Genomic DNA, 52,871 nt, shown 5'->3' with positions numbered 1-52,871 from the left:
TCGGCCTCTTCGAGTGTTAGCTGCTGGTCACTTCCCTTCGTGCTTCGGGGTATGGGCGTCCAGCTCAGTCCCCTCCTCTGTCCCCAGGCTTTGTCCCAGGACATGCCAGGTGTATTTGTTCCCCATTGCTGTATAATAAACCACCACAAAAAGTGGCTTAAACGGTTTCTGGTGAAATCTGCACATCTGTGTTTTTACATCTGTTCCCTACCCTGTAATCCCTACCACGTGCACTTGTTCTGTGGTTTTGGTCTCTTGTTTAATTGCACACAAGTAATACTACTGGGTAACCAGAATCAGGTGTGAATGTGTTGAGATTTTTACTGTTTTGCATGATAGGAAAATTGAGAAAGAATACATATAAAAGATAGGCATAACATCAATGCAGAGTTGGAAGTTGACTCCCAAGGGCTGACATGGTGTGAGTGTGGGTGTGTGATAAGCTTCTCATCCCTGCATAGATGCAGTATTCTTAGCCTTAGTAGAAAAACCTGGTTTAGTGGTTTAAGCCTTGTGTGGCAGATAGATCTTAAAGGGCAAAGCAGTATATTGGTAGTTGTCAATATAGCAGTGCTAGCTCTGTCTATATAAATAGAGAAATGGGGTTAGCCATAGAGGTTAAAACTACCTGGTTATCCCATATATTAACACAAACTGGGTCTTGGATACACAGTTGTATTTAATGTTTTATGATCTAGCCTTTCAGTACAGGCACTTTCTGAGAAACCTTTGTCCTTATTTGAAGCATTTTGTTGTCGGGTTTTTGTGTTCGTTTTTGTGGGTATTTGCCTCATTCCACCCCTGAGCTTTCAGGTAGACAGATGTGATTCAAAACTCTGTTCTAAGATGTTTATTGTGGCGGAGTAATGGGTTTGCAGTGATAAGTCATACTTTTCCACCAAAGGGGAGGGCTTGGGAATCCCTGAGACTAGCTAAAATCAAGTTGTTGGAAGAATTCCTTGATTGGAAATTTTACCTTTGTGTTTTATTGCTGTTTCCTGAAAATAACTTGGGGATGCTCCTGGTTTGTCCATCTACTGCTTTGATTCCTTGGATCCCACCCATTCTTTCACTTTAAGAAAAAACAAATAATTGTTGCAGAGGTCTCTGTATTTTGCAGCTGCCCTTTTGTAAGAAGCACTTTTCCCAAATAAAACAATTAAAAAAAAAAAAAAGTGGCTTAAACAACACAGACTTACTCTCTTAGCGTTCTGGGAGTCCGGAGTCTGAAATGAACCTACAGGGCTAAAATCAAGGTGTCCACAGGGCAGGTTCCTTCTGGAGGCTCCAAGGGAGAATCTCACTGTTCCTTGTCTCCTTCAGCATGAGACAGAGAGAGAAAGAGGGAGAGGTGGGGGGTTGGTGAAGTAGAAGGTGCCACACACTTTTAAATGACCAGATCTCATGTGAACTCAGAGTGAGAGCTCACTCATCACCAGGAGGATGGCCTAAGCCATTCATGAGAGATCTGCCCCCATGGCCCAAACACCTCCCACCAGGCACCTCTAACACTGCAGATTACATTTCATTCAACACGAGATCTGGGCAGGGACAAATATCCAAACTATATCAGATATTAAAGTCCCCAAACCTTCACTTTAGCCTCTAGCTGCTTTCCTTTGGCTTCTGGGGCAGCCTGCAGAGGGCAAGTGCTTTCGCTCCGAGAGGAGCTAAATAAGAACACTGCCTTCTCTGACTATAATGAGCACCAGCCCCCCATTCACCAGGCATCTGACTCTCTGCCTCTAAACAACTGCTTTATGCAGGCCCAGGGGCTGGGCTTGGCTATTCTACACCACCCTTGGGAGTCCTTCCCATCTTCAAGGATTTTCTGAAAGGTCAAGCCTGGCTGCACTGGGGAAGGGAATGTGGAAGCCACAGCCCCTCCGAGCTGGCAGCCTGGGCAGCAACCGGAGGAGGAGCATTTTCCTCTCCCTGTGGAGCTGAGGAACGTGCAGAAAATGGGCCTGCAGGTTCTTTCCAGGTTGCTCAGGAAGGGGTCTAGGGATGTATCTGAGGGGACAAGGGTTTGGGTAGGGACCCAGGCCAGGACTCCAAAGCCCCAGTGCCCTGGCCCCAAGAGCTTGCCTGCCAGTGATTTCTACCTTGGCTGGAATGCACTCTGCCAGTCCCTCTATAGACACTTCCTTGGGCAGGTGCGACCATCTGGTCTACTCCACAGGAGGTGGGAGTGACAGCAGCAAATAAAGAAGACAGGAAGAAGGCGGCCAAGGGCTGCATGAGTGAACACAAACAGCAGGAGGGCACTTTGCCCAGTGTGGCTTCTGAATCATGCCTCTGGAAGTCCCTGTGTGTGCACACAGCTGTGGGCAGTGCTTACGTTTCTGTGCCTATGTCTGTGGAGAGTGTGGATGGGGGTCGGAGAGGGTACCTGTGAATTCCTTAGAGAATGCTGGAGGGTGGGACTCTATGGGACCTGCAAGCAAGTCCAGTGGGTTCCAAATGTTTTCTGCAGTTTCTGGTGGGGGCCCCCGGACACCTAAGGGGCGGGCCCAGCAGACAAGGTTGCTGGGGAGAGGGAGACCCATCCCGTGCTGTAGCTGGAATACTCTTGGGGTGATCCATGGGTCTTCCCAGTGAGATTTTGAAAAAATAAGATTTTACTTTCATTAAAAAAAAAAAAGAAACTTTGGAAGTAGTGACTTCTCATCCAACCTTCTCATTCTTCAGTGAAGAAACTGTAGCCCCCAGAAAGGAAGTGACTTCCCCAAGGTCATGAAGGAACCAGCTGGGGGAGAGTCTCAGGCCTCCTGACTCCAAAGTGGGTGCCGTCCACAGTTTATCTTGCATCTCTCGGCCTGCAGGGCTGTGGAGGTACAGGTGGCTGGAGGGTGCACTCTGCCCAGCCTCACCCCGGTGAGGACCAAGTGTCCTGGTTCTGAGGCACACAAGGCAAGGCCTCCCTCTTCTAAAGTCTCTTCTTGTTTCCTGACCTGCCACACTAGTCAGGCCGCTGGTGAAAGGCGTTCAAGGCCCTCAGCACCCTCATGTGACCTGGGAGCCCCAGTATGCACGGAGCTGTTGGCACCACTTGCCACTGCTTGGCCTGGAGAAGTTCTCATTAGCCCTGCAGGGACATGGGACAGCGGGATACATAAGTTGTGGTGGATGGAGGATGGAAAATCGGCCCCATAAGCATCAAGAGCATGCAGCTGCAGCGTCAGGGCACCTGACAGGCAGCCAGGTGGTGAGAGCTGGGAGCCCTGCTGGGCACTGATGCAGCCCATGCTGCAGGGCTGAGAGCCCTTCCTGCCTCAGGTGTGGCCTCCCACTAAGAGGATTTGCCCAGTGAAGGTCAGAGTGGGCCCACACACCTGATGGGAAGGGCAGAGAGACACCGTGGTTGGGAAAGGCAGACGGTGCAGCCCCCAGAGAACAAATCAGCAACATGAGGAGTCACCGAAGATACCAAGGACTTTAGGCAGACACTGCAAAGTCAGGGGTCGGTGTGAGCCATACACACACACACACATAAACACACACGCGTGCACACACACACACACACACAACCACCATAATGGCTCCTCCCCCCACCACCACCACGTTCTCCCTGACAGGACAGGAGGAGGCCCCAGCGCACAACTATTTCAGAGACACCTGTGCCTGTGCTCAAGACCCTGCTGCTTTAGAACGAGACACAGGGAAAAATGACTGCATAATTCCCCCACATACACACACACACACACACACACCCACACGGAGCCCTTGAAATTGAGGAGAAGGGTCTGTCCTTGGGGAGACAATCAAGTGGCATTCAGCATGGCAAAGGGAATGTTCTATTGATAAAACTTCCTTCCCCTCTCAGCAAGTGAAGGGGCCAAGCCGTCACCAGGGGCAGATCCAGGATTTGTGGAGCTTGAAGCTTATAGAACTTGAGGGGCCTCTTTTTCAAAAAATACAAAAATGAAAGTACTAAATTAGTGACCTTGTATCTATTGATTTCTTTTTAACCAGTAAGGCTTCACGTCTCAAATTTTCCAAACTGAGTCCTCCTATTTTAGTCACTTTGTTAATAATAATAATCTCTACACCTATTGAATTTCTAGTGCTACCAGCAGTGCTGATTTTCCTTTCTCTTCTACAAGATTGGGGTTCACCAAACATACCATAATATGCAGAATACATGAAGAATATGTTATTCTTCCTTCCTTCCTTCCTCCCTCCCTCTCTCTCTCTCTCTCTCTCTCTCTCTTTCTTTTTTATTGAAGAGATGGGGTTTCAACATGTTGCCCAGGCTGGCAACCCTAATATATGGGTTATTACCCCATATCAAAAAGCCCTACACATTTAAACACACAAAGTCATTTTACACATAAGGTATTCAAGGTTATACAAAACAGATGACATTGGCGCCTTTCACAACCTCTGTGCCTCCCGGTACAACTGGCAATAATTGTGTTCTTGGCAAGATACTATAAACTATTTTTCTGGAAAACATTAAGCAGGTTTATTTTTCCCAAAAAGAGGTTCCCTGCCTTCCCATTGAATGGATGTGGTCAAAATTAATCACTTACCTTCAATTCATATTGCTATGAGGCCAGGCAAGGTGGCTCATGCCTGTAATCCCAGCACTTGGGGAGGCCGAGGTGGGCGGACCACCTAGGTCAGGAGTTCAAGACCAGCCCGGCCAACATGGTGAAATGCCATTTCTACTAAAAATACAAAAAAAAAAATAGCTGGGCGTGATGGCAAGCACCTGTAGTCCCAGCTACTCAGGAGGATGAGGCAGGAGAATCGCTTGAACCCGTGAGGTGAAGGTTGCAGTGAGTTGAGATCATGCCACTGCACTCCAGCCTGGGTGACAGAGCCAGACTCCATCTCAAAAACATATATATATATATATATATAGCTACCAGATGGGAAAGGCTCTCCATGTTCTTTAGCCTCATCTCTGCATCCATATGTTGGAGAATGTGAAAAAAATACTGGCTCATTGCATTTGAGAGAAATACTGCTTAATTTTCTATTTCATCCATTTTCAAATACCTCAAACTTAAATGCTATACAACTAACAACTGAAGAGCCATTAGTCAATACAAAAACCAAATGTTTTGGGGGAGACCAAGGCAGGCAGATCACTTGAGTCCAGGAGTGCCAGACCAGCCTGGGCAACATGTTGAAACCCCATCTCTACAATAAAAAAGAAAGAGAGAGAGAGGAAGGAAGGAAGGAAAGAAGGAAGGAAGGAAGGAAGGAATTAGCTGGTTGTGGTGGCACACGCCTGTCATCTCAGCTACTCAGGAGGCTGAGGTGGGAGGATCATTTCAGCCGGGGTGGTGGAGGTCGCAGTGAGCCGAGATTGCATCACTACACTCCAGCCTGGGCAACAAGGACAAACCCCATCTCAAACACACACACACACACACACACACACACACAAGTTTTTAACGTGTATGACTTTGTCAAATTCAAGGAATTTTAACCCTCTGGTTTGACCCATCCACAGCACTGACCATGTAGCCTCCCACAGTGGCAGGAAACAAATCACAAAACTAATTGTATTCCAGCTGGAGATTGAGGAGTGTAATGATGGGTGTACATCTGAAATAACTGAAAGAAGGATATCGAGAGACATTTGTATACTCATATCCACAACGTCATTATTCACAATAGCCAAAAGGTAGAGGCAACCCAAATGTCCATTGACAGATGAATGGATAAACAGAATATGGTATATACATGCAATGGAATATTGTGCAGGCCTTAAAGGGAAGGAAATCCAGTCTCAACATGCTACAACATGGATAAACCTTGAGGACATCATGCTAAGTGAAATAAGCCAGTCACAAAATTAAAAATACCACCTGATTTTATTTATGTGAGGTATCTAGAGTAGTCAAATTCATAGAAACAGAAAGTAGAATGGTGGTTGCAAGGACCTGTGGTGAGGGGAAAATGGGGAGTTGCTGTTTAATGGGTGTGGAATTTCAGTTTTGCAAAATGAAAATGTCCTGGAGATTGGTTGCACCACAATATGAATGTATTTAACACTACTGAACCAGCCCCTCAAACATGGTTACAATAATGTCTGAGTCTGTTTGCACTGCTATAATGAAATACCTGAGACTGGGTAATTTATAAAGAACAAAAATTTATAAAATTATAAATAACAGAAATTTTCTCCCAATTCTGAAGGCTGGGAAGTCCAAGATCAAGGTGCCAACAGATTCAGTGTCTGGTGCAGGCTGCCCTCTGCTTCCAAGATGGTGCCTTCTTGTTGCATCCCCACATGGAAGGGCAAAAAAAGGCCTAGCTAGTTCCCTCCAGCCCTTTTATAAGGTTGTTAATCCCATTCATAAGGGCTTTGCCCTCAGGACTTAATCACCTCCTAAAGTCCCCATCTCTTAATACTGTTGCATTGGGGATTAAGTTTCAACATGAATTTTGGGAGGGCACACAAGCATTCAAACCATAGCAGATGGTAAATGTTATGTTACGTGTATTTTACCACAATCTTTAAAAAAAAAAAAAAAAAAGAAAGAAAGGCATAAGGAACCCCCAGTTACCTCTCATCCAGCTTCAAAATTGTCAACGCATGGTCAATCTTGTCTTATGTGCCCCTCACCCACGCTTTTCCAGAAAGAAGACCCAGAGGATTCCACGTCTGCCTGGAAACCACGGCCAGTCTCGGCTGGAAGTTGATGTTAATGCTGCATGTCTTCATACAACCTCTAGTCATTTCTAGTGTCCCTCAGAATTTTTCCAAATTCAGGCAAACACAGAAATTACTTCCAAAAATTCAGCAGAGCAGTCACTTAGCCTTAATTCTGACAATTCTGTTACAGATGGGCATCAGCATCTGAAGTGCTGGCATGAGCTGGGCATTCCCCACCTGCACTCCCAATTTAGTATCCAAGCGACTGAGAGATCAAGTGAAGATAATAGTCATTTTAAAGAGCTAGAATTCTCAAAAATTATTTATATCATTTTTCCTTTAAAAAGCATTTAGTTCAAAACAACAGCAAAGACCATCAAAGCATTCCCATTCAGAACTGTCATTCTGGAGAGTCAAACACTGGCACATGTCAAGCTGTGAAAAGACATGGGGGAATTTTAAATGCATATTATGAAGTGAAAGGAGCCAATCCAAACAGGCTACATACCATATGACTCCAACTCTGGAACATTCTGGAAAAGGCAAAACCATGGAGGCAGTAAAAACATCAGTGGTTCCCAAGGGTTTCGGTAGAGGGAGGGATAAATAGGTGGAGCATGGAGGAGTTTTAGGGCAGTGGAAAGACTGTACAGTGGATACATGTCATTATACATTTGTCCAAACCCATAGAATATACAACACCGAGAGTGAGCCCTAATGGAAACTATGAACTTAGGGTGATAATGATATGTCAATGCAGATTCATCGATTGTGTGAAGTGTACCACTCTGATAGTGGAGGAGGCTATGCTTGTGGGGATCAACAGTATATGAGAAATTGCTGTACTTTCTGCTCAATTTTGCTGTGAACCTAAAACTGCTCTAAAAAATAAAGTCTATTTTTTAACAAAAGTTGCATCATACTCAACTATCAATGGACAGCAAAGAGGTGTTTGATGCAATTCTATTTATTCAGTATTATTTGGAAAACTTTTTCATATTTTCTAGTGAATATAGAAAAGTAGGTTCTCCCTTGACTGGGGCAGTGAAGAAGAAAAGAAAAGAGAAGAATAAAAGAAAAGTGGATTCATCCTCCCATCAATTCAACCACAAAAAATTATTTGGATCAATTATCTCATTAGTTTGCCTTTCTCAATCTTTCTTTTTTGAAAAGAGACAAGGTCTCACTCTGTTGCCCAAGCTGCAGTGCAGTGATGTGATCACAGCTCACTGCAGCCTCAAACTTCTGGGCTCAAGCAATCCTCTCATCTCAGCCTCCCAAGTAGCTGGGACTACAAGCACCACCGCACCCAGCTGAAGTCTTTCTCAGTCTTGAAGGGACTATGTTGAAATCACCCCATATATAAATTAAGCAAGCAGTCCTCTTAGCCCCTCCCTCTTCTCAGCCATCATGATGTCTTGGGCCAAAGGAAATAGCCCAAAACCAAAACTTCAATTCAACCAAAAACATTTCCTCTCCTCCTCCCAACACATTTGCTTTTTTAGGAGTATTAGGAGAGACAGTTTCAAAAGGAACAAAAAGATCATATACAAACATATATTAACTTGTCACGGGAAAGTTCTAGCACATGATGATAGTAGAGCAATGTGTAATGAACTTTCCCTATCACCCCCCTTCGAAATTATCAACACAGAGTCAGTGCTATTTCACCTCTACCCCCACCCTCACTCACACCCCAGATGATTCTGAAGCAAATCCCAGACAGCGTTTCATTCAGCACATGTCTCTGAAGGATAAGGGTCCTCGTATTTCATAAGCACAACATAATCATAACTAAGAAAAATTAATAATCCCGGCCAGGCGCAGTGGCTCACACCTGTAATCCCCGCACTTTGGGAGGTGGAGGCGGGCAGACCATCTGACCTCAGGAGTTCAAGAACAGCCTGGCCAACATGGTGCAACCCCGTCTCTACTAAAAATACAAAAATTAGCCGGGCATGTTGGTGGGCACTTGTAATACCAGCTACTCAGGAGGCTGAGGCGGATGAATCGCTTGAACCCGGGAGGCGGAGCTTGTAGTGAGCAGAGATCACGCCACTGCACTCCAGCCTGGGTGACAGAGTGAGTCCCTGTCTCAAAAAAAAAAAAAAAAAAAAAAAAAAAAATTAGCAATTCTGTAATATCAAACATCCCATTGGCGTTCAAATTTCCCCAGTAAACATCTACATTTGAAACATGTGCTTACAGATAAAAGCAGCCACGGCTTTTCAGCTGGCGTCGTCGGCTTCCCACTGCCTCTCCAAGCGGCCTCTCTCCTCCTGCAGTCGACTGGGAGTTGGTGTCTCACCCGATTGATGCATGGCCTGTTCGGTATTGTAGGTCTTAGTGAGCAAGCTTCCACTGCTGGCTTTTGGGCTAATTCTCGCTAGAAAGTTACCCTACGTTGTCTTCTTATTTATTTCCTCTTTAAACCAGAAAAGAAAAGAAACATATTAACATATTTCTTTCTTTCTTTCTTTTTTTTTTTTTTTGAGACCATGTCTTGCTGTGTTGCACAGGCTGGAGTGCAGTGGCGGGATTTCGGTTTACTAAAACCTCCGCCTCCTGGGTTCAAGCAATTCTCGTGCCTTAGCCTCCTGAGTAGCTGGGATTACAGGCGCCCGCCACCACGCCCGGCTCATTCTTTGTATTTTTAGTAGAGACGGCGTTTCTCCATTTTGGTCAGGCTGGTCTCGAACTCCCGACCTCAGGTAATGCCCGCCTCGGCCTCCCAAAGTTCTGGGATTACAGGCGTGAGCCACCGCTCCCGGCCCAAGAAAGACATTTCTAACTGCATGCCTTCCACCTGCTTGTCTCCTCTACCTCAGCTGTCAACCTTCCTTTCATCTCTAACAGGACCATTTATTTTTATGACTCTGTTTTTCGGACTCACTTCTTTAGGGCAGTCCGAAAAGCTCATGGTTCTAGACATTAATTCATTCGACAAATATTAACTGGACACCTACATGGTCCCTGATTTGTAGTCTAACAACAATGCGGCCCCTGAGGGCACTGGAGAAACAGCCCTGGCTGCGGGTCCATCCATTCACTCAACGTCAGATCTCAAAATGTGCACTAGAGGGCGCCGCTCTCCTCCCGGCACCTGTGAAAGTGGTGCAGCCGCGCACCACCGGTAATACTAAGCCGTTAGGTCCTCTCTACCTACCCGCGCGGTCTAATGAATGAAGAATCTCACACAACCCGCACTTTTAAAATGAAATAAATTCCATTTATGGGAAGCACAAACAAAGAGAGAGAGACAAACATGGCATAATTGCCCCAAACAGGTCCATTTTCCATTAGCGATGACAGGCAAAGGGCCTAGTTTACAAGTTTGGTAAAATTATGAAAAGGTTAAAGGTTGTTTTCAACCCAAAATACCAAAAGAAAACTGCAAAATCAAAATCAATAAATCTGAAACTCGTGTCTACAAAGTGCAATCTATCAACTTTGCTGTTAAATGTAGTCCCAAATATTACAGTACATTTGAAAAATTAATCGGTTTGATTTGCTCACATAAAATTTCCTGAGAAGGCCCATAACGGCCAAGGAAACAGAGCCAGTTAATAGAGCAAACATTTCCTCGGCACCTGAAATGTGCCCAGTTTCGTTCTGGGCAGTGGAGGGACAGGGTCCCACTGTCCTGGACACTCACGTTTGAAGCGGGATATCCTGAATAAGCAAACATGTAAATAAGCAAGGCAATGTCCATCATCAATGTTCAGGGGGAAATAAAACTGGGCAACTTGCAGTAGAGGGCTGGTTATTTAGAGATGGGTCTGAGCAAGGCCCCAAAAGATGACAGTTGTGTTGATACCTAAGTGACAAGAGGGAGCCCTGGGAAGCTCTGAGAACAGAATATTCCACGCAGAGGTAACAAGGCAAAGGCATTACCCATGACGGTGTGTGAGTTTCTAAAGGAAAAAGAAGAGCAGGAAAGATACAGTATGACAAGGAAAGGGAGAAATGGACGGGAGCAGAGAACAGAGGTAATCATGGAAAGGAGGGTGCTTTGGTTTTTGTTTTGTTTTCTTTGTTTTGGATTCTGTCTTTTAATTAAATTGAATCAAATTATAGCAAATGCTTTTTTTTCATCTGTTGAGATAATCATGTTTTCTCCTCCACTAATCTGCTGAAGTGGTACATTTCTTTAATAGATTGTCTGATGTTGAATCAACCTTTTATTTGTGGGATAACACCTTCTTGGTCATGTTACACTTTTTTGTTTTTTGTTTTTTTTTTTTTTGAGACAGGGTGTCGCTCTGTTGCCCAGGCTGGAGTGCAGTGGCGTGATCTTGGCTCACTGCAACCTCCGCCTCCCAGGTTCAAGCGATTCTCCTGCCTCAGCCTCCCAAGTAGCTAGGACTACAAGCATGCACCACCATGCCCAGCTAATTTTTGTATTTTTAGTAGAGACAGGGTTTCGCCATGACAGCCAGGCTGGTCTCCAATTCCTGACCTCAAGGAATCCACCCTCTTCAGCCTCCCAAAGTGCTGGGATTACAGGCATGAACCACCATGCCCAGCCATGCTATACTTTTAAATACATTTCTGGGCTTAATCTGTTAATATTTTATTTTGGATTTGTACAATTCTGTTCCTAAGTGAGACTGGCTGAAAATTTCTCTACATGGTGCTGTTCTGCTCTGGTTTCATCTTCAACTTTTACTAATCTACCTCATTAAATGAGTTTGGATGTGTTTTTCCCCTACTCGCTGGAACTGTTTATACATGACAGCTTATCTTTTCATTAAAGGTGGACAAACCTCCTCAGTAAAACTATCTGGGCCTCCTATCTTAATTAACGTGAGGGAATGAAGGTTATATTTTTGACCACTGATTCAAGTACTCTAATGCTTATAGGTATATTCAGATTGGTTTAAGTTTCTTTTAGTAATTTATATTTTTCTAGAAAATAATCCATTTCATATAAATGTAAAATAGTCATATTCACAGTATTTTATCATGATTTTTCAAAATCTCGATTGTATCCATGGTTATCATCTTCTTTTCATTCCTAGCATTGTTTATGTGTGACTTCTTTTTTTTCTTTTTGCAGAGGTTTGTCTGTTTTATTTGTCTTTTCAAAGAACTGGTTTTGGTTTTACTGAGTCTCTTTAATATTATTTTTGTTTTGCAGTCCATTAATTTTTATCCTTATCTTTTTTCCTTCTTTGGCTATATATTGCATTATTTTTCTAACTTCTTAAGTTGAATTTTTTTTTAAAGAGACAGCATCTCACTCTGTCATCCAGGCCAGAGTGCAGTGGTGCAAACATAGCCTCGAACTCCTGGGCTCAAGGGATCTTCCGAGTAGCTAGGACTACAGGTGCATGCCACCATGCCCAGCTAATTTTTAAAAAAGCTTTTTAGAGGGGATTTCGCTACGTTGCTCAGGCTGGTCTCAAACTCCTGGATTCAAGCAATCCTCCTGCCTTGGCCTCCCAAAGTGCTGGGATTACAGGTGTGAACCATCCCACCATGCCTGGCCTTAAATTGAACCCTTGACTTTTTGATTTTCAAAACGTCTTCTTTTCTGATGAATACATTTAAAGCTAAACGTTTCCTCTAATTGATTTCAGTTGTATCCACAAGTTTTGAAATGTAGCATTTCACAGTAGTCATTAATTCATAAATATTTCATTATTTCCATCACAATTTTTTCTTTGATTTGAATTATTAATAAATGTGTTTTCAAAATCCCTGAATGTGCCAGCCTGGGCAACAAAGTGAGAACCTGTCTCTACAGGAAAAAAAAAAAGTTTTCATTAGCCGAGCATGGTGGCACATGCCTGCAGTCTTAGCCACTTGGGAGGCTGAGGTAGGAGGATCCCTTGAGCCCAGGAGTTTGGGGCTGCAGTGAGCCATGATGACACCACTATACCACTCCAGCCTGGATGGCAGAGTGACACCCTATCTCAAAAAAAAAAAAAAAAAAAAAAAGAAAAAGAAAGAAACCCTGAATGTATAGAAGCTTTTATTTGCTGTCTTTTGTGAATGACTTCTATTGCATTGCGTTCACAGAATGTGACCTACCAGTGATGTGGGACTTGCCTTATTGCCTAAAATGGGACCCCCATATTTACTGGCCCTGTTTCTTGATTTTCTCTTATTGTAAAATGTCCTGAATATGCTCCGACAATGGCCAAGAAAACAGTCCCATTTTATAATACTCTCCAGACACGAGGGAGAAGTCACTATACATACCTACCCACCAGCGGGGGGCACTATGGAACCTCAGGAGCTCCAGAAGTGATATTTTGGTTGTCCAAGAGTCCAGCTCTATGCCCAGAACAAGAATCCCATCAAGACAACCTTCATGCAACCAGGCCAGCCATCTCTTCATCGGGAGCACCCCGTGTCAGACACTGGGAGCCTCAGGCCTGCAAGATCACGTCCACGACCTCGAGTTACACCTGTGAAAGTGAACCAGAAAATGTTGCACAAATATGATTTGTCATTGATTGGAGATCAAGCCAAAAACACATGAGAAACTAATCTCAAGAAAATGAGAGAAAAGGGAACACAGGGCATGCGTGATAATTTACCACATGACAAGTTTGCACGGCAAAGTATGGGCTCTGAGCAGGGAAAAACCACAGAGTAGCAGCCAGGCAAGCCAGAGAGCGCCCCAGGCCTGTCCATAGACACCCCCTCTGAGAATAACGCTCACCATGCCCTTGTGAATAAGTCCCTGGGATTGATGCTTGGGACCTCTGTCACTCGGGCCATAGCTACGGGACCAGGGGATGTGCCCCAGCCTAGGGAAGCCACCTCAAGGCTCACAGATGACACAAGCAGAGCCAGGAGAAAGGATTCTGCCTAAGAGATTCCCTAAACAAGACTGTGAGCAGCCACAGTACAACCTCCCTCGGGGTCCACATGTGGCATAAGGAGGGGCACCTACAGAAAGCAGAGTGCTGAGGAAGCTAGAGGAAGAAGAAGGCAATTCCTATGGAAAGGTTCATGGCTGCTGGGTGCGGTGGCCCACGCCTGTAATCCCAGCACTGTGGGAGGCTGAGGCAGTGGATCACTCGAGGTCAGGAGTTCGAGACCAGCCTGGCCAACATGGTGAAACCCCACCTCTACTAAGAATACAAAAATTAGCCAGGCATGATGGCAGGCACCTGTAATCCCAGCTACTCAGGAGGCTGAGGCAGGAGAATCACTTGAACCCAGGAGGTAGAGGTTGCAGTGAGCCGAGATCACACCACTGCACTCCAGCCTGGGCGACAGAGCGAGACTCTGTCTTAAAAAAGAAAACAAATGCTTCATGGCTGAGACCCCCATAACAAAAGCCAGCTCAACAAGAGAACAGCATACAAATGTATTTAATATAAATTTCATGTGACACAGGAACCTTCAGAAATAAAGACCCAGCCGGGCATGGTGGCTCACGCCTGTAATCCCAGCACTTTGGGAGGCCGAGGTGGGCGGATCATCTGAGGTTAGGAGTTCAAGACCAGCCTGGCCAACATGGTGAAACCCTGTCTCTATTAAAAACACAAAAAAGTAGCCGAGCGTGGTGGCTCATGCCTGTAATCCCAGCTACTCAGGAGGCTGAGGCAGGAGAATTGCTTGAACCCAGGAGGCAGAGGTTGCAGTGAGTCGAGATCGAGCCATTGCACTCCAACCTGGGCAACAACAGTGAAACTCCGTCTCAAAAAAAAAAAAAGAAAGAAAGAAAAAGAAATAAAGACCCAAAGAAACAGGAGAAACTGTCTTCATGCACAGTCGTGCAGACGTGTGATTGGAGGACAAGAGGGTGTGACTTATGCTAATAAGCTGGGGGACTTAGCAAGGCCTGTTTGTTCAGATTCTTCCTGGGGTCTCTGTATGGCACTCCTCTTCTCCAGGGATAGGGAGGATGCTTCTGGAATGAGGGTCTTATGACCTTCTTTAGAGGAAGATCCGAGAACTCTTCTATGTCCTGCTTCAGGGGAGACAGGCAGGGGAAGGGGAATGTGGCCTTCCTGCTTCTGCTGTTTTCTTGATGCCAAGGTGCTATATTTTGGGGTGGTATGTCCTGAACCCTGTTAAAGCCAAGAGCAGTGGCAGAAAGGAGAAGAACAGGTATTGGCCATGCGCAGCAGACCCCATGAGTGAGCACCAGGCCAGAGGTGGGAAAAGCAGCAGCCAGTGCTTCAGGCCTTGCCAGCCTGAAATATGGTTCTCACGATCTCATAAAGACGGAACTCTCCGCAGTCCCTGGGACTATATATAGTCCATTTTCCCTCCAGGAGCACCACATGCTTCCTCCTGCTCCATAATTTCTGAAAGCGCTCACGTGCAGCGGAAGCTGTGTCACCTCTGCCCATCAGCCAGTCCCTCCTCCACCTCTCAGAACGCCTGTGCACCATCATGTCGCCCTCTCCAAAGACTCTCTCGCCCTACACATGGACACGGTTTTCACTACTCCTATAAACTCAGATTCTCTTGAACCCACATGCTTTAAACCCAATCTCAGGGGACGCTGCCATCCCCCAGCAGGTTTCCATGTGCCAGGGGAAGAACTAGCTCAGCCCCTCCCCACTGAGAGGTTTTCAGGTCCTTTCCACACCCCGGAGGCCCCTGTCCCTGATGCTCTGCCTTACAACAGCCTTTTGACAGTGATTGTTATGAAACAGGAGAGCAAACACACTGGCCTGAAGTGTCTATGTTTGAGATGCTTTCTAAGTCCAAGGCCAGTGCAAGAGTAGCAGTGTGTATTTGTTTAGCGTTGGTTTAACTGCAAGGGCCTGATGACCTTCCAGAAACAAAGAAGTTCTGCTCCAAGGTGACTTTCTGTGTCTGCTGCTAGAAACTGCTAGCAACTGCAGTTCTCCTGCTTAAAGAAAAAAAATCCAGTTTCAGTTTACCAAGCATCTGTACAGAGCAGAGATGGTGGTAGCCTAGCACAGAGCAAGGCCCGAGTCACAGGAATGGTGGCAAGCCCAGAGGAGCAGGAGCAGCGTCCCAGGGGCCTCTCCAGCCTGCCCCATGAGGCCTGGCCACTCAGCCGAGCTTGGGGGTCACCACCCAAAAGAGGCCTGCACAAGCAGTCCGGGAAGCATCCGAGAAGAACCTGAGGTCGGCCAGTCCACCCCATTCACTTCATGTATCAGAAACTGAGCCTCGAGATGGTAAGGACCTTGACCAAACACTTGTGGTCAGACTAGACCCCAACCCTTGACCTGTGAATTTGACTCTTGTCCCTTGTTTCCAGTGGAGAGGGGCTTCAGCGCAGCTGGTGAGGGCCACCAGCATTTAGGTCCTCTGGTCTGGCCTCTCACCAAGGAGATGGTCACTTCCAGTCCATTCATCCAGCAGCAGCTCACTGAAGGCCCAGAGGTAACCAGTGTCACACAGTACCGCCAAAGAAAGGGGCAGGTCAAGACCTACTGTGTGCAAGATGCTTTCAGCTTGTGTTCTTCAAAGACCTTGCCTTAGGGTGGGGATCCTGGAAGCAGAGCTTGAGACAAGGATTCTTGTTCAGGCAGGGAGGGTGAGAATTGTCAGGGAAGGGTTCTAGAGAGGGAGAGCGGCCGGAAGCAGCACAGGGCAGAGAAAGAAGCCAGCAGTGTTCCCCCAGGAGAGCAGCTTCAGTCTGGTCCCTTCGTGTGGGCAGTCATTTGCCAGGGGGCAGCCCCCAGGCTGGGCAGCTGCAGGACATCAGCGGCCCACACTCACAACCGCTGGAAGGTGGCTGGGCTGGGGCTCTGAGAGCATCACAGCAGGTGTCTCCACCATGGGCATGATGAGAAAGGTGAGGCTCAGATGTTAAGGAGGGTTGGGCACTGTGGCTCATGCCTGTAATCCCAGCACTTTGGGAGGCAGAGGTAGGTGAATCACCTGAGGTCAGGAGTTCGAGACCAGCCTGACCAACATGGCAAAACTCCATCTCTACTGAAAGTACAAAAATTAGCCAGGTGTGGTAGCATGTACCTGTAATCCCAGCTACTCGGGAGGCTGAGGTAGGAGAATCACTTGAATCTGGGAGGCAGAGGTTGCAGTGAGCCGAGATAGTGCCACTGTACTCCAGCCTGGGTGACAAAGTGAGACTCCATCTCAAAAAAAAAAAAAAAAAGTTAAGGAGGCCTTAAGGAGGGTGGAGATGGGAACCGGGGGAGGGTCCCAGACAGCGGGTGGAGGAGCCATGCTGTGTGAGCCACCTGCTTCTGTGCCTAGGACTGGCCCTTCCCTTGGTGTTTCCCTCCTGTACTGCGTCTGTACTCCAGGAAATTCCTATATAGCCAGGCTGGGTAGGCCAGGTCAGGATGGGCCCCACCGATGTGTGCACCAGTCCTGGAGGGTGGGGGTGGTGGTGGCTAGTATCTGGGCCCTGGGGAAGGCAGCAGCCTCTTGTCTCTACCAGCTCGCCTAAAAGGAAACTCCATCATTGTTCTCCCTGCAAGCAGCAAGGCCAATGGAATGTCTGAGTCAAAGGCCCTCCTTGGAGGGCAATGGCAAAGTGGCACTGGGTCTGACAGCAGATGCTGACCACCTGGGATCTTGAGCACATGCAGTTTCTGACTGGAGTCTGGGGTGGGAATTGCAATCGTGCATTAACAACTCCCAGGTGACACCAACGCTGCTGGCCCGGCTTCTCCATGCACCACTTCCACCCCCAACGCTGCTGGCCCGGCTTCTCCCTGCACCACTTCCACCCTGTCCCCATAGCAAGAGTGTGGGTCTGCTGCCTGGAGTCCATCCACCCATCTTCTCGTCTCTGGCTTTCCTCTGCTGAACAATACCTTCCCACTCCCAGCACATGGACTCCAGCTGCAGCTGAGCCCCCTCGGCCATGGGTGTGCGTGTGACAAGGCCTTTCAGAACCCTGCACTCCCCTGGCCACTGAGACAGGTCTAGTAACAGGCACTGACCCGATTCAGGCCAACAAGAGTAGGACCCTCCACTGTCTTAGATCCATTAGAGAAGGACCAGAAGCTGCCAGGCAGAAGGCTGAGCTGCCGGCTTCTTCTTCCTGGCTGGGTCTGTGTGACCATCGAGTCACTGTACTTTTCATTTACACGAGCTCATCATTTCCTTTTTTGAAATCTGAGTTGAACACAGAGCCCTGCCTGATTCACTCCCAACATCACCCACCCACGTTTCAAAGGTGCAGCCCCTAAGTTCCTTACTCGCAGGACCCTCCTGGCTGACAGAGGCCATAGAAGAAGTCAGAGTCAGACGGCGCAGCACAGGGTCACGGTGCCGAAGTGAGCCCACCGCACTCCAGCCAGGCCTTCCATTGACGGGAAGGAAGTTACTTACCCAGGTCTCACGGCCACCCGGTGGCAGGCAGGACAGATGGTCAGCTGTCCAGAGCGCTCTGCGAGAGGTGGTCTGCAGCCAGGTCCTACTTGCGGGGGGAGGCCCAAAGAGGAATGGTAGAGTCTCTGTGCTGCGCTGTGCACTTGCATCCTTTACACATCTACTTGTTCGCTTCTCACAAGTCCATAAGGAAGAGGAGCAGGGAAGGGGACTAACATCAGGAGAGGCACGTGCCTGGCCGAGACCTCCCATTGGAGACAGGCCAGCACAGGGGCCTGGTCTCCTGACTCAAGCACTCTTAGCGGTCCACTACTAGCAGGCAGCAAGGGCTGCAGCCCCTGTATCTGTGAGTCAGATGCAAAGGGCAGTCACTGTGCAGGTGCCGGAAGCCTACATTAGCCCATCACTGAGGCTCTGATGGGTGTCTTCTAGGGTCTTTAGTCACCAGGCAACCTTGAAACATAATTCCTCAAGAGATGATGGAGGCAGAGACAGAGGCCACCACCCTGTCCCCACTAAGCCCCAAATGACCACTCCTGACACCAGCTGATGTTGAGAGAACATTTATTCCACTCAGTCAGCTCCCGCACGTGTCAGCAACCTGTAGAAATATCCAGGCTGGACGACCACTTCCGTGCACTCCTGCAGAGTCGGGGTGGAGGGGGTCCCTGATGCTCCCACTGCCCCAAGGAGGTAAGAGCCTGAGGCCTCTGACATCCACTTTTGACCCAGGGGAGCCAGCCCACAGCCCAGTAAAAGGCACCCTTGAGTTAACTCACATACCCTCTCCCCACGTGCACTGCCCATTACCAGCCACCGACAAGCTTCCAGCGCTTGAGGCACCAGTCAGTCGACAAGTGTTTCCTGAGAGTTAGGAGCCCAGTCCTGTGCTAGACCCTGGTAGGGCTCAAGAGGAAATGACAGTCCCTTGCCCTCAGGGAGCTAACTGTCTAGTTGGGGACTCAAGACACACACAGAAGAGACTGGAGCATCCGTGGGACAGCACGCAGTTCAGGGACAGGGGCTCACACAGGGCCTGTTCGGAGCGGGGAGGAAGAATGTGGGCTGGGTGGTTTGGGAAGCTGGGCCCCGTGGATCAGAAGGGCTTAGCTGGGTAGAGGAGAGGAAAGGGGACATGTCCGAGCAATATAGGGGAAGGCACAGAGGCAGGAACAAGCACAGCACAGTGATGGGCAGAGGGGGATACAAACTGCACCATTAGCACAGAAGGGGAGTGCGTGGAGGTTTCCTCTAGGTCGGCCAAGGATCAGAGCCAGATTGGAAGCTCCTGGGGCTGGGAGCACCTTCTCGTTCTCGGATCTCCCCCTGAGCGTTCTGCTATTCCAGGGTGAGGCATACAGTAGGAGGTAAGAATGTATGATCCAAACTGCATCGAAGACAGCAAGACTCCAGTGCAGGGATCCACAGGCTGCCCTCCAACCACCCTGACCCAAACCCATCCCAGCCCTGGTCAGTTTTGCCTTTTCTGATGTTCATTCTGGGGAAGCAGGTGAGAACTTGGAGCTTCCAGGCTGACTGGTTCAGGTGTGAAGATGGGAGGAGTCCTCGCCCTGCTGCCAGCCTGGGCCCTGTTCCCTTCAACTGCACTGCTGCACACTCAGAGAACACACAGAAAGCTCCTCCACCGACCTCTCACCCTGCCTAGAGCCACAGGCACCAGGAGTGAGGCCCTCATCCTCTTCCTCCCCAGCCCGCTGGGCTGAACACTTAGCCAGTTGGGAGGTACCGCTGACTGGGCTTGGTTGGTGGAAGCAGGATTCTTTCTCCCTGGGGCAGACTCAGACCAAACTCAAGCTCCCACCAGCATCCACAGCAGTCCAGCTTCCCCTGAGACCACACAGTGAAATCAGAGCCCAGGCCAGGAGCAAAGGGCTCCTTTGTGGAAGCCAGCGGCCAGTCAGGCAGAACAAGAAACAAAACCAGAAGAGAAAATCTAGCCCAGGGGACCTCTGCCAATGTCTGGGGAAGGGAAATGAGGTTCCAGAAACCTGATGCATCATTCGTTAGGTCTGGGAGAAGGGACTGACTAAAAAGGTCTCCTCCTCAGAATTCTTTATTCCTGAACACGGGAAGGAGGCTTGGCCAGGGGGAGGGAGGGGCACTACTTGTACAGTGGCCTTGACTCAGGGCTCAATGTGTGACAGGTAAGGAAAGGGCAGCAGGTGAAGTCCCCAGGGCTGAGGTTCTTAGCCTGGAGTCCAGGGATGGGTTTCATTCAGGGAGCCCAGTGGCTCCTGAAATTGCTTGGGGTTTTTGAGTCCACGTCAGTTATCTGTTTTCCTAGGGAAGGTCCGTAACCTTCATCAGATTTTCCAAGGGTTTCGTGTCTCCAAAGTGCTTAGAAGCACTGCTTAGAAAGGAAAATGAAGCCTGCAGGTCTCATTCACATCTGGCAGAAGGTTTTGCCTCTAGAACCAGGTCTGCCACCAACTTGCTGTGTTAGCTTAGACCAATCACTTCCTGTCTCTGAACTCTAGCCAAGTGGTGGACCAGGCAGGAGCAGAGAAGCCAGCTCTCCACACAGGCATCGTCCTACCACCAGTAGCAGAGAGTGGGGGCCTGTGGCCAGACAGCCAGGATGAGGTCTGCCCCAGCTGTGATTCCCACCAGGCCTGGGGAGTTTGTCCACCAGAGCTTAGAATCTGCCTCCAATTCCAGGCTCCAACCAGTCACCTCCACTGGTCACCGCAGTGCACCTCTTGAGGCAGGTCTTCTTACTGGATGTGTCCTGATGCCCGGGTGCAGTGCCAGCCAGGCCTCCATGGAACCCCATTCCTGGTCTCTGTGTCCAGATGGGTCCTGCACCTATCGGGTCATAAGATCCTGCCCACTCCGCAACTGTCCACAGAAACAAAGAGATCAGGATCAGGTATGGAGCCGTGACATGGCCCTGCCCAGCCACCCCCTGGGGCTATGAGGGAGCGATCAGCTGGCCTACCCTGAATCTGTCCTAGGGTTTGAATGAATCCTCTTTGTCCCCTACCAAGCACTGCAAGGATTACTAATCCCATTTACAGATGAGACACCTTGGGTTCAGGGCATTTTGGTGACTGACTCCAGGTGTCCCAAGTCTCTGTTTAATTTCATCTTTGCCACCAATGCTAGCCTACAGCACCTGGGAGTGGTAGGCAGAGGACAGTCTCTGAAGAGCCATAGCCACACAGCACTGAGGACGGGCAGAGGGGGTAGTGGGGAGGGACGAGTCTCCAGCACCCAGCACAGGACTGAACGTGCAGGTCCCCTCGAAGCCCCAGCTCCCTTCCTCCCAAACCACTCCCAGGGATGCCACGTCCCCTTCAAACACCCGTACCACCCCTGACATCCCTGTCCCAGCTCCTATCACATGGCCCCAAATCCTCCCTGCTCCATCATCCACTTTTTAGCAGTGAAGCTAAAAGGTTCTGAGATTCAGAATCCAAAACAAAGCCCTGGCTTCCACCCATTGTACCCCTAAGTACCAACTGTGGCGTAGGCAAGCTTGGCAAACCTGTTTCCTCATCTGCCAAAAGGCTGAAGAGGCCCGTGCCTCAGAGCGCCAGCTTGGGATCAGAGGTCCTGGAGCAGAGTCCTGGCTGCCCCCTTTCTCACTGCCAGACCTTGACCAGGCCTCTTAGCTGCGGGCCTCATGTTCTCTCGCCCAGATGACCCAAGTCCCTCGAGGCTCCAGCTCTTCCCACATCAGTCTGCCCTCACAGTGCCTCTCATTCTCCTCCTAAAGCATAAGTCTGAGATCACAGCATTCATCTCATTAAAAATCTCAGTGTCCCCGCCCCCTGACCACGAAGTCCTTTGTAGGGCAAACCTCCCCTTGGGACACCTGGAGTCAGTCACTAAACTATCAGGAACCCCCCCGGTGAAAACATCCTTCTACACACTTGCTCTTCCTAGAACAATTTTATTTGTCCCCATGACCTGGTTCAAACCATCAAACTCTCCTGGGTGACAAAGAGAAGCCAGTCACCCTCCTCAGTCTCACCCCAGAGCGCTTTGTAGGTTGGCCCCACGTCACACACCGAGTGCGAGCACCCCGTGACAGGGCCTGTAGTCCTCATGTGTGTCTCTGGGAGAGCCCAGTGCAGCACAGTCAGTGGCACATGGTGTGGCAGAATCAACTAATGCTCTGTGCACCAGTGACCTCACCCTCTCTCATCCAGTAGCTGCAATATATCCCAGCGAGGAAGAGTCCCTCATCTATATCCCAAACTTACAGATGAGCAAACTGAAACATGAAGTGAAATGACATCTCAAGGACAGCAGAGAGTGTGTACAGGAGCCAGGAGGCCTGGGGGCTGAGGTTGGGCGTGGGGATTGTGGAAAGTGGCCTCTCCAAGTCTCTTTCAACTCTGACATTCTGGGGATGAAGATCCGGGAAGCAGCTCATCACAGAGAAACCTACAGCCCGGTACCCAGACCGCCCCACCTGCCATCAAGAATCAACACCACCCACCCCACCCCCACCACCCCCAGCCCTGAGAGGGGCTCTGGTCAGCCCCGCAGGTCTCACCTGCTCTAGGCCAGATGGGCCAGAGAAGGAGAACCATGGCAGGAGCCCGAAGCAGCTGTGTGCAGCCAGCCAGAGTGTCCCGAAGGAGGAACGCAAGCGGGCGGCAGGAGCCTGGCGGCAGCCCACACCTTCAAGAGCCCAAGCCAGCGCTGCCCCTCTCCCGGGATCCCATCCAGAGAGGGAGCCGCGGCCCAGGGCCATCTCCAGGGGTCTGGGACGCACGTGCAGGGCGGGAAGCAGCCGTCGGCAGCAGGCCCCGGGCGCATCATAGCACGCGTCCTAAGTGGGCCGCCTGGCCCTCGGGCCCGTGGCCGTGGCTGCGCTGATGGGTCTTGAGCGAGCCCTCGCGTGCGAAGCTCTTGCCGCAGCGTGGGCAGAAGTAGGGCCGCCGCTCCCCGAAGACGCCGGGGCGGCGCGGGTGCGGCGCGGGCATGCGCGCGTGGGTGCGCTGGTGGTTGAGCAGGAAGCGCGGCTCGCGGAAGCAGCGGCCGCACTGCGCGCACTGGTGCGGCTTCTCGCCGCTGTGGATGCGCTGGTGCGTGAGCAGGTTCTGCTTGAGGCTGAAGCAGCGGCCGCACTCGGGGCAGGGGAAGGGCCGCTCCCCGGTGTGCGTGCGCTGGTGCACCTCGAGGTTGTGCTTGACGCTGAAGGCCTTGCCGCACTCGGGACACACGAAGGCAGCCGCGCGGCCCGCTCCGGCGTGCGCCTTCTGGTGCCGCACCAGGCTGGGCTGCTGCGAGAAGGTCTGGCCGCACAGCGGGCAGCGGTAGGGCTGCTCCTCCGCAGGGTGGTGGATGACCAGGCCTCGCTCGTCCCCCAGACCCTCCTCCCCGTCCCCCGCAGGGGACCCGCCCCCGGAGGACGCCAGCTCGGTCATGGGCACTTCCAGCTGCAATCACCAGTCCCTAGGGAGACAGAAGCGGGGGCGGGGGGTGGGGGGTGGAGAGAGAGGGGTCGGGGAACCCGAGGGTTAGCCAGCCCCCAGCCTGGCAGGGACACTCACCTTCCACAACCTCCACCTTTCGCCCCGTTTTGTTCAAGCTCAAGTTCCCCTGCTGGGAATTGGTGTTCTTCTTCCTCCACTGCCTTTTAAGCACGGCCTACACTCCTTCCAGTCCCTTCCCAAGGGCACCTTCTAGAAGCCTTCCCTGACCTTTCCACCCCAGGCTTAAACACCGTGTGACACAACCATGTGGCTCTCACGCATCATACTGAACGAGGGTCAGTCATGCCACCTCTGTCCCCCGACTCCCAGCACCTTAAGGACAGAGCTGCCTTCTTTCAACCCCAGCACCTAGCACCATGCCAGCCAGCCACACAAGACACTAGACAGATGGTGATGAGTTTCAGTTAGGATTTTCAGTTTCAGTTTCAGCTAGGATTTTCAGTTACCTTCGTCTAGATTGTCTTATCCCTCCAACCAGATCTCAAGGACAGGGGGAGGTAGGGAAGTGCACCCCAAACTTGGAGAAAAGGGTGGCATTATCAATGATTTAAAGATATTTTTGCGAAGCTTAAAACAGGAAAAAAAACACAACCCTGTAAACTTGAAAGTGACCTCAGTTAAACATTAAAGGCGGCAGCTCTTTGTTTATCGAAATGAGGCATGTGTTCAAAAGGTTTCCAAGTCACTGAACCAGGGTGTGGGCTCCCAGGGGTACTGGTCTCAGCGTGATTCCTCTTGGTATCCTCACAGCAAAGCCTAGCCCAGGGCTGAGCAGCACACTCAGTGCCCAGCCAACACCCCCAAACCCAGCTCCCTTCATGCTGGTTCTCCCAAGGATCCTCTTCCCAGGGCACTGTGTTCCTCTTAAATTGTTTCCCATTGTCCTCACAACAGCCCTGAGAAAGGGGCGGAGCAGGGTTATTGAGCCCCACTTTAAAGATGGGGAAACTGAGGCTCAGTGAGGTCAACATACTTGCCAAGGTCACAGAGCAAGCTGAGCCTGGACTAGGCCTCAAGTCTCCTGTCTCACTGTTGAAAGCTCTTTTCAATGTACTAGCTGCTCAACAACTAAACACTCCTCAAAACACACACACACCCCACTGCCACCATCGCAGCCAGTCACAGAGCCATGCATTCCAAAGGGCCACTTCTCCTGTAAACGCACTGTCTACTGCCACCACTCCCACGACCCCCACCAAAACTTGGGCTCCTGCAGGGCCCTAAGGCCTGCCTCATCCATTCTCCCCAACCCCATCAGGGAAGCCGGCTGAATATTCCACTGGACCTCCCCGAAGGCCTCTCTTCACTTCCAGCCTCAGTCAACCTATCTGCAGAGTGGGGTCTCAGGGCCACCTCCTCTGTCTTCCGTACCCTCGAGGCCAGGGTGGAACTGACCCTGGGGAAGGAGACAAGTCCTACTTGCAAGAGACCCCACCCACAAGTCTTTTCCACAGGCAGCTGCACTGACATCTGCAAAGACAGATCATCAAAGTCCCCTTGGCCAATCTCAGCCTGGCCCTGTGACTGGGCAGCCTCCTCACTCTCCCCAGCTATACCCCTGACTGAGGCCCCGCCTGCACGCCGAGAGGCCCCCCGTCTCTCCCCCAAGTTCTTTCATCCCATGCCACACTCACAGCCCAGCTGAGCCCCTGCTCCTCCGGTCTCCGGCCGCAGATCTTTGCTCTACAGTCTGCGCTGCTCAACGCAAATACGGTAACTCTCCCGCAGCGACTCCCGCGCCCCTTCTCCCCGCCCCCATAAAGACGGCAAGCCTCCCGCGACGTTGCTGTTATCAAATAGCTGCATTAATCGGGAGAGCTGACCCCACCCCACCCGACCTTACACACAACCTTGCCAACTTCTGCGGCCGGAGCAACCCTGGAGAAATATGGTAAACTCTGCGTCGCAACCCCACCCCCACGAAAATACGTAGGCCTCCACCCTGCTGCCGCAACCCACCCCGCCCGACTGCAAGCCCCAGCTCCCAGAGGGAATGAATGCAGCCCACCCCCCGCGGCCGCAGCGCCCCCCCGCGGAGCCACGCAACCCTGGATAAATACGTAATTAAGTCGCGGCGCTCCCTCTCCCGGAAAGGAGCTGCGCGGGACCCGGCAAATACGGTAGCGCGCCCGCAGTGACCCGCCCCCGAGGGTCCGGCTCTGGCCTCGGTAAATACGGTAACCTCCCGCCGCGGCCCCAGCGCGGCCCCGCGCGGACTCACATGGCGCCGCCTCCAGAGCCTTGCGTCTCCGCTGCAGCGCCGCAGTCGCCGGCGTCGTCGCAGCCGCACAGCAGCCCCGTGAGGCTGGGAGGTCTAACTCTTCGGCAGCCCGGCTGGCGGAAAACGGGGCTGCTAGCGCTGCGCCCGCCCGGGCCGGAGCGGCGACCATGCGGAGGCCGGTTCTGGGGCCTGAACGTCCCAGGGAGCGGGCCCTCTCAAGCCCCCCGATCCGCCGACCCAGACGTTCCCCCTTTCTGGATTCCCTGAGGCCTGCATTCGGCCATTATAGCACCATCCCTATTTTCCTAATCCCAAGGCCAGGCCCACAAACCGCCCCCAGCGACCAGGAAAGAGGGTCGGACGGAGGCGCCGGCCTTTCCCCGGGTGATAGGGGCTGAGCGCCGGAGCCCGGCGGCGGAGCGGCCCTGGGCGAGGGTTTCAGGACTGGAGACAAGAGTCAAAGGGGCCGAATCTAGGAGCTGCCCTCGCTGACAGTTTCGCCAGTCTGCCTGACTATATGGCCTGGGTTATATCACTAGAGTGACCAGAGGGAAAGGAAGAAGACATCAGGCCCCTGCTGACCCCACCTCCTCAGAACCCGCAGTCAAGCCAGAGATATCCCATAAAAGAGCAACTTACGACGTCTGGAGTAGCAGCGGGCGTGAGAGGGCAGAACCAAATTACAGCTTCCAGCTGCCATTTAATGATACTGTCCCTTACTCGGATATAACTTTGCCTTTTACAAAGCCCTTTTCCATGTATGATCTCGTGGGAACCTTCCAATAACCATGTGCACCCTAGCTTGTGTGGGTATTATTATCCCATTTTATAGAAGGGAAAATAAAATTGAAACAGAGTGGCTTCCTCCAACACTCACAGCTCTAAGTAGCAGAGCCCAGATGGGGACACGGCACCGTGACCCAGCTTGCGTTCCACTGCACCTGCCCTGGGACTGAGACCCTCAGACATAAATAGGGTGTGACTACAGGGAAGTAAAAACCTGGGCCCCAGTGAGAACGTGCCTGAGGGTGTACATTTGACAGACAAAAAAACAGAGGCCTGAGAGGAAAAGTGATTTTAAAAGTCACAAGTGGTAGAAGAACATTAAATAGGCTTTTTTCTCTGTGGCCTCTCTGTAGCTGCCAGGTAGAGAAACGTGACTCTCTCTCCAAGGCCCAGGCAGGGATCCTTGCAGCAGACAGTGGATGTGGCAGTTGGGGTGGCGCTGTCCCTGATGGAGGGCGTTGAGAGATGCGGGACTCCCGATATCATAGGGTCCCCTCTGCAGCTCTGCAGGTGCCCACTGTGCCTTCTGGAGCCTGGGAACTGAAGAATTCCAGGTGGCAGCCCCTAGGCTGTAAAATCAGCCCCTTCCTCCCAACACAAGGCCTGGAGGTCAGGCCTGCCTGCTTTCACCGCTGGCTTGGTGGACCAGTCTGCCCCACCAGGCCCCACCCGTCTGGCTTGTGGCCTCTGGAGAATCCACTCCTACCCCAACCCCCACCCCATCCCTTCACTGCTCCTGGAGACACCTCACTGCTGGACGTGGGACTTTAGGAGTTCCACGTCCCAAGGAAATTGGCATTTTAAACAGAGACAACGGGAAGGGAATACTGGGAAGACAAAGAAATGAGTGCATAGGACAGATGTTGAGTTCTCATGCAGTGACACCAGCACCCCAGGTGCTGATGACCAACCCCACCCGTGCCTCCACTCAAAGCACATCAACACTGCCCAGCTTTCCAGCCCCTGCTGTCACCTGCCAGAGCCCCCAGTGTTCATCTCCTTTGCGGACCATAAGAGAAATGGGGACACTCGGTGAACACCATGTTTTTCAAAAGCAAAATCAATAATATGCCTGAGGATGTCTCCCATATTTTTAGCAGCATTTCTAGGTAAGCTGAACCAAAATAGAAAGGAAAAGAACACAGCTAGGGGATGGGGGTGGACACAGACACGGGCAGTACCACCTCAAACCTGCCCTGTCTCAACGGGGAAGCCAAGGGCTCCCAGAGGCCTCCATTCTCTGCTCTGCCACGGTGGTTTGAGCTCAGGCACTTCACTTCTCTAGTTTCGTGCACATACACCCCCCTCCCCTGTCTCCCCCAAGGTTCCCCCTCACCCCATTCTTAGGTGCTGCAGTGAGCACGATAGAGTGCCAATATGGAAACACCCTGCAAACACAGCCCTGCCTCATGCTTCCTCATACAGGCAGCGCAGTGGCTGGCACAGGGATCACCACTATCCTGACAGATCCATATGGCAGCTGGACTCTGGACCCTAACAAAGGCCTGCACTGCCCACAACCAAGGCGTCCTGGAGAACAGCAGACCATGGCTCCCGTGTGGGTAGATGTGTAGCTCAAGTGAACCCTGTCCCAGACTCTGCACTGTAGTCACCCTGGGGCACAACAGGTGGACAAACAGATCACCCCAAGGGCCTCCTCGGGGCAGCTCCAGACCCTGCTCCCCGCATCCTCCAGCTCCTCCTGCGGGGCTGCGTCCCCAGGGCTTCCTCACTCAGCAGGGCAACCACTTCCCCCTTGACAAGCCTCTCCCATCTCCCCAGGACTGGACAGCAGTCTGATCTCTCTCTCCAAAGCACCTTATGCTGATCCCAGATTTGGAATTTAGCATACTTTTGTTTTCCGCACCAGGTTACGAACTTCAAAGGGCAGGGACTATTTTAGCATCTCTTTGTCCCACGCATCGAGCGTATAATAGGTCCTCAGTCAACGTCTGTTGAATGAACATATGCTCCTCTGCAAGCTACATCTGATAGCTCAGGCAGCGCAGAGAGAAAAGATGGCCCCAAGGGTTTGGAGGAGAAGGAGAGCTGATGCAATGCAAGGAACGAGGAGGTGCAGGCAAAGCTGCCGCCCCAGCCACAACTGAGGGCTGAGTTGCTCTGCAGAGACCTAGATGAAGACGTGAGGGTCAGCGTGAGGCCTCATCTGCTCCAAAGTTCTCTTTCCTTGGGATTAAAACCCAGGATGTGACCTATGACATCAATTCAAACCCTTAAACTTGCAGCAGGCCTGCTTCACACTGGGGATGGTTAATTCTTTATGTGGGTTAAGCTAAACAAGGGAAAAACCCTTTTCTCCCTTTCCCTGGGCACAATTGCTCTGCAAGTAACCACTCAAGTTTATTAAAACAACAATAACTACCATTTACTGAGTGCTTGCTGTGTGCCAGGCACTATACCGCGTGCTTTACATAAGTTACTTGCCCAAGGACCTATGGTTTAAATGACAAAGCCAGAATTGAACCCCAGAACTATCTGGCTCTGCTGGAGGTGGTGAGCAGAGGGGAGAAGGTGAAGGGAAAAGAAACAATGTTTCTAGCTTCTTATCAATAGGAGTGTCATCCTATCATCCCTGGGGCTGTACTGCCCAGTAGCTATGTGGGGCTATTTAAATTAATTAAAATTGAATAAAGTTCAGTTCCTCAGCTGTACCAGCCACATTTAAATACTCAATAGCCATATGTGGCTAGTGGCTATGGTCTGGACAGCACAGAAATAGAGCGCTGTCATCATCACGAAAAGTCCTCTGTTGAACAGCCTGTTTAGGACACCTCCTCCAAACCCAATCAACCCAAGAGAGGCTGTTCTCTTTTTAGCCTAAGACATAACTTAAGGGAGTCCATTCATTTCCTTCTCTCACTGCCCCTGCCACAATCCAGGAAGAACAGTGATACGTGAACACACACTATTTTTGGCCCCAATACTCCTCCTCCTGCCTAAAGGTCAAAGATATTTCTTTACTAAATTCAAACCACTGAAAAATAATAACAAAAGGTTTCACATCCCCCACTCCCACCAGTTTCTCTCTGCCAAGTCCACTAGGGGCTTGCCCTCTCCCTCGGCCTGTGTATTGCATGGCTCAGCGGCTGCCTCTGGTCACTGCAGTCTACCCTCCGTCAGGCAGCTCCCCTGGGACTCGGCAGTGGGACACCAAACCCTCTCAATGAGGCTGACCGCCTTACCAGATGACTTGAAGCTCATGTCCCTTGCCAAAAAACAACCATTTTCCGAGAACCTACACCATTTTTCTTAGCTCCAGACTTGCTCCTAACAAAGAAATACAAGGATGATGCAGGCAGTTCCAGAAGCCCCAACATCACCAAGCTCACCTGGCTCCCCATGCCAGCCACTGCACCGCCTGTACGAAGCAGCGTGGCTGCGTTTGCTGGATGTTTCCACATCTGTGACCACGTGGCTACAGATCCCCACTGCAGACCTGCACTTACCTGGCCTTGGAAAGGATACAAAGATCTGCACTTACCTGGCCATAGACCCGATCTAAATCCTTTAAAGTCTTGATTTATTTACTCATGGCTGTTTTCTGTTCCCTTGGCAACCACCTTAATCTCAGCATGCTCCAGAGTATTTTGAATTGTAACCCACTAGGATAACAGATCTGACCATCTTGTCTTGGACTTAATGACAGTGCCTCTTCCTAAATATCCTCTGACCCAGGTTTATCATTTTAAAATGAAAGAGAATGAAAACAGGAGGACAGTACCACCCCATTCTTGCAGAAGGCTACAATGTGACAGGAGAAGCAGCTTGGGCTAACATGAGGCCTGGGATCTGCTGTCAATTTGCAGCAGGACCTGGTGGACAGGTCACACTATCCCCACCCCCACCCTCCTTTCCTATGTGTTACTGCCCTGCCTGACTCATGGCAAGATTAAATGAGATAATGAATTAGAAAGCCTTGCTAAGAGAGCTGGGGCTGGGAACCATTTTTTAAATAGTTGAACATATAGCTGGTCCCAAGCCCTGTGTGTATCAAAATGATTTTCCATAAAGGTCCTTGAGCTCTTCAAGGGTAGGGGCTATGTCTCGGGCAGCATCTGAGCATGATGCCTGGCACACAGCAGGCTTCTTTAGTGAATGAATGCCGTGCAGTCCCGGTCTGGTCAGTGAGTCACACACCTCAGTCATTCTTTGCCTGAAGGATTTGACCCTGTCCCCTTTGTGACCCAAAGCACCCATTTGTGGGAGGTTCAGTCACCTGGGGTCAGCAAGCAGGCATTCTCCTGAATTGGTGCTGGAGAAAAAAGCTGCAATTAGGCCTCATTTTTAACCCCAAGTCCTACCAGCACAGCTATTTGACTGATTCGATCATTAAACAGGCCACTTATGGAAAATAGCACGTTCTGTTGTAAAGATGCTCCTGCAGGACTGATCTCGTCAGCATCTGCTGACACTGCACCCTCCGGCACCTGATTCACAGGGACCTGGTGTTTCCACAGATCTGTCCTTGCGGGCAGTGTTTCTCTAACCCAGGAATGAAGACGGGACTCAGTGAGGCCTGAAGTGGGTGGGCTTGCTCAACTTGATTTCAGAGTTTGGCAAGTGGCAAAGAGAAAAAAGCAAATGACTCCTGAGCCTCCCCCCTGGTTCAAGCAGGGTTTGATGAGCTGCAAGGCAGTCAAGCACTCCCTGGGGTCGGTGCAGGATGGAAAGGGAGTTCCAGGAGAGGGGCAGGACATTAGAGTCAGTGGAGCCCCTAGGGCTGGTGTCGGGTGGAGGGTGCCCAGGAAAACCCTTCTGGTTTGGTTTCCTGTGGTCCTAAGTGCTGAATGCTCAAGTAGGTGGTAGCAACCCCGGCGTACAACACCCCGTGTGATTTCACACTGCATGGTTTGTGACCAAAGAACTGGATGGGGATGCAGCAGCCCTGGCTGAGTGCTAACCATCATCAGCACTATTACCCTGGTAAGCCATAACAGTCAGGGCGATCCTCCGGATCCACCCGTCACCTTCGTATGTCCTTCCATAGATCTACAACTGGAGTATTTTCCAGAAACAGGATTAAAGAACAGTGACCAGAAGCCAGGCTGAACCATGGCAGCTCCCAGAAGGTAACACTTCTCTGCATGCAGAGAAGGATCTGGGCTGAGAAGGGGGCAAGTGCACTTCTTCCTTCTCTAGAGCCATGTTGGAGTCCTTTCTTCCTCCTACCTCCCAGCTACCCAACCCTGGCACCCCAATACCCATCACCACCCTCTCCAATTCCCTCCTCTCCTCTGGGAAGATACCATCTGAGGTCACAGCCTGGGCTGGAGTCCTGGGCTCTTCTGCCAACACCAGGGACTTAGTCAACCCTGCTTTGGAAGGGCATGAGGGGTGACCTCTTGGGGGCAGGAGGCCGAGGAGGCTATGTGGGAAGACACTAAACTGACTTGGAGAGGGGAAGAGAGAAAACACCCCCGGCACGAACTGGGTGTGGGGAGTGCTGTGCTCCTAGCCTGGGGCGAATGGATCTCTAAGCACACACAGACCCGGGCTTCAGCAAGGGTGGCTCAGAAAGGAAAGTGAGACCATGTGGAATATTCCATCCATTTTCTCTTCTGCAACACCAGACTGATAAGGATCCAAGCCAGTCAAGACAGCCAGCCCACTTCAGACATGCCCCAGACAGGAATAGAAGCAGTGTGTTTGGCTCTCTCCTGCACAGCTACCTCCTCAGGCAGCCAAGCCTCAGCAGAGCGCACCCCGCTCATGCCTGCCTGACCATCACATGCATACCAGTTCTAGAGTCGGGCCCAACCACACACACACCTTGGGCAGGGGGCTGGCAGGGATGGAGAAGGACATCGAACCATTCACTCCTTCCAAAAATATTTATTGGATGTCTACGACGTGCCCGCACTGGCCCTGGTGCTGGGAATCTGCTTGGCTCTCCCTTGCCACAGCCTCTGGCTTCCATCCTTGGTATCACCGAGTCTTGGCAACTCTCCCACAGGGGCAGCCCCCGGCCATCCTGAAGCGTGGGCAGGTCTGGCTGGTGCTACAGCTGACCAGTCCAGACCTAAACAACTTCACACCAGAGACTCTCCCAGCGTCCCCAACAGACCCCTCACTCGGTGCTTGAAGCCTGGGGTCCAACCTCTGAAGAGGGTGGTCACATCCCGGCCCGCAGTGAGGAACTCTGATCTTCCCTCCTCCCTCAACCCACGCTGGGACCTTTCCCAGCACCCTTTGGGACGCTTCTAGAACTGTTCTCAGCCCTTCAGAGCCTTAAGGAATCCACTGGTCCTGCTCTAAGGGGTTCTAAGAGCCAGCAATCCTGGCCACCCCCACTCCCCACACACACCCTGCAAACATCCCCCGCACCACCACGGGTCCGCTCAGGTCCAGTCCACTAGCGCGCCTCCTCCTTGGGGCTGCACGCAGGAGCCGCGCGGTGCACGCGCTGGTGCTTGAGCAGGTGCTGCTTCTGGCTGAAGCCGCGGCCACACGCGGGACACAGGTAGGGCCGCTCGCCCGTGTGGTTGCGCCGGTGCCGCGTCAGGTTGGGCTTCTGGCTGAAGCGGCGGCCGCACTCGGGGCACGGGTAGGGCCGCTCACCCGTGTGGATGCGCTGGTGGATGGTGAGCGCTGACCACCAAGAGAAGCTCTTGCCGCACTCGTTGCAGATGAACTGGCGCGGCTCGCCAGGCCCAGCGAGGCCCGCTCGTCCCCGGCCCCACAGCGCGTCCCGGGCCCCCGGGGACCGTTGGGAGCTCCGCGGCCTCGCGGCCAAGCCCGGGATGGCCTCGGCCTGCGGTTGGTAGCCCGGTTCCCCGGCCGGAACGGCGGGCTCAGCGACAGCGTGGGCGCGCTGGTGGGCGCGCAGCGCAGCGCGGCTGCGGCAGCTCTTACCGCAGCTGGGGCAGGGCGCGGCCTGGGCGCCGGGCAGGTGCGTGCGCAGGTGCTTGAGCAGGTGCTGCTTCTGGCGGAAGCCGCGGCCGCAGTGCGGGCAGGGGTGCGGACGCTCACCTGTGTGGTTGCGCAGGTGCCGCGTCAGGTTGGGCTTCTGGCTGAAGCGGCGGCCGCATTCGGGGCACGCGTAGGGGCGCTCGCCAGTGTGGATGCGCTGGTGGATGTTCAGCGACGACCACCAGGTGAAGCTCTTGCCACACTCGTTGCAGATGAACTGGCGCGGCTCGCCCGGACCCTCCGGGCCGGGGACCGCGGTCCGGGCCCCGGGCTGGCCCCACCAGCCCTGGCAGAGCCCCAGCCAGGCCCACTCGGGGCGCCCCCGCGGCGGCCCCGGCCGCAGGCGACAGGCCCGGCGCGCCGCCGCGTCCCGAAGCAGCTCATGCAGGCCGGCGCGGGAGCCCTGGCGGTCCCGGGCATGCGCGCGCTGGTGGATGCGGAGGCCCACCTGGTGACGGAAGCAGCGCTCGCACTCGGGGCACGAGTGGGTGGCGGGCCGGGAGTGGGTCTTCTGGTGCTTGAGCAGGTGCTGCTTCTGGCTGAAGCACCGCGCGCACTCGGGGCAGCAGAAGGGTCGCTCGCCCGTGTGGTGCCGCTGGTGGCGCGCCAGGTTCGGCTTCTGGCTGAAGCTCTTGCCGCACTTGCCGCAGAGGTACGGCTTCTCCCCGGTGTGGGTGCGCTGGTGGATCTTCAGGGACGACCACCAGCTGAACCTCTTCCCGCAGTCCAGGCATACAAAGTGACCCTCACCGGAGGAAAGCGAGGGGCTCAGGGGGCCGGAGGCTGACCCGGGAGCCCGGCCTGCCAGCCCCGCATCCTGCTCAGTGGGAGGGGCCCATCTTGGACTCCCAGACTCCTCCTGTCCCCCCAGGGCTCGAGGCCGCCCCATAGTCTGGCGTGGCGGGAGGCCCGGGTGCTGCTGGAAGATGTTCTCCTTGTCCTTCTCCACAAGCATGGCCTGCGGCGCCAGCGTCTGCAGCAGCCGCTCCGGCTTCTCCTGCTTGACCTTCATCACCAGCCCAGCTCCTGCCAGAGGCAAGCGAGAGAGAGGAGGGAGAGAGGTCACTGCTGCTCCGCTGGGTGGGATGGAGAGAAGGAGCGAGAGAGAGGGAAGGGGTGCGGGAGGGCAGAGAACGGCTGAAAACAGGGCACGAGAAAAGGCAGAAGGGAAAGATTTTTAAACTAACAGAAGAAAACAGGGGCAAGAGAAGAAAAAAGAGTAGGGAAGGCAGAAAGGACAACAAGGGCACGTTAAGATATAGAAAGGAGTGAAGGAGAAAAATACAAGAAAGAAACCGTAAGTGAATCACTCAGGTGCCCAGGCCACAGGATCCCCAAGGCACCGGCTGCTCTGCCTTCTCCACCCTGAGGCCCAGGAGATGCAGAGACGGTTAAAGAAACCGATCCAGTGAAATCTGCTGACCCAGGGGGCAAGGAGAAAGTGGCCAAGCTGTAAAACATACCATTCTTTTTCTAAGAGGATCGATGTGCTGGAAGCTTTCTAAGCAAAGGCATGCCCAGTCCCTCAGTGGTCGGGGAGACCAAACCCTGGGTCACTGCAGCACCGTCTATACTGGCGGGGCCCCTGCTCCAAGGCAGAAGCCATGGTGGGGGAGCCCTTCACCTGCTGGGACCTTGGCTGTCTGGCAACTCATCTTCCTTCAATAAAACCAAGAGCCAGAAAGACCTCAGCACCCAAAAGAGGTGTCGCCTTGCCTTTGTGTTAAATCCAATCCACTTTACTCATGGGGGTCCCACACCCACTGCTCCCAGCCCACACCTTGGGCCATGCACAAGTCTACAGAGGCACTTTGTTTTCCCAGCTCACAGAATAAGAAGCCATAAAGAAACCATCTGCCACAGACACTAAAGAATGCATACTGTGTGATTCCATTTATGTGAAGAGGAGAAACTGGCAAAACGAACCCACGCGTTAGAAGTCAGGATAATGCCCTATTACAGAGGGCACTGTGGGTGGAAGGCAGCATGGGCTCTGAGGTTCTGGCAATGTTTTCCATTGATGTGGGTGCTAGTTACAGGGGAATGTTTGCTTTATAAGAATTTATAGAGCTTGTGATCTACGCACCTTTCCAAAAAGGTTTACATGTAATCAAAAGTAGGTGAAATAAAACAGCTGTGAACAAAGAAAAGCGAAAAATCTTTAAACAGATGTCAACGTTACAAACACAACAAAATAAACCCAAAGGAAGTAGAAGAACGGCATTAATAAAGATAAAAACAGATTATAGATAAGGGACATGTAGCCGCAAAAAGGATTCTGAAAATCCTCAAATATGGACTTTATATAAATAACTTTGAAAATCTATAGAAGATTTTGCAAGAAAATGTAAACTAAAACTGACCCAAGAGTAGGTAGAAAATCTGACTACATAAACAACTAAAAGAGACTTAGAAGAACATCTCAGCGTACCTCAAAAATGGGTAACAGGCTCTGTAACTATATAAACAGGTGCTGCTAAAGCCTCAAGGGAAGGACTTTTTCCACCTTATATGAACTATTACAGTGAATAGGAGCAAAGGGAAAGAAAAGTCTACAAGGTTAACACAACTCCAGTATCAACACAAGAATGGAGGTGGGCAAAAGGTTTCTCATTCTTTGAACATAGACACAAACATTAGCAAAGCAAGTTCAGTGGTATTAAAATAATAACATACCCTAACCTTGCTGAGATTTTCCCCAGGAAAGCAAAGATGGCCCAGTATAATTTATAACATTACCTTATTAAAAGTGAAAACACTCCCAATAGATGTGAGAAAGTCATATGATAAAATTCAACATTATTTCTGGAGGGAAGGATCAAAGGAGGGAGAAGGTAGGGGAGGAAGATGGGAGGGAGGCAGGGAGAGACAGAGAGAGAGAGAAGAAAGCTCCTAGCAAACTAAGAATAGAGGAAACTAAGTTGACAAAGAATGTACTCTAGAAATTACAGCGAACATTATAACCAAAGGCAAAAGATTAGAAGCCCATTACAGGTAGCAACAAAATGCAATGCTCACCATCCCTGAAATCAGTCAGCTGTCCTTGAGGAACTAGCCAAGGCAGAGTGGAAAACAAAGAGAAACGCATCAACATTGGAAAGGAGAGGAAGCTGCCATTTGCTTATGATTATTAACAACCTGGAACATGCAAGGGAATCCACTGAGAAATAGAAATAAGAGTTCAACAAGATTGCCCAGTACAAAAACATACAAAAATCACTTTTTAAAAAATGGCAATACAAGTAACTAGAAATATACCTAATAAACATGCAAAATTTATATAAAGAAAACTATTAAACTTTACTAAAGAGATAAAGAAAACTAAAGAAAAGGAGCAATATATTCTTAGATGAGAAGCCAAAGATGTTCTTCACTCTGAAATAATGTTTAAATTCAGTGTAATCCTATTTAAGTAAACTGTAAAATTTATCATCTATACAAATTGCCCAGAAAATCCTAAAAATGAACAAAGAAGAATTTGGCTTATATGACATTAAAAGCAAAAATGCTACCACTGTACACGTATGAATGGCTACAATTGGCCGGGCACGGTGGCTCATGCCTGTAATCCCAGCACTTTGGGAGGCCGAGGAGGGTGGATCACCTGAGGTCAGGAGTTCAAGACCAGCCTGGCCAACATGGTGAAACCCCATCTCTACTAAAAATACAAAATTAGCCGGGTGTGGTGGCACATGCCTGTAGTCCCAGCTACTCAGGAGGTTGAGGCAGGAGAATCACTTGAACCCAGGAGGCAGAGGTTGCAGCAAGCCGAGATCACACCGTTTGCTCTCCAGCCTGGGCAATGAGAGCAAAACTGCGTCTCAAAAAAATAAAAATAAAATAAATGAGAGTGGCTAGAATCCAGATCGCTGGCATGTGCACACAGTGAGGCCGAGCAGCAACAGGGGCTCTTTCCTTCCTGGTGGAAATGTGAAGTGCTGCCACCACTCTGGAAGGCGGTTCAGCAGTTTCTTACAAAGCTAAATACAGGCTTACCATCCATTCCAGCAGTCGCTCTCCTAGGTATTTACCCAAAAGAGCTGAAAACCTCTGTCCACACAAAAAACTACATATGGATTTGTATAGCTTTATTCCTAACTGCCAGAACTTGGCAAGAGCCACAGTGTCCTTCAGTGGGTGAAGGGATAACTCCACATGATGGAATATTAGTCGACAATAAAAAGAAGTAAGCCATTAAGTCAAAAAAGCCATGGAGGTACCCTACATGCAAACTTCTAGGTGAAAGACATCAACATAAAAGGCTACACACTGTATGACTCCAACTATATGACATTCTGGAAAGGGCAAAACTACTGAGAGAATTGAAAAACCAGTGGTAGCCAGGGGTTGGGGGGTAGGGAGAGATGAACAGGTGGAGCACAGGGAACTTGGGGGGCAGTGAAATATTCTGTATGATACTGTAATAGTGATACAGGACATTATGCCTTTGTCAAAACCCATGTAAGGTACAAGACCAAGAGAGAACCCTAATGTCAACTATAGACTTTCGGTAATAAAAATGTATCTATATTGGTTCATCAGTTATAACAAATGTACCACACGAATGCAAAATGTTAATAATAGGAGAAACTGGAGCTAAGGTATAGGGGAACTCTACTTTCTTCACAATTTTTCTGTAAAGCTAAAATTGCTCTAAAATATAAAGTCTAGGTCAGGCACAGTGGCTCTTGCCTATAATCCCAGCACTTTGGGAGGCTAACACAGGAGGATTGCTTAAGCGCAGGAGTTGAAGACCAGCCTAGGCAACATAGCAACACCTGTCTGTCTAAAAAATTTATTAAATTAGCTGGGTATGGTGGTGCACACCTGTAGTCCCAGCTACTCTGGAGGCTGAGGTGGGAGGACTGCTTGAGCCCAGGAGGCTGAGGCTACAGTGAGCCTTGATCGTGCCACTGCACTGAGAGAGAGAGAGGGAGAGAGAGAGAGAGAGAGAGAGATCTATGTGGGAAAAAAAGAAAATAAAACCCAGCTCTCGACTGACACAGTTGTTATTGTTATTGGCATGGCTCTTCCATGGTGGGCCTGGTGACTTAAGGCTGCAAGTCAGATTCCCTTCCACAAAAAAATAAAAGTAAAAGTAAAAATGCTAAATACAATCATTACAATAATGTACAGTACACATAATAGACAAATAGGCCAATGGAACAGAATCGTTTGATACATGATACAAGAGATATTCCAAGTCAATGGAAAAAGGCTATTCATCGACTTAGAACCAACTCTCTCTTTGGGGAAAATATTTAAGTTAGATTCATAGTGCAGATTGTTTATAAAAATCAGTTCCAGATGGACTTAAGTGCCAGCTTAAAAAGAGGAAATGAAAGTATTAGAAGAATTAGGAGAATTTGCTTAGAATCCAGAGGTAATTAAAAGCCTTCTTAAACAGGATACAAAAGATAAAAACTAAATTTAAAACATCTGTATGACAAAAGATACTATAAACATAAGTCCAATAGAAATGGGAATTCCGGCCAGGTGCAGTGGTTCACGCCAGTAATCCCAACAATTTGGGAGGCCGAGGCGGGAGGATCACCTGAGGTCAGGAGTTCAAGACCAGCCTGGCCACCATGGTGAAACCCTGTCTCTACTAAAAATACAAAGAAATTAGCCAGGTGTGGTGGCACGTGCCTGCAATCCCAGCTACTCAGGAGGCTGAGGCAGGAAAATCACCTGAACCAGGGAGGCAGAGGTCACAGTGAGCTGATATCACACCACTGCACTCCTGCCTGGGCAACAAAAGCAAAAACTCTATCTCAAAAACAAAAAAAAAGAAAGAAAGAAAAAAGAAATGGGAATTTAGAGCCACATTTTCCCACAGAACTTTCTGCAATAGCAGAAACAGTTTACATCTGAGCTCTTGAGCCACACGTGGTTACTGAGCACTTGAAATGTGACTAGTGCAATTAAGAAATGACATTTTTAATTGTATTGAAGTTAATTAATTTTTATTTATTTATTTATTTATTTATTTTTGAGACAGAGTCTCCCTCAGTCACCCAGACTGGAATGCAATGGCGCGATCTTGGCTCACTGCAGCCTCTACCTCTGGGATTCAAGTGATTCTCCTATCTCAGCCTCCCAAGTAGCTGTGACTACACCTGCCCACCACCACGCCCAGCTAAGTTTTGTATTTTTAGTAGAGATGGGGTTTCACCAAGTTGGCCAGGCAGGTCTCAAACTCCTGACCTCAGGTGATCCACCCAACTCGGCCTCCCAAAGTGCTGGGATTACAGTCGTGAGCCACCGCGCCTGGCCGTACTTAAGTTAATTTAAACCTAAACTTAAACTAGAAGAGTCCTGTGTGGCTAGGCCACGTGCTGGACAGTGCAAGTCCAGGAAAAAATATGTGCAGATATAGAATAGACAAACGCTTAGTATCCAGACTATAAAACAGACTCCTATACGTGATAAAAAGAGGTTCAACCCCACTAGTCATCAACAAAATGCAAACTAAAAGTGTAGCATCTTTCAACCCCGCATACCAACAAAAATTTAAAAAATCAATAATACCTCTCTACTTTATAATATGCGTGGACACTACAAGGAGAACAAGTATACACATGGGTATTCTGAGAGCATAAACTGAGGCAGAATTTGTGGAGGACAATCTGACAGATCTGACAGTGTTTATTAAAATTAGAAGTGTGGAGAGCCTTCTGACCCTTTCCAGCCAGCAATTCCATCCCACGTGTTCACCTAAGAAATACTGACATACAAGCGTAAAGAGGAATGTCCAGGAATATTCACTGAAGTGTTCTTTGTAATCAGCAAACAATGGAAAATAACTTAATTATCCTAAAAAATAGTTCCCTTCATAATATGGAATACTATGCATCAAGTAAAAAGAATGGAAAAGAACTATGTATGCCAATATGAAAAGATTCTCAAAACATTTTAAGAGAAAACAAAAAACAAGTTGAAAAACCACATGAATCATCTGATTGAATTCATAAAAAATTAAACCATATGTCTCTATGTATACACACAGGCATGATCCAGGATGAGTCACACCAATCTGAGACCAGTGGCTGTGCTGTGTCCATCAGGTGGCTGATGGCTGGCTCCCCCTCAGCCCTCTCCAGCCAGAAAGATGACTGTGGGCCAGAAAGCCCCAGGATGCCAGGACAGTGCTGTCACATCCACCTGCTGAATGGCCCCTGGCGGATGCAAATGACTGGGTTGGGCGAGGTGCTAAGTCCAGCACACATTCCTGGAGGCCCTGGAGCTGAGGTGGAGTGTGCTGGGGCTCCAGCAGCCCCAGGCACACTCTCGAGGGTTCAGGTATCCCATGAAGAGCGCAGCCACTGGCCTGCCCGTGGAGAGTCCCGAAATAATGGCAGCGCTCCTCAGTCATCATGCAAAGGATCATGTTTTAGGTTTTAATGGTTCAGATAAAATTAGAAGGTGCAAAGCACGGATTATTGCTTGATGAGTACAGTTTCCCAGGTGATGAAAATGTTCTGAAATGGATGGCAGTGATGGCTACACAACACCGAATGTACTGATGCCACTGAACCATACACTTAAAAATGGTCACAATGGTAATTGTTGCGTATATTTTGCCATAATAAAAAAACACACACACACACAAATAAAAATTAAAAGTTGCTTAAAAGAGGTAAGCTGTCAATTGTCTGAAAAATGGGGTCCTCCAGATGAGTGGTTCCCTCAGTCTGGCCAGAGGCCAGTCCCCACGTGCCTCCGTGTCTCCAAGAGTCTAGGCTAGTGTTTTTCAAACTCTTCTCTAAAACCACAGGGTTCCCCAGAAGCTGCCATAGAGAGGAGAGAGGGCCCCAGCAGACTCCACAGCTCACATCAACCAGAGCAACCTCACAATGACTCAGGATCCCACGTATGAGTCTATTTGGGGAAAGGGCCTTCTATAGCATGCCGGGCACATGCGCTCTGAGTTCCAATGGACTTTCCAAAACACAAATGCAGCTAGGGTGCTCCTGCCACCACCTGGCTCCTCGGGCAGGTGCGCAGCTGCACGGCTAGGCTCCCTGAGGGCCTGTGTCCACATACCACACTGCCATGCTTTGCACTTGCGGCCACATTTCTCTTTTATCCCGCTGCCTGATTTTTGTCTCAGTCTTGGGTCTCCTGACATGATATTCCTGGGAGGGGAGGCGGCTCTTCCCACAGGGGCAATGAGGCAGGGGCCCTGGGGTCTATGGGGCAATGCCCCTGGGAGGGGAGAGGGAGGTAAAGAAACCCGAGTCACACTGTGCCAAAGGGCAGGGCTCCCAAGAGTAGCCGGCGTGCTCTGGACTCAAACCTGCCGAAGGGCCTAGAGCCCTTCTACAGCCGGGCCACATGCCACACGCGACAGGGCATGCCAGGAAGGGCTGCAAGTGCTACGCACAGACGCCAGGGGCTGCTCCACCCCAGGCGCAGGGACGCTGAGCAGGGGCTCCAGCCAAAAGCACATGACTATGCGGGCAAATTTTCCACTGGCAGCATGTATTTCATCACAACCAGCTCTAAGCGGCTTAGCCAATAAGGACCCTGAACTTTGAGTGACCCCCAGGAAGCGTGAATGGACTGAAGACAATGTCCTGACTGATGAGCCACAGGTTTGTTCCAACCGTCCTACCTAGAGTGCTAGTTTTCCATGTCTAATTAGTATAACCCACAAACTCCCTGTTCTAGCACGTAAAAAACACCTCAATTTCTACAAGGCATGGGTGCACATGTGTCCCCTTGCCAGGCAAGTTAATGGATCAGGCTTTGCCATTTTTTGAGCTCCCATAGCCTCTGTCATTGTTCTATTCTTTGACATGGCTGTCTAAGCCCTGGTCCCCACCCTGAAATTCTGCATCAATGGGATGTACTAGCTACCGGCTGAGGGCACTGGCTCACACCTGGCTTCAGAAAAGATAAGGGCACGCAACCTCAGCGGAGGAGACCCCGGCTCCCCTGCCTCCTCTCTCTTCTCTCTTACCTGTGCCGTCGCCAGCCAGGCCACTCTCCATCCCTGGAGACCTCCCAGCATCAGTGCCAGTTGTGTCCCTTTCCTGCCATCTGTCAGAAAAAGAAACAGAAGAAAGAGAATGGGCCTGTGGGACAAGGACAAAACTCAGGGTCCCCAGCCCCCCTCCCATCCCATAAAGCACTCTCTTTTCCAAAGAGCTTTTCTATCCATAGCCACATTCGACATGGGCAGGGGTTCTTTCATTGTATGCATACCTGCTGAGAAGGTAAAACAGCCATAATTCCCATTTTACAAAAGAAGAAACTGAGACCACGAAGGACCCCCGATGTGCGCAGAGTCATGGAGGTGATGAACGGCAGAGCTGGACAAAAACCCAGGTCTTCTAACTCCCACACCAGAGCCCACACCCTTAACATTCGCAGGGCAGTATGTGATGGACGCCACACCTGAGAAGCAGGAGCCTGGAGTAAGGTTAGAGACATGTCTGCGACTGGCCATGAGGAATGCACCCGGAAGGCAGAATGGCCCTACACGTTTCCTCAGTCACCGGCCCCCTCTTTCAAAGTCTCCATCCATGTTCTAGCACAAACCCCTCCGGGGAGCTTTGGGGCCAGCCATCTCCATACAAGAACACACAGGGTCAACTGGACATTGCTGAGCCCATGCCCAGTTCACTGATCTAGGATTCATCTTTTTTTTTTTTTGAGACAGAGTCTTGCTCTGTCGCCCAGGCTGGAGTGCAGTGGCCAGATCTCGGTTCACTGCAAGCTCCGCCTCCCGGGTTCACGCCATTCTCCTGCCTCAGCCTCCTGAGTAGCTGGGACTACAGGCGCCCGCCACCACGCCCGGCTATTTTTTTGTATTTTTAGTAGAGACGGGGTTTCACCATGTTAGCCAGGATGGTCTCTATCTCCTGACCTCGTGATCCACCCGCCTCGGCCTCCCAAAGTGCTGGGATAACAGGCGTGAGCCATCGCGCCCGGCCTTCTTTTTTTGTTTTTATGCCCAAGTCTTCTGAGCATTTCCTGAATGGCTCACTCCGTGCCTGGAACATGACGGGATAAATCACACTGCTGTGTGGATGCCCCAGGCCTTTGCCCTGGCTGTCCCCTTACCGCAGATCCCCGCCTGGCTTGCCCCCCTCGCTTCTATCAGCTCCCAGCTTAAGTGTCCCCTTCTCAGAGCAGGCATCCCTTGTGCTTTTTTTTTTTTTTTTTGAGACGGAGTCTCTCTCTGTTGCCCAGGCTGGAGTGTAGTGGCCCCATCTCAGCTGACTACAATCACCACTTCCCGGGTTCAAGTGATTCTCCTGCCTCAACTTCCCAAGTAGCTGAGATTACAGGTGTGCGCCACCACACCCAGCTAATTTTTGTATTTGTAGCAGAGACAGGGTTTCACCATATTGGCCAGGCTGGTCTCGAACTCCTGACCTTGTGATCCACCCACCTCGGCCTCCCAAAGTACTGGGATTACAGGCGTGAGCCACCGTGCCGGCCCCTGGCGCTTCTATATACAGTCACCAGCCTAACTCCACCTCCTGTTTCCTCTCTAACATTTTTGCCACCTGACATGATCTTAACTTGTCTGTTCCCCATCACAGCAAGATCAGGAGCTCTTCATGCTTGCCGCCGGATCCGCAGGGCCCAGAGCAGAGCCGGGCACACAGAGGGCCCGTAACAAACGCAGGTGGCAGGAATGTGCTGCCCTGCCCGGCCAGGAGCTGTGCAGCTGAAGACTCATCTCCTCCTCGCTGGGGGTGCACCTCTCCTAAGGACGGGGATGTGGTCCTGTGCGCCTGTACCCCCTAGCAGAGGAAAGACATGGCTGCCCCACTGAGATGCGCAGCTCATCCTTCCTGCTGCCTCAGGGAGGGGCTCTTCCAGATTTCAGTCAGCCCTTCCTCCCAGGACCCCTGACTCGGCCACCCTCACAGAAACACCCACCCCAGGCGCCGAGAGCCTCACAGAGACCCAGACTCCCTCTCCTAGGTCCCCTTCAGAGCCCAGACACTGGAGGCACACACCCAGACTGGGAATCTGGACCCTGACAAGAGACGTGGCGGGAGGGGTGAATATGAATCTAGAAAATGCAGAAAGTCATTTTCCCTGGTGCAAAGAGAAGAAGAGACATCCCGTTTTTTCAAGAGCATTTTGTTTACAAACTTCTAATTAATAAGCTCTATCTCTGTCTTTTTGAGATGTATGTGAATCTTTTTTTATTTTTTATTTTTGCAGTAAATGCTCCTCAAGTAGAAATAAATCTTTTCAAAAGTTAAATAAGGCTGGGCGCGGTGGTGGTTCATGCCCGTAATCCCAGCACTTTGGGAGGCTGAGGTGGGTGGATCACCTGAGGTCAGGAGTTTGAGACAAGCCTGGCCAACGTCGGGAAACCCCGTCTCTACTAAAAATACAAAACTTAGCTGAGTGTAGTGGCACATGTCTGTAATCCCAGCTACTTGGGAAGCTGAGACAGGAAAATTGTTTGAACTCAGGAGGCAGAGGTTGCAGTGAGCTGAGACTGTGACAGAGTGAGACTCTGTCTCAAAAAAAAAAAAGCTAAATAAGCCTTCTGCCAACATTCCAACCCAGGACTGTCTTTCCCAAGGTCCTGGGGGCCATTTCTTTGAAATTTAAATATCAAGGAAGACACCACCCCTGCCTCCCAGTCTCCATGGGAGGGTAGGAGCCTAACTTCAGCAGGCATCTGGCTCCAAATCACAAACCTATCTCCTGTCATAAAAATATGAGAACTTTATTTTTCCTGTGGGTAAAGGCAATTAGCTAACACAGATGGTCACTCCAATTACGAGGTGAATTTAGGATGACCTGCCTGCGTGTGACAAGTGGTAATGTCCAGTCCTCTTGCTGGAGGGCTGGTTGCTGTTCATCCTGAGAACATGTCTGTAACGGGCCGCCTCTTTGCAGTCGCTCAGGGATTGCAGGCTGAGAGCTCCCGATCAGGGATTGCAGGCTGAGAGCTCCCCATCTTTGCAGTCTCTCAGGGGATTGCCTATGGTGTGCACCACATTCTGGTTTCATGCACACTCAATCTTTTAAAAGCTGTTTTTCTCTTCTATTTTGCAAAGAGCTTTTCTGGGTTGGCAAGAGATTTTGTTTTCAATTCTATTTCCCCAACAGGGGTCTGTCAGCATGCCTACCACGGTTTCTTACAGACACTAGAACCTGCTTGTGGTGCAGAGAAAAGGTGAGCAGTGGGGAAGGGGGTGGGAGGGGCCCCTGGTGGGGCTCTGATGGGTGCTGGGGGCTCCTCCCTCCCACGCCACCCTCCTCCGTTGAGGCCACTCTGTGAGCTTCCGCATGCCACATCTTGGGAAACCTCTCACCAACTGGACTTAACATCCACCTAAAGAGGCGCAGAGGGGCTAGTGGACAGAGAAGGGAAACTCAGACCGAGGAGGGCAGAGCCCAGGCCAGAAATTCAGGAGGACAGAAGGATGGGCCTGGGTCTCCACAGAGCGAGACCCCCAAGGCAAATCAAAGACAGTCCTACTTCACCCACCCTGCCTCCCAAGAGGTATTAGGACCTAACAGCCACTCCAGGTAGTAGCAGGCCTTCCACTGTGCGGGACCTCCCAGAGCAGCTCCTCCCTCGAGCCTCGGTGCCTCTGTCTTGGGCCATACCAGGGCTCGAGGGGAAGCAGCCTGTGGCTTATGTAAGAACAGAAGTGGAGACAGAAGGAAGAGGACCCAAGAGGAAGAAGTGAGAAATTCAAGGGGGAAACACAGAGGACAGGAATGAGGGGAGGCCAAGTCTTTGGGGACCCGCCTCTACCTGTGTGCTCAGGTGGGCTATGTCTGGGAAATAGCACGGCAGGTGTCCTACAGACAAAATCCAGGAAAGCCCTCCATGTGACATGTTCCAGGCTGGCCAGACACACACGTCCCCACCCTAAGCTTCTCTCCTATTCTGCCTTTCGCTCTGCTCTGCGCATGGCGGGCCCCTCCTAACCTACCATCCTGACACGTCCTCGGCCACCTGGAGACATCCAGGAGCCAGGTGATCAGGCTGTCCAGCAAAGCGCCCCAGCTGGAAGACAGGCATCAAGGGCCAGATGCGCCATCTGCCACCAGTGCCCACACTGAGTCTTGGAAGGCCGCTTTGTCTATCGCACAAGGGCCCCCGGACCCCTACCAGACCACCTTTCCTCTCTGCTGCCCCTTGGGCTCTGAGGGGAGCAGGACACACAGGGGCCCCCTTCCCACGCCTGGCTCTGGCCCGGCCCTCCGTGCACCGGGTCAGGCTGCAGTTCAGTAAGAGCCCCACAGTGGGCAGGCCTCAGCCTGGGCCCAGCTGCCATGACAACTGAGGACCAACCACACAAAGAGGGGATTGAGCTAGCAGCAGGTGGAGAGGCCCGGGGCAGGGGGAGGCAACAAAGGAGCTTTGGTTGTGGCAGAGACTTGGGGGTGGGAAGGCCAGACAGCAGCTGGGGGAGGAAAAAGGCCACAGGCCAGAAAGAGGCAAGGTCCTCCCCATCGCGGCCCCTGGAACCTCCCACCAGCCCAGCACAGCTCTCACAGCCTCAGCGCCCCAGGTCGGGCAGTCAGAAGCAGACCACGCCGCAGGTATTATCTGCTGCTAGTGGAGCGGGAGCAGGATCCGCCACCAGGAGCTAAGGCTTTTGGGGGTGGGGGCAGCTCTCCAAACCCCAGCCAAAGGCCCCGTATCAGGCCCTTCTCAGCCCTGAGGTCCCAGCAGATCCTCACTTGCTGGGCACAGCTCAGCTGGTCTTCCATAGGAGATCCCCACAGAAACTGGCCTCCCCAGTCCCAGCCCATGCCCAGCCAATGCCTCCCTGCCATGCTGCCCCTTTCTATGGCCTCCTCCTTCCCAACTCCACCTGGTCCCCAGCCCATACCTGACTGCTATGTCCTCACCTAGTTCTCTCTCCCTGCGAGACCCCTCACTCAGGTTAGCCCCAGGGAGCGGGGGCTTGCTCCCATGCCTGCACGTCCCTCACATGCAGAAGGTGTGTAATGTGTCTTGAATGAATGAACGGATGAGTGAATGAAACAATGGACGACCCAAGAAGTGGCTCCTCAGGCTCCAGTCTTCTGTCACTATTAAGAAATCCCTCAGGACCAGGCAATGGTATTCTCTGCCTCTGATTTCAATTAATAGCAGATGTTTTTAATTTAAATATATGATCATAGGGACATGAGAAACTGATGTAAATGCTAAACCACACACAAACACACCCAGATACAATCATATCTAAATACAGCTAAGTAAACAAAAGTTCAAAGACACAAAACTACATGAGAACACCTGCAAAACTGTCTATGCAAATACAGAGAATGTGAGATATTTTTTAAAACTCACAGACACACCTACAGATCCACAGACACACAAATGTGCCACTGTGAACCAGGTCAGCACAAATCACTGCACAGCACACTTACGAACACAGAAATGCAAAGCCACCCATGACACAAGTATCCTTGTATATCCATGGCCAGCCCATCAGGGCCACTTGCTCCACGGAAAAGAACTCAGAGAGGTAGAAACAGAAGCAAGATACCCTCATCGAGCCAGGAAGCTGGGGCCATGAGTCACCGTCGATGACCTGCGCTGGGGTGGGATAGGTCAGCAGGAGCTGCAGCTGGCTGGAGAGACGTTACAGCAAGACAGAAAGCCCTAGAGACAATGAGCCTGCGTCCAGCAAGACTGGTGCAGCCTAAGATCCTCCAGGGCCTGGCCTGTGGGCTCTGGCCCAAGGGGATGCAGCGGGCCCTCTCCCCTTCAGCCATCTTTGGGTGACCCTGAGCCACCACCTGGCTGGCTCCTCAGCCCTAGTCTCTCCCTAGAAGCCCACTGCCTGAGGCTGGAAGGGATGTCCTTCTCAAGGCCACCCTTCCTGGTCCCTCCCCTCAGGACCCCATGTCTTAATCAAGAGCCCCAAGTCCCAGCCCAGCCACCACTGAGCCACTGCTAGTCCCTGGCCAGTCATTGCAGCGCTTTGAGCTCAGGTTCCTGATAGCGCAGGTGAATGGAAATACCTGCTCCCTGAGTTTGGGAGGAGTACCACAGGGCGGCAAGCCTGAACTGGATGCACTGGGCAGTGTCTGTACAAGCCTCTCTGCCAGTGTCCCCGCTGCCGCTCACTCTTCCTAAGCCATCACTCCTTCCAGCCAGTTGGGAATCTCAGAGGCCCCCAGTGCCACACAGGAGCCTCCACACTCCACCTTGCAGGAGGAAGAGGGTTTGCCACGGCTCTGGTTGTGGCACTGTCTCCAGAGCCCTCCACTTACCAGGGTGGTTCTGCATGCCCCTCCCAGAGGTCCCAGCCCAAACCAGGTGGGCATCCCTTCCCCCACCTGGAGGCCTCCATCCCCACACCCAGCATCAGGCACCCTGAAGCCTCCCACAACTCCCCTGTCCCACCCCCATGACCCACCCTGCTCCTCTCCAACTTCCCGGATCCCACTCAGCACAAGGCCACCCCCACTGTGACCACTCTCCCAGCCCTGACCCTTCCCCTCTTCCTACTCCACCATCTTCAGACCTCAGTCTCCCAAACACCCCAGCCCTCAATCTGGGGAGGGAACAGAGGAGGGGAGCAAGGGAAAGGGCAGGCCACTGTCCAACCCGAAGAGCAGGCCATAGTGGAAAAAGCCGTTGAGAGGCCCCAGACAGGGACTGAGACTGAGTTTGCTTCTGGTTAGCCACGTGATCCCAGGCAAACCACTTTCCTTCTCTGAGCCTCTGTTTCCCCACCTGAAAATGGAAATAACGCTTGCTCGTGGTACAGAATTATTATATCAAGTGGGGCGGGGGCGGTGGGGGGTGGGGATGGTGGGACACAAACAGTGTGAGAGGACTCTGAGAGACATTCCCAAGGTACAAGACAAATTCGATTTAGGTCATTGCTGTTGCCATCACCCGCTCCCCACTCAGGGTTATAAGAACTGTACCTCAGGGTATGAACAGCCAGCCTGGTTTCATGGCTTCAGTTTGCTCCCCTCAACATTCCCAGGAGACCTGATCTGCATGCAGCCAGGTCACTTGCCTTATCCACTATGCCTGCCCACCTCCCAGAGGTCCCCAATTCAACCCCAGCCATGATCCTGAGGTACCTCCTTCCAAGACTTCCTTCACCGGCCAGAGGTAAACACCCTTGCTGGAACTGTCCCACCCACACCTCCCCTGCCCCACAAGCCTGGCCCCCTCCTCCTCACCCACCTCCCTTCAGAGGCGAGAGCTCCACTTACATTCCTAGGCCCCAATTCTAATATTCAGGAACCTGTCAGGGCCTGGATCTGAGCTGAAGGCCGAGGATAAACCCAGCTGCTAACAATCTCTGAACAGGTGTCACATTTTAATTAATAAACACGTTTCCATCCCTTGCTGCATTCAAAGGACCTTGGGAAAAGAAAGTGAGATGGAGCAGGGACCCCTTCAGGCACCTGCTGTGCCCTCCAATCATGAAAATAAAGGAAAATCTTGAGTTCTTTCCTGGGAAATTCCAGGCACCTAGCTGGTCCTGAGAAGTAAATGTGCAACCTGATAAGAAGGTAATCGTAGCTAAAACAATAGCAAGGAAGTTAGACCACACGAGACGTGTGGTTGCCTATAGAAACTAAAGGTAACATCTTAGCATATGTCTGTTTTTCAGAAACCCAGACCCTCACCAAATGGACTTGCTGGCACGCACACCTCGGATAAGAGGGAACTGAGAACTCAACTCTGCTCATCTTTCCCCATTGCACCCCGACACGCCTCATCCTCTCATGGCTCTTGAACTCACCGTGTCCTCGCACCCTGTGACCAACCTTGGAAGGCCCTTGCTCAATTCTCCCCTTCCCAGCCCAGATTAGGGATCGCTTTGACCAGGAAGCCTTTTGGACACACCAGGCTCAGCCAGGAACCCCTTCTCTGTTTAACCTGTGCACCTAGGACCATCTACATGGAATCATCATTGTCATCAATATTTTGTTAGTCTGCACAAGACTACATGCATCTTAACACAGGGTCCTTCTCTCTCCCCTGCACCCAGTACAGGCCCCACACACAGTAATCCATTAATAAAAACTGTCATAAGGGAACACTTAAATAAAAGAAATTTCAGTACAAAACAGATTTGAAGCACAGAAGCATGAACCTTCAAGCTGAAAGGAGACAACTGCCATCTAATCTCTTCATTTTACAGATGAATATGGGAACAGTTAGCTGTGAAGCCTTGGACTGTAGTCCCGCCTCCAACCCCTGGGGCTCTGACCACACCCAGCCCCAGCTCAGATCATCTTGCTCAAAGGGCTGAAGGAGGACCCATCTCCACACCTTCCACATGTAGATATCCTCAACGTTCTTCACAGAGGGGATGCCCGCACCCCGCCCCACCGAGTTCGCGGCTGCTGTGCCCATCTTCCTGGAGAGTTCTCCGCCACACCCGACACCACACACTTCGAACTTCTGCGGTGCTTCCCTCTCACTTATCTCCACCCCCAATCCTTATCCCCGCTCGTTTAATCACACATTTATTGGTCACCTACTATGTGTCTGTCACTGCAGCGAGAACTGAGGTTCCTGCCCCCAGAAACTGATCTATCAGGGAGGCGGACAGGGACGGGGAATTCGGAACAACGGGACAGCCCAGGAGGGGCCGCCCGCGGGCGACCTTCTACGCTACCGCGTCCTCCCTCCGTCCTCACTAGCCTCCCTCCTAACCTCGCTGCCCTGGCCTGGCGCCCTCCCCACCCTCGGCCGCGCCCCTTTCCCCTCGGCTGTGTGGGGGCAGAGGAAACGCTTGAGACCCGGGGCTCGGAGGGCGCGCGGGCTCGGGGGACGCGCGGGGCTCGGGGCACCCCAGACCCCCGCCCCATCCCTCCGCTCCAGCCCGGGCAGGGCGGAGGCAGCACGGGAGGAGCGGGACCGGGCGCTGGTCCATCCCTCGCACCGCCCCTCCCCGCCCAAAATGCAGAGGGACTCGGAGGGAGGCGACGGGGAAATAAATACCTTTGACTTTGTGGCTAAGGTTAACGGGAACTGCCACCCCGAGGGCGACTTGGGCACCGGGCTCCCGGCCCTGGCCATTCCCGGGGCAGGCGGGGCGGGCACGGGTGTCTGATTGGCTGGCGGGCCTAGCCATCCCCGGGGCCGCCCAGCCACCCCATTGGCTGCGCCGCTCAGATGACCCGCCCGGCCCTATCGGAGCAGCCCGCGGGGCGGCTCCTTTGTTCTCTGGAGCCAATAGCCGAGGGGGGAGGGCTGACCTCGCCCCCTGCGGGCGCGCAAGGCCCGGGCGCCGTGAACGCGCTGGCCGCCGGCTGCGGGGCCTCTGGCCCGCGGGGAGGAGACCTTGGGAGGTCGGGCCCCAGATGGCCGGCGGCGTCCTGGCGCCCCTGCCAGGCCTGGACTCAGCCTGCGACCCCGTTGTAACGCCTGAACTCAGCGCACGTTCGCCGAGCGCCACAGAGCGCCGGACGCTGTTTCTCCCTGCTGGGGACCCATCATGGCCCGGCCAGAAACCCCGGCTGAGGCTGTGGCTGCCCTCAGCCGCGACAGCCCCACCGTGGGGTGTGATAACTTTTAGGGGTCACTACGAGGGACCTTAGAAATCATTATACCCGACCCCTTCGTTTTCTGTTTCGGGGAGGTGGTCTCGCTCTGTCCCCAGTGGCGCGATCATGGCTCAGTGCAACCTCGAACCCGTGGCTCAACCGATCCTCCCGACCTAATAACTTTTTAAATTTTTTGTAGAGACGGGGGGGTCTCGCCATGTTGCCCAGGCTGGTCTCGAACTCTTGAGCTTAAGTGACCCTGCGGCCTCGGCCTCCCAAAGTGCTGGGATTACAAGCCCGCGCCCGGCCTAATCCCTTTGTTTTCTAGCTGAGGAACCGCTCTGAGGTTACGTTACTAGGTCGGGTTACTAGGTAGGGTTCCCATGAGCGGAATCATCTCTGCCCAGTTGCCAACCCGATCCAGACCGCCAGAACTTCAGGAAGGGGTATCTTCGCAACTCCCCACCCCATTGTAAGGAAATTCCTCACACTTCTCCCTCAAGGGGGGCGCAGCTGGGTCAACTCCCCCTGGCAGGATGCTCTCCGGAGCTGCTAGAAGCTGCCTCTGGGGCACGAGGTAGATACAGACAGAAGCTGGGCCCCTGAGACTGCAAATGGTTGCTGTTGGGCAGGCGGAACTTATTTTCTTCAGTCAACAGCTGATTAAACATTTGCCACAGGCCCGGCTGCGGTTTAGCCTCAGTAGCACAGCAGGAACTGGGGACTGAGGTTCGATTTTGTCACTAACTTCATGTGTACTTTTTATAAAAGATACTTTTCTGTTTCTGGACTTTGACTTATTCGTCTATAAAATAGGGTTAATAATTTTCTAGTTGCCTGCATACCTTACTGAGTTTTTACCGTTAATTTGGTTATATTATATATGGAAGGATTTGTAAAATACAAAATCATACACACCCTATAAAGAGGCCACACATCACTAGCTATCAACACTTTACAGTCTCATTCTCCTGTTTATTTTTTTAAAGACGGGGTCTTGCTGTGTTTCCCAGGTTAAAGTACAGTGGCTATTCACAGGCACAATCATAACGCACTTCAGCCTCAAACTCCTGGCCTCAAGGGATCCTCCCACCTCGACTACACCTGAGACTACTGG

At 51.5% G+C, this 52,871-nt stretch overlaps 2 protein-coding genes and 1 long non-coding RNA gene across 17 annotated transcripts; all 3 read right to left on the bottom strand.

The window, feature by feature from the left end:
• Positions 1–1,217: 1,217 nt before the first annotated feature.
• Positions 1,218–13,026, bottom strand: LOC129485193 (uncharacterized). The gene is made up of 3 exons (XR_008658639.1): positions 12,832–13,026; positions 8,823–9,041; positions 1,218–1,317 (listed from the first exon to the last, which is right to left on the bottom strand). It is a non-coding gene; the product is annotated as an uncharacterized lncRNA (long non-coding RNA).
• Positions 13,027–18,416: 5,390 nt separating this feature from the next.
• LOC129485192 (zinc finger and SCAN domain-containing protein 2) lies at positions 18,417–32,191 on the bottom strand. Of its 11 annotated transcripts, XR_010121623.1 has the most exons (5): positions 32,138–32,191; positions 22,395–23,299; positions 22,099–22,241; positions 20,829–21,602; positions 20,620–20,728 (listed from the first exon to the last, which is right to left on the bottom strand). XR_010121623.1 is itself a non-coding variant. In XM_063642346.1 (3 exons), the coding sequence occupies exons 1-2, from the start codon at positions 32,171–32,173 to the stop codon at positions 22,400–22,402; spliced, it is 936 nt and encodes a 311-aa protein (XP_063498416.1). In that variant the 5' UTR covers positions 32,174–32,191; the 3' UTR covers positions 20,604–20,728; positions 22,395–22,399. The 11 variants fall into 11 exon arrangements, 7 of the variants coding, with proteins under 7 accessions (XP_055140476.1, XP_063498416.1, XP_055140475.1 ...); XR_010121621.1 differs by having other exon boundaries at positions 20,829–22,241; XR_010121622.1 differs by having other exon boundaries at positions 21,378–22,241.
• Positions 32,186–51,303, bottom strand: ZNF775 (zinc finger protein 775). 5 transcript variants are annotated; one of them, XM_063642345.1, is made up of 4 exons: positions 51,210–51,303; positions 42,488–42,679; positions 42,243–42,322; positions 32,186–34,303 (listed from the first exon to the last, which is right to left on the bottom strand). In XM_063642345.1, exons 3-4 carry the CDS (start codon positions 42,271–42,273, stop codon positions 32,721–32,723), a joined length of 1,614 nt encoding a protein of 537 aa, XP_063498415.1. In that variant the 5' UTR covers positions 42,274–42,322; positions 42,488–42,679; positions 51,210–51,303; the 3' UTR covers positions 32,186–32,720. The 5 variants fall into 5 exon arrangements, with proteins under 5 accessions (XP_063498415.1, XP_063498414.1, XP_055140470.1 ...); XM_063642344.1 differs by having other exon boundaries at positions 42,488–42,694; positions 51,210–51,297; XM_055284495.2 differs by lacking the exon at positions 42,488–42,679 and having other exon boundaries at positions 51,210–51,297.
• Positions 51,304–52,871: the final 1,568 nt, after the last annotated feature.

This window comes from Symphalangus syndactylus, chromosome 6 (genome assembly GCF_028878055.3).
Source record: "Symphalangus syndactylus isolate Jambi chromosome 6, NHGRI_mSymSyn1-v2.1_pri, whole genome shotgun sequence".
Classification (NCBI taxonomy): Eukaryota; Metazoa; Chordata; class Mammalia; order Primates; family Hylobatidae; genus Symphalangus; species Symphalangus syndactylus.
Note: the sequence above shows the minus strand (reverse complement) of the source record. Positions and strands in the feature narration are given on the sequence as shown.

Excerpts from the sequence above, each read along its gene's own strand:
- LOC129485192 (XM_063642346.1), bottom strand. The coding sequence starts at position 32,173 with ATGTCCTTCTCCATCCCTGCCAGCCCCCTGCCCAAG. Across the intron at positions 23,300-32,137 it reads CTGCCAGCCCCCTGCCCAAG|GGACTGGTGATTGCAGCTGG; the intron begins GTGTGTGTGTGG and ends CTGTCTCCCTAG.
- ZNF775 (XM_063642342.1), bottom strand. The coding sequence starts at position 45,271 with ATGAAACCAGAATGTGGTGCACACCATAGGCAATCCCCTGAGAGACTG. Across the intron at positions 42,323-45,062 it reads TTACCACTTGTCACACGCAG|ATGGCAGGAAAGGGACACAA; the intron begins GCAGGTCATCCT and ends TTTTTCTGACAG. Across the intron at positions 34,304-42,242 it reads CCTGGCTGGCGACGGCACAG|GAGCTGGGCTGGTGATGAAG; the intron begins GTAAGAGAGAAG and ends TGCCTCTGGCAG.